Source organism: Electrona antarctica, assembly GCF_951216825.1.
Source record: "Electrona antarctica genome assembly, chromosome: 11".
Taxonomy (NCBI): Eukaryota; Metazoa; Chordata; class Actinopteri; order Myctophiformes; family Myctophidae; genus Electrona; species Electrona antarctica.
The window spans coordinates 42,658,779-42,730,867 of NC_136792.1; the positions used below are offsets into that span (position 1 = coordinate 42,658,779).

Sequence of the window (72,089 nt, forward strand, 5' to 3'; positions counted from 1 at the left end):
CTATACATGATAATAGCATGTACTGTGTATACGGTATATGCTATGCTGTATTGTTGTCCTGCCATGCCCTAATACCATAATGCCTTGCCCACCCATATTCATGAACGCTCGCTGGATCTCGAGTCTTGCAACATTCACTTGCACGCAAATGGCGCAATTGTACTATAGTTCCTGGTGTAACAGATAGAATTTACAAGAATGTTTTCACCAGCCGTGCACACATGGCCTTGCATTCGCACTTTGGCGTCCTGCGTGATTTTGTTTGGTCATACGATCGATATATTGGTATTTGTTACAGTATAGGCTGTATTCATAGTTCCATAGCAGCCGGGTGGCACTAGAAACATTCATGGATCATCGTTGGGTGGTGTGTGTATAGGCTGCTTACAGTGTAGTGCTACAGTATGTACCACTGCATGACCATCCACTAAGGTAGCCTGGCTAATAAGCCAGACTCAAATCAGTCGTGTGGTATTTGAGTCTGGAGATGCTGTGTATGGATCTTGTTTCCTGGGGGGCGGGTTCAAACATTTTCTCTTTGACGCAATTGGTCAGAGCTACTGTCAGTCAAAGGTCTCAAGCATTGAACGGCACTGTACCAAAGCCCGCCCATATTGCATACCGTGTCCCGATTGGCCACACCAGTTCTCTGGTGTAGGAAATGGGCGTACAATTGAGCCTCTACAGACCATAATCTGCCGGCAGGCAATTTCTTTTTTGCCAACGGCTGATTCGGTCTGGCTTATTAGCCAGGCTACCACTAAGGGCCTCTACTTTGTACTGAGGGACAAAATGCAGTCTTCTATTCAAACATTTAATAAAACTAGGGCGGTGTCCGTTGGGCACTGGCCTACTTGGAACGATGCAAGTTGGAAATGCATGCCCCACCCAGTTATTATGTCTGTGTCCCTTTTATGCCCATATATGGAGTTATTTGTCATGCATGACCAATTATGCAGATGTCAGAACAGCATTGTGATGTCAGAACAGGCCAGCTCCATACAGTATGGAGATCAGGTGTGATCAATTGGCTAATTTGGGCCCTGTCCCGATCGGGCCCGGGCAGAGGATTTCGTGCTGGTTCTGGATAATGGTGTATCCTACCGACTCAATGCACATCACTCCCTGTGGGGGTGTGGAACGCGTGTGTCAAATTTGAAGTCGGTGGGGCGAACGGTTCTCGAGTTACGTGGATTACAGACGTACGTATAGACGTACAGTACGCACAGATAGTAGAGGACCTGACTAAGATATGTATGCACTTCATTTAGGAGAGAATATCGCAACTGTTCTTGACTAATATGAACCCCGCAAACAACTTGGGAACTGTGAACAATTCTCTATCCGGGGCGAAATAGCCTAAAATGACCACGCCCTTTTAAACCAGGGGTGCCCACACATTTATGACGTGAAATCTACTTTCAAAATGACCAGCTCAACAAGATCTACCCACTGAAAAAAAATAAGTGTACCATTGCTGAAAATAGTTTAAATATATAATGTACCTGGGGGGGGGGGGGGGGGGGGGGGCTTTGGAATAGGGAGGGGGGAGAAATTATGACAGGCAGTTTCTGCTGTCAATTTTTTTTTTTACTTAAACGCCCAATGCATTCTCAATGGCAATAGCACAAACTTTGGCATGCTACTAGTCCTACATACTTACACCTAGAAACCCCATTCAAACCTATTTAGGTTCATCTTACGGTTTGCCTGAAAATAAATCTTTGAAATGTTTCATAGTTTTAGAAATATAGTGCTTTCAAATTTGAGAAATTTATAATGGGGCTCAATGGCAGCTCTATGGCACGTGCCGCACGTCAAAACATTACTTTCACCTAGAAACTCTATTCACACATTTTATAATTCAGCTTACTGTGGAGACACATGCTGGAACTTTTTACTTTGAAATTATTTGTAGTTTCTGAGTTATTTAACTTAAACGCCCAATGCATTCTCAATAGCACAAACTTTGGCATGCTATTAGTCCTACATACTTACACCCATAGAAACCCCATTCAAACCTATTTAGGTTCATCTTAAGGTGGACATGTTTGCCTGAAATGGAATCTTTGAAATGTTTCATAGTTTTAGAAATATATAGTGCTTTCAAATTTGAGAAATTTATAATGGGGCTCAATGGCAGATATTGGCACGTCAAAAAAGCACTTTCACCTAGAAACTCCATTCACACATTTTATAATTCAGCTTACTGTGGAGACACATGCTGGAACTTTTTACTTTGCAATGATTTGTATTGCAATGTTAGTTATTTAACTTAAACGCCCAATGCATTCTCAATTGCAATTACACAAACTTTGGCATGCTACTTGTCCTACATACTTACACCTAGAAACCCCATTCAAACCTATTTAGGTTCATCTTACGGTGGACAAGAAATCTTTGAAATGTTTCATAGTTTTAGAAATATATAGTGCAAGGACACTTCGACACCAACTCTGGGGGAGCCCGGGTTCGAACTGGCAACCTTGCAGTTACCATCCAGCCACTCTACCCCCTGAGCCACCGCCGCCCTGTTTTGGTTTGACTATAGTTTATGACAGAATGGAGAGAGAAAGCTAAATTCATTGACAAAGTACATTTGGAATTTGTCACCCATCCTACACACCCTAAACCGTTGGAGCTACAGATTTTCTGAGGTGCTCAAAATGTTCAGAATACTCATGTTTGTTGAATCCGTGCCCAAGCCAGCAACCCTCTGGGTCAGATTTGGTGCATTTACAGTTAGACAGATATATTGTGTAGAGTAAACTGTACTAATCCATGGCTTTAGTTTCTCTGAGACACATAAACAAGCCGTTGGCACCACTGCTGCAGCTTGTGACTATAGACACAGGTAGCCAATTAAATGGCACAATTCCTCTTGCTTGAAACAAACTCTTGCTTATTATTTATAACATTTTGCTCAAATAAAACAGTTTCACAGAGAAAATACACTCAAGTTGCCAACCTGAAACCACTTTAGTGCTTAATGCAGCAATGCACATGTCTAGGTACCACGCACGCACGCACGCACGCACGCACGCACGCACGCACGCACGCACGCACGCACGCACGCACGCACGCACACACACACACACACACACACACACACACACACACACACACACACACACACACACACACACACACACACACACACACACACACACACACACACACACACACACGTCTTATATTGCCAACTGTATCTTCTTCAGAATCATAACCAACTTGAAAATGTATTAATATTGGTCGACCTGCTGTCATAATAACATGTCCTTCGGTTTGGGCTCGTTCATTGTTTGAGGCACAGGCGTTGTCAGTGGGCATAGTCATTATTACGAATTTCAAGGCTCACACCCATACGTTTTTTTTTGAGTGGTGCAACCACTCCCTTACGGAGCTGTGTGTGTGGCTGTGGCTGGCTGGGTGCCTGGGTATGAGCACGAAAATAGCATGGTTGTTTTTCACCACCTGTGCGCAACCTAACACACACACAAACACACACGCACATATTAACTGTATATGATGATTTCGGGTGTGCCAGTACAGTACAGTGACAGTACAGTACAGTACCAGGGCTCGAGATTTACGGCGTCCCGATGTCCCGGGGACTATAAAATATCTATTTGGGCCAATAAAATATCTCATTCAGGACGGTTTCGGGACTAGAGGAGTTTCTGTACTGAGAATGCATGTCGTGCACACCGACGAACGGCGTGAGTCTAGCAGCGCTGCATAAGACACAGACGCAAGCGACACAGACTGACACGGGAGCGATCTGCCTCAAATCCCCACACAAATTATATTAAAGTAAAATAAGACAAAGTATTGTTAATATAGCCCGCTGCAAGTTACTGATCTGCTTGCCTGAGTGTCATACTCACACACCCCACGCCCGGACGGTACAGGCTGTGTGCCTGACTGTCACCGCCTCGCATCGAGCTTGTGGATCTGCTACTTTTGATACTGTAGTTCAGGGGTAGGCAACCTTAGGCACCAGTGCCAACATTGGCAGAAAGGAGGGTGATCACTGGCACACTGGCAAGTGTGTGAGAGAGTATCTTTGGTTTTAAATAAACTATTTAAAGTCCCTCACATTTGTGTGTAAATTACATCCTGCATTCTACATTCATTAAAACTTAACTCAGTTATTGCCCTGAGTCTAATGATCATTATAACAACGTGAAAGAAAATATTTAAAAAGAAGGAAAAAGCTTATATTTGTGGATATCAAAATATGTTGGAATTTTTCACGTGGTGTCATTCAAATTAATTAATGTTGATATGGCACACTGACAATCTAGAAAATAAAAACATGGCACTTCATTTAAAAAAGGTCGCAGACCCCTGCTGTAGTGCAAACAAAACGATTTAACCCGCCCTCCCGAGTTTTAAAATCACGACGTAATCGATGTAATAGTTATGTAGGTCAGTTGAGTAAATGTAAATGTACAATGTTTGACGAGTCGCTGACAATTTAAGACGTGACAAGTTGCGCGGACATCCTCGGTCCGCTCCTCCAACTTCTACCGTCTACAGTGCAATCATTCTTAAATAGTATTCAAATGATTCGCATACGGCGATATTTTCTCTTATTTCTAGCTGTAGGAAGCTACTCCGTGATACAACGGTGAATGAGTATTATTTTTGAGTGGTGCAACCACTCCAATGAACAGCAATGTCTGTGTTCAACCGTGTGTTCATGTTTGTGTGTGACTATGAGCACCAGTACCAATGAGTACCAAAAGTGGCGCTGTTGTGCCAGGAACAGAGAGAGAGAGATAGTGCTGCACTGTTGCCTGCTAATGAGAGAGAGAGAGAGGGGGGGGGGGGGGGGGGCATTTGCACCACTCAGTTCACACGGGTGTGATTTTTTACTTGTATTTTAAGCACATACTGGTTGAAGCCAACATGCAGGCTAAATGAGTATAGGCTAATGATTATAGGCTAGTATGACCAAAACATTCTTTCATCTCACACATGATGAAAACTTTTCATCTGGGAGCGTTTTTACTAAATCAGTGTATTTTCTCTATCTACAGAAGAGATATGAAGCCAAACAAATACTATACTGCATTTATTGTATAACGGGGTTACCCTATTTAAAAAAAATATATATAAAATAAATTAAAATAATACCCATGTGAAGTGGCGCTCTTATCATACATCATCATCATTTGCCCAGACACATGGGACGTAAATTCTCCATTCATTGTCAACAGGAATTTAATCTTGTGTAAGACAAAAATATCCGATTTGCTCGTCTATATGAATTCTACATTAATTTAGTTCAGTTTGGGTTAGAACACAAATCTACACTACAGCTGAATATAGGAGGAGCTAGCACCCCTCAAAATTAATTTTGTAATCTCAGTGGTGCTTTCCTTTTCCTTTTTTTTCTCCCCGGGACTGTATACATTCACTTTGGGACGGTTCAAATAGTATTTTGGGACGGTTCCGGGACGTTGGTGAAAAAACTTAGCCTGGAGCCCTGTACAGTAGAGGGTACAGTAGAGGGACCCCCACACAGTAACTCTGTCATTTCTCAACCGTTTCGGACGTGGGGCAGCTTGCCGGAATCGGCCCGGCCCCCTGGGCGCGTTTCTGGGGGTCTGGATGTTTCCCGGGGACCCCCCCGGGGACTACCCGGGGACCCCCACATGGTAACTCTCTCATTTCTCTACTGTTTCGGACGTGGGGCGGCTCTTTCAGACTTCCAGTTGTAGGAAACACAGAATGGGGGGACCTTTTTATTATTTCCACACAACAGCTCAAAGGTATATTAATGACATAGTCAAATGTTGAAAATGAGTGGAATGCCCCTTTAAGTAAAAGTTTTTCACCACCGACAAAAGTGGTGCACTGCTCTTCTTCTTACCATGCTGCAGCTCCAGGGACAGCCCATTGCTCATATGACCTTCACTGAATAAGAGAATACACCTGCAAGGACCTCAATAACTTCTAATACATTTGACAGGTAGTGACTAATTTATCAATATTCGTGCTGGTTCTACTACAGCCCTTAGCATGCGTAATACAGTAATATACACTCAAAATAAATATTTTTTGTAGCCATTTTTGTAGTTCTGTCGGAAACCCAAAAGAGTGGCGCATGGTTTTCTACAGGCTCCAGAAACAAGCCTGTCTTGGCTAGGCTTACAGAGGCTGCTGTGGGTTACTTTGAGCTGGTAGAAAAACAATAATGCCCCAGGTATGACAGGCTTGGTTCTGGGGCTTGTAGGAAAGCGAGGATTGTCAGAACAGGTGTCTCCAGCTACAAGTTTGAGGCGCGTGTGTGTGTGTGTGTGTGTGTGTGTGTGTGTGTGTGTGTGTGTGTGTGTGTGTGTGTGTGTGTGTGTGTGTGTGTGTGTGTGTGTGTGTGTGTGTGTGTGTGTGTGTGTGTGTGTGTGTGTGTGTGTGTGTGTGTGTGGCCCCATCACGAATAGAGCAAGTATACACACACACGTGCACGCACGCACGCACACACACTTTGCTCAAATAAAACAGTTTCACAGAGAAAATACACTCAAGTTGCCAACCTGAAACCACTTTAGTGCTTTGTCACTTTAGTACTTAGAAAGAATATAGCAATGCACATGTCTAGGTACCACACACACACACACACACACACACACACACACACACACACACACACACACACACACACACACACACCCCTTCTGTCTTTTTCCCGACCTCCCTCTTTCTCTCCATCCATTCCTGTTTATCTCTATCTCTCCATCTTTCCCTGCGACCCTCTGGAGAGATGAGGAGATTGTGGGAGGGAGGGAAAGAGGGAGAGAGAAGGGTGATGGAGAGGGACAAATGCCAGAGGGGAGTGTAGAATACAAGATAGAGAGGGAATGGTGGGGAGTAGGGCTTTGATTTTTTTTAGTCAAGCTGCCCATAAAATACATCTGCTAGAGGGCTAGAGTGGAAAATGTGTTTTTTATTTGTTTTGTGCTTTAGGAGGTTGTTTTTGCTTGATTGGTCTGTGATTTTGATTATTTTCACATTTTCATGGTTTGTTGTTTGTGTTTGGTTTCCTCATTTAGGAAGCTACATTTGTTAAATGTTAAAGTGGGAGCGTGGATAGTACTTAGTTCTCATCCTTTTGTACTTTCATATATTTTAATACTGTACTGTAAGTGGATATCTGAGAGGAGCAATTTGTAACCCCAACAAATTATATTATTATTTCCATGGCATCTCTGTACTTTTGTCAGCTTCCTACTTCAATTTCTTATTTTTCCATAGGGCCAGAGCGTAGGGAGGAGTTTCGCTCAGAACAGGTTATTCTGGTTGCCATTTTCCTGTAGGCTAGTACTAGTGTAGGCTATAGTAGCAGGCTGCTAGGCTACATTTTCCAGCCTCACTGTGGAGACATATACCATTGCCATTGAATGCCATTGAAAATAATTAAATAAGACCCACAGGAACGCACCCAGGGTGCCGGCCCGATTCCGGCGAGCCGCCCTGTGTCCGAAACAGTTGATAAATGACAGAGTTACCGTGTGGGGGTCCCTCTACTGTACCCTCTACTTACTGTACTGTACTGTCACTGTACTGACCCACAGGAACGCACCCAGGGTGCCGGCCCGATTCCGGGGAGCTGCCCCACGTCCAAAATGGTTGAGAAATGACAGAGTTAACGTGTGGGGGTCCCTCTACTGTACCCTCTACTGTACTGTACTGTACTGTACTGTACTGTACTGTCACTATACTGTACTGGCACACCCGAAATCACCATATATACAGTTAATAAGTGTGTGTGTGTTTGTGTGTGTGTTAGGTTGCGCACAGGTGGTGAAAAACAACCATGCTGTTTTCGTGCTCAGACGCACCCACCCACCCACATACATAGCTCCGTAAGGGAGTGGTTGCACCACTCAAAAAACAAACTTATACCCTAACTTGTCCATTCCACCGCGGGCCGTCAGAATTATGCTTCCATTGACCATTGTAGCCTCGCAGTGAAGTCGTGCACGAACACGCACGCACGCACGCACGCACGCACGCACGCACGCACGCACGCACGCACGCACGCACGCACGCACGCACGCACGCACGCAACCACAGCTGTATCATCAGTGGAAAAGGAACAGGTTAAAATCACATGCCGACTTCATGTCATATAGTTGCTGTCGGGTGGAAACCGTGTGTGTGTGTGTGTGTGTGTGTGTGTGTGTGTGTGTGTGTGTGTGTGTGTGTGTGTGTGTGTGCGTGTGCGTGTGCGTGTGCGTGTGCGTGTGCGTGTGCGTGCGTGCGCGCGCGCGCGCGCGTGCGTGCGTTACTCACGTTGTAATACAGCCATAGAACCCGATTCTATGCTGGACTAATCATTGGACTTTGACACACCTCACAAGTTCAAATCCCGTTGCTACCACTTTTTTTCCAACAACCGCGGACTACTTTTTTGGACAATAGTCGTTTTTGTGAGGTTAGGGTTAGGTTAACGTTAGGTGTAGGCAATTTTTTTGTGAGGTTAGGGTTAGGTTAAGGTTAGGTTTACGCATAGTTTTTGTGAGGTTAGGGTTAGGTTAAGGTTAGGTTTACGCATAGTTTTTGTGAGGTTAGGGTTAGGTTAAGGTTAGGTTTACGCAGTTTTTGTGAGGTTAGGGTTAGTTATATAACCACTTGTGTGCGGTCCAAATGAACACAGCACAGCACTCCCTATACTCCACTGACAACGGATCATGAGACGATTTTTGAAATAGTCTCCTACGGACACAATATCCGCCTACAGTAGGGAAGGGTGTGTGTACCAGCAAAATGCAATAAATGCAATGCAATAAATACCCCAAGACAGTGTGCAGTGGTTGTCAAACTCCTTAATTTCAAGGACCCCCATAACTCTCAGAGTTACACACCCGTACTGGGCCATTTGGAACCCACTCAAGGACACTTTGTGAGACCCATGGTGTAGCAGAGTGTTTCCAGTGAGCCAACATGCTCAACAGCAGCACCCTGACTCTGTTTGACCAGAATGGAACAGAGCCTAAATTAGTATCAGCAGTAACACAAGGAAGTAGAGAAGGGGCCCAAGTTCTTTCCAAAATGGCGTGTGTGCATGAGAGCCCATTTAAAAAAGGCATAGTTCCTTTGCTGTTTTGCTTTGTTTATTGAATCTTCCCCTACTAAAAGAGCACCTCCCATTCACTGTCACTAAATGGTTTACTGCGTATGCAGCAGCCACGTACAGTTGGGTGCCACCGATATTGTCCCTTATCATTTGACCCATTTAGGCCTGACCTCAACATTTTTAAAAATCCTTCTAAATCCTCCAGTTTTCTGAAATAAATATTTTCACGATTTTTCAAAAATAGCAGACCTACAAGCTTGTAGCGCGCCACTTGGTGGCGCGCTATGAGCTTGTAGATCTGCTATTTTTCAATAGCTAAATTATAACATAATGTTTAAAACACCAAAAGGGGTTCCCGCCCCAAAATGGGTTAACTGTCCTTTTGCGCAGATCACGCAAACCTCAGCAAAAAGAAAAGGACAATATCGATGGCCTCCAACTGTATGTGAAGGCACCCTTTTGAAAAACGCTTGAACCCCCAGCCCAGCAAAAGCTGCTTTAGATGACACTGAGCAGCTCCCTGGTGTGTGCATGCGTGGACGTTATGTAAGGTGTCTGGAGGTTATCTGTCTGGACTCTGGAGGTTAGGTTAGGTGATGTTGAGCAAAAACGGCCCTGCTTCTGAAACCAATGAACTTTCGTTTTTGTCAGGCCAGTCATTTGAACAAGGTGCCCCCGAGTGAGACATTTTTAATCCCTAATTCCTCCAGTGTTGCGGCTCAGGAGCCAACAGACCTGGGCCAGACAGGAGTGGGATGTGGGAATGGTGAGAATGTACAACTACATTTTGACAAAAATGTAGCTGTCGGCCTGGGCTGTGGCTCAGTGGTCCAGGCACCTTGGCTAGTAATCCAGTCTGGCAGTGTGCCGCGGGTTCGACTCCCGATCCCGACGGTGTCTTCCCACCCATCTCTCTCCCCATTTCCTGTCAGCCTACTGTCTGTCCCTCCATAAAAAATATAAAATAAAGGCGAAAGCCGCAAAAAAAAAAACATTTAAAAATGTAGCTGTCATCCCTTATAAAACTGTTAAAGATTGTGTACGTATAACTATTGCCTTAGAACTATTGTTTGACACGTGCACGCATACACTCTAAACATTTCTAATCTCCATCTCCATATTTCAACATGTTATGTACAGCACTTTGGTCAATCTTGATGGTTTTATGCGCTCTATAAATAAAGCTTGATTTGATTTACTGATGCAAAGAAATTGGTCCGTTCCTTTGTCATGTCCAGATTAGCAATGCATCACAAGTGTCAGGAGTGATTTGTGAAAGAAGGGTATACCTTGCAAGAAGAATTATAAGATGGTGGTTAGACCGGCAGCAGTATAAGACCAGCCGTTCGGTGGCACTCATTAAAAAACAGGAGGCGTGCAGGGCTGGAGGTTGCAGAATTGAAGATGTTCTGTTTCTCATTAGTAGGGACAAGATCAGAAATTCAGCCTGGGTTACTTAGAACAAGGTTTGGGAATAAAGAAAGTGTTTGAAAAATAAAGAAATCATGCCAGCTTTTCTGTCGGGGAGTGGCTGTGCCTTGTTTATGATGTCCGTTCATATTTGATAGTTACAGCCTGTTTCTGGAGAAAATGGAATTATTCTGCCGTAAAAGTCTTACAATTTACAATTTACAAATAATACTTAATCCAGAGCGATTTACATTAAGTAAGGATAAAAAAGCATGGGAATACATCACATATGTAAAATGCATTTATTAAGAAACATGCGTAAGCTAAGAACGTAACTAGAACATATGACACTATACATATAAACTATACATATATGCTATAGTATACTATGCTGTACATATATACTATGAAGTGCTATGACATACAATGCAATTATTGTGCTGTCTACATGACATGCTATAAGTCTGTTTCAAATGCTGTCTAAGTCTAAAAAGTGCTGTCTAAGGGGGTAGGGTAAGTGCTATGGGCCATGATGGAGTCTGAAAAGGTGGGTTTTCAGACTACGGCGGAAGATCGGGAGTGATGCTGCAGTTCTGATTGCAACGGGAAGTTAAACTACACTTTCCGAAATCAATGTCGCTGCTAAAATACGTCACGCCCCACTGTCAATACATTCCTGAGATTCTGAGATGATGTCAGCTATGCAGTGACTCCGTAATGTAACGAAACATTAAATATCGATAACAAACCGTGAAGAGCGTGAAGAGAGGGGAGAATCACTTCGTAATTGATCTCATGTGTCTGTCCAGCTGTAAATGTCGGGAACATTGACATGAACCATGACTAGATCAACTTGTGACCTGTGGTTTTCTAACAAATATAAGCGCTCCGTTCAACAGATTATTTAATAGCTGTTCTTTTCACCTGACAGGGGGGAGTTTCTCCGGCCGGCCGGACGTAGCACGTGGAAGGAACACATTATAAAGACCAGTTCCTTTCCCCTCCATCAGGCGCTCCGGCTGGCCAGGGGGAGTTAGTTTAGAGACCTGTAGTATTACTGCATGTTTTTTGTGAGGGTACCTACCCAAGGGGACACGGGAGAACAACTCCACACAAATCGCCTATTTTTACTCATTCTTAAACATTCGTTTTAGAATTTATGGAATTTCTTTGGAAATTATTTTTGGAAAAAAATCTGAATTTGTTTTAAATTCATGAAAATTTTAGATTTTAATAATACAAAAAACTAAAAACTAAAACAAAGGGGATATTTACATAGACCAGTAGTTTTTGCACAAAACACTGGTCTACATTATCTCCTCCAGGCCGGGTGGCCTGGCTTACACCTGGGGGCCGGTGTAACTCATCATCATGCAGCAGGGATCCTAGCATCCCTATGCTTAGAGATAAAAAAGTTGTGGGTTGCGTTGCAGACATCAGGGCCTGAGGAAACTGCCGGGGGGAAATAACGTTTCCACGATATACGGTTGACGGTTTTGCATTTGCCGCATCCCCTATAGTCGGCACACCTCTGAATAGAGGCCCATCAGTGTGTGGCTCTGCAGGAGTCTAGCCATCTACAGTACAAGTAAGACGCGTAAACGCGGGAAGCGAACTAAGCTGTTGTGGCAGTCTGACACACACACACACACACACACACACACACACACACACACACACACACACACACACACACACACACACACAGACACACACACACACACACACACAGAGACCTCTTTATTGTTTCAATTTCAGTTGCCCTCTGGTGGCGGGCGGGTGGTGTTACAGCGTGACACACACACAGACAGTTTTGGCCAGCTTCTATAGTTAGTGCTCACTTCATTCGCAATCACTTCGTTCGCAATAAGATTGTTGGGACTGTGTTTGTGTGTTCTGTCTGTGTGACCGTAGATAACCTCACAATTCTCACATACATCATAGATATGTAATAGACGACTAATGACTGAAATCACTGTCTGGCCACATGCAGTCTGACTGAGATCCACAATGGACCCATTTCATTACTATGTTGATTATTTGTAAGAAGTAGGCGCATCCCACAAATTCTGAAAGCCAATTGTAGTCAGCACGTTCAGTCCTGTGCCGAGTGTCATGTTTTGGGTTTGTGGCACCCCTCTGGTGGCTATTTTGGACATTGTTTTTGCCTTGATTTTGTGTTTTGTTTTCCCAACCTTCTTATTTCCTAACACACCACACCTGAGTTTTGTTTGAGTGATTGCCTTGATTTGTGTCTATGTAAACCTTGTTTGTCTTTCAGCTGGTTCTTGTGAATGTACATTACAGACGTCTTTACAGGTTCACTTGCTAGTGTTCGACGTTTGTTTCTTATGTTATGCTGTAGCTCAGGGGTTCTCAACCCGTGGGTTGCGACCCCTCGGGGGGTCGCCAAATTATTTTGGGGGGTCCCCAAATTAAAAAATATATTTATTTTTTGCAACTGAATGGCTGGAAAATGGAAATGAAGAGTTTACATAGTACATGCATACACCTTCCCTAATGATTATATCTGGTTTCAGTATTTTTTTACCCTATTATTAAGGTTATTATAGCAGTCAATTTATATTGGGGTCGGGAGGGGGTGGGACGGGGGTCCTGAGACATTGCAAAAGCATTTCCGGGGGTCCCCGGCCAAAAACGTTGAGAACCCCTGCTGTAGCTGACAAGAGCCCTTATTAGAATTTCAAACTCTGGTTTATTTTTGCCTTTGGTGATCTGGCTTTTTGGTTATTCTGTTCTAGTTTGTGCTTCAATAAATGTTGGGTTTCTTCTGCATCTGAGGGTTCCAAACCCTGACACTGGCTGGATTGGGGGGTAGGTCTAAATCCCTGCGATAAACTAGCATAATGCCCAGGCGTATACTTGCATCAAGCTGCCATCACATGCTGCGGAAACAGGAGATAGGCTGGCTCATTTCCAAGGCTCTAACATTCCAAAAAAATACTTCTGATGCTGTCAAACTTTTAATTTAGTTAAGGTACTAATTTGAATACCAATCTTCTAAAGATGCCAACGGAGATATAGTAGTTGTCCCTCAACAGCCATCTGGATGTCCTTTTGTCAATATTACACCCTATCCCTATTCTTTTGAGAATGAAGACAGAAGGTACTGACAGATGGCACCTCGTCGTTTTTTACATCATGGACAAAAAAGTGGTTGGCAATGGACACAAAGTTTGATTAAGTGAGCTTGATTGGCTCCCGGTTTGCCTTAGTTTTGTTTACACACGACACAATGACATAAAACATAAAACCAAACTGCCATAAACGATGATGAAATTAAATGAAATGAAATGGCCTACAGACAGATGAGAAGAAGTTGCTTTTCCTGCGTAGTGGCGATTGAACAAACAATAGACACATCATGTCATATCAGAACAAGCAATAGGAAAAGAAAGGAATTAATGAATATGATCCTGAAACCAAGGTAATGAGCACAACTGCATAAAAGTAAATTAAAAGTAACACTGCGTGAAAAGAAGAGTTAACGGGCAATTATGGGCAATAGATTTGCCCGTAAACCTCAAGTTTAGCAGGCATATACCGTACAGTAATATACAGTAATATACGGGTGTGATGGCACAATTCTGGAGTTTACCAGAGTTTGTTGGAAAGTTTAACGGGAGTTTCCTGTAATATACACATCCGTATTCCATGCCTTTTGCGCAGTGTAAATGGACCTGCATGTCTCCTAAGGTAGGTATACCCTCACAAAAAACACGCAGTAATTCTGGTATCTAAACTGCCTCCCCCTGGCCAGCCGGGGCGCCTGATGGAAGGGAAAAGGAACTGGTTGGAATAACGTGTTCCTTCCACGCACTACGTTCAACCGAGGAAACTCCCCCCTGTCAGGCGAAAAGAAGCGGCTTGGACTCCTCATGCATTGAAGGAAGCATGGGGTCAGTCTGTTGCTCTCCCCAGGTTGGCAGAGAGAGCCCAGAATTACAATGGACAATTGACACTGGGTGAAAAAAATGGGTTACAAAAAAAGTGGGATAAAAAAATGTAGGGGACAGAATGGACCACTTCACCCATTTGTCAAATTGTCAACGTATCTTTACATAATTGATCCTTACTAATGCTCATTATAATATGGTAACATGATTGTACCGTATGTCTACTCTACCGTTTTCTATTCCTGGAATGTTAGCATCACAGCCATCAACATGTACATGTTTTTCCCTTTTTTACTTTATTTATGTGATGATTTCCTGTGTTTTATAGAAGTGTATTTGTACGTCTCTTAATGTTCTGATTAATTAAAAATGTGGACCCTGTTGTAAACAAGCGTAAATGCTTTATCGTCCACAAGTAACAGTTTTTGTATTGGCTTGTGCAATCGTTTGAAATTTATTTCACTACTGTGAGTGTGAAATAAACATTTCAATCAATCAATCAATCAATCAATCAAAGCCCTCCTCTGAGACACAGAGCGAATAGACAAAGTGGCACAATATGAGCATGTGTGAAGATAGGTTGGAAATGGGTGAAGTGGTCCTTTAAGTCAGTGGTTCCCAAACCTTTTAACCAAAAGAGAAGTTTGCCCCGGGACCCAAACCAGTGAAAATAGCCGATCTACAAGCTTACAACGCGTCGCTTCGCGCCGCGTTGTGAGCTTGTAGATCGGCTATTTTCACTACTCCAATTATGTCTAATGTATGGCATTTTTTCTTTGATTTAATCATGAAATCACTGGAAAAAAATCATTGAATTTATTTTTAATTCATGAAAAAAAGAATTGCTTTTTTGTGAATATTTTTTTGAAAATGTTTTGAAATTATAACTAGAAACAAATCGCTGCAAGCAGCGATAAGGCAGGACCAAGCAGGAAGGCAATAAGAATAATATGCACAAGAAACATGGAAGACTAAACTTGAGAAAAAGACCATGGAATTGTGACAGGGTCGTTTTTTTTGGCAGGTACGGGTTCTTGAAGACTCATACACAGAGTTGGCGGTAAGGGCAAGAGCTCTACCTACCGAGCTAACAAGCAAAATCATTCAGTGTTTTTGTAGCAAGTTGCGCAAGGATGATAAGGTGGGTATAGATTTATGAATTGACTGCGTATAAACCAGAAAATATACCAGATTCGGATGAGGAGCTCAATGACTGATGAAGGTTAACTGAAAAATTATTATTAAACTTCAGAGAAAACAAACAGCTTTGAACATTCATGAAAAACAAACAAATGGGGCCCACTTTAAGTTGTTGACTTGAAAAGTCCCAGTTCAGTTCCTATTCAGTTCAGGGAAAGCAGTCTCTTTCTCCAATTTGGAGAACCAGATTACCACATTTGTGGGTGAAGGGGGGTTCAGAGTTCCGGGTCGGCTCGCCAGGTCTGGGTACCATCCGGTACCAGAACCATCCATGCAAGGGAATCCTTTCAGGACACAAAAAACCTGAACTGAAAGGCCAGGTGTCCAAATCAGTCTTTGTTTCAAAATCACTGTTGTACAACATCAAATAATCTATCAATTAATGAGTAAAGAACCTGATTTGATCAGGATCAAGTTCTTTATACATGTTTCCCACTAAACAGTTTCTAGCATTGTTACGGCCCTTTAAACTTGGCTCAACCAAGGGCTAACATAAAAGGACACAGTCAGATCAAAAGTTTACAAAGATATTACACATTTATTTAAAATCCTGCATTGCAAAACAGGGACTGATGGACAAGAATACTTACGACCAGCCCATCTGAAACTTAACTAATAACAGCAACAAAAAGGGAACACAACTGTTCAGTTTGGGTGTTTGGGTGTTTGGGAGACAATGAGCTGCTGGTCACAAGTCCTCTTATATAGCATGCAACTAATCAAGAACAGCTGACACAGGGTGTGGCAGCCACAACTCTCAGGTGATTGACAGGTGAGGCACTTTAGACCAACAGAGGTCAGCAAAGCCACAGGCACTACAACAGAACAAAGTAAAGACAACATTTCACAAAATGGCAATTTTCATTGGCTCATAAAACCTTAATTCTTTCACTTAAAAAAACGTACTATACTTTCCCATGTCCGTATAGGTCCAAAGTTCATGTGTAGAAGTTTCCGTGCATTTTGATCAAATATCCTGGGAGGAGATGCATTTTAATTGATTTTCATATAATTCAAAATGGCGACTGATCTAGAGGTCATAGGTCAAAAGTAAGAGCACCGTTCTTGTTCGGCATGAGGAGACACATATGTGTGTCGAGGTTTCATTGCTGACGGTCAAACGGTTCATGAGCTATGCGTGGTCAAAGTTTGCATTTTCAATATAGCGCCACCATTTGGCCAATGGTTGTGGGCTTCGCATCCTCACCGTTTGGCATGGCCCTCAACCATATCTCCAAATTTCGCGAAAACCGACTGCACGGTTCAGCCAGAACTGCTATTTTTGGCGGAAGAAAAATAACTACAAATCCAATAAAGGACCAAGTCCTTTCAGGACTGCTTGGTCCTTTAATAATGACAAACAAAGTGTAGGACACAAAACCTAAGGGGACCCATAACAATGTGTCCGTGTCCCACAAATGGGTCTCGGCCCACTGTTTGGGAAACAGTGTTTAACTGCTTGGTTCTCCCTCAGATATAGGCTCCCAGCACCAGCAGAACTAATATCGCTGCTGCATTGCTGTTTCCCTGCTGCATGATGATGAGTCAGGCATACGCGACTTGTACTGTATTTGGATTAGAAACTTCCTCTGTTGCCTTACAGTCCCCCAAGCTTTGAAATTCAACCCATGTTTCAATGCAGTATTACTGGGGAGGTAATTATGGGATGGGACGCAAAAGGTCACGGCTAATTAATCGGAATTGTGTGTGGTGGTCTGTTGGCTTGCTGTCCTAAAATAAAACATTAGTGTGGTGACAGAGTGGGCTCAGCGGTTAAACTTGACTGCTAGAATCCCTACGCTTGTCGATTATAGTGACTAGATTTGGTGTAGAGGGGAAAGCGAGCATGCAGAGCAAGCACAGAGCGGACCCCACTAACGGATTGAGGCTTTAAGTGGTTGTTATTGCCCCCAAAGTTACTATAGGGATGTGTGTGTCTGTGCCTGAACAAAGACGAGCCAAGACACTAGCACATTATGCTCACAATATGTTTACATTAGATGCCTGTAGAATAGATACAGTAGCCCGGGGAATAAGAGGCACAAGTCATTTTACTTATTCTCCTGCAATGTCTGAAGAAGGCATCACAAGATGAAACGATAAAGATCACCTTGAACCTGAACCAAACAAATAGCAATTTTCATGTGAGACACACATTTTCTTCTTTTTTCTGCTGATACATTTAGCGTTGCCTGATGGCTATAATAATAAACGGTCCTGTTCTCAGCATCACATCCCTGTGACGAACAGCAGATTGCAGGTCCAGTGCACCTGCTCTGTTGGAGATGCTGCTCTCAGGCTATCCAACTCCCCATCAAGGTGTCAATCACACATTCCTTAAGGCATTCCTTAGAGACAGAGAGAGAGAGAGAGAGAGAGAGAGAGAGTGTGTGTGTGTGTGTGTGTGTGTGTGTGTGTGTGTGTGTGTGTGTCTGCGTGTGTGCGTGCGTGCGTGCGTGCGTGCGTGCGTGCGTGCGTGCGTGCGTGCGTGCGTGCTGATCCACACAATGTACGTACGTCTTTCCCAGCTATTCGTCTTCAATACTTGTTTATGTAAATCTAATGTAAAACAGACAATCTCAAGCTCTTGAGATTGTAAATGTAGACTATAGCTGTAAATTAAGCATTAGTCTGTGCCCCTTGCTTGTTTGTAAAGGGTCTTTTCCAGCTGCCAGCAACTTTGCCTGTTCCTCATGTGTGTAAAGAAGAGTTCATCCTCTTTCTTCTGTCCTCTTCCATTGTCTGAGACTGCTTTTGGGTCTGATTTTCTGTCCTTGTCACAGACAAATAAAAGGGCAGACCTGTCTGTCTGTCTGTCTGTCTGTCTGTCTGTCTGTCTGTCTGTCTGTCTGTCTGTCTGTCTGTCTGTCTGCCTGCCTGCCTGCCTGCCTGCCTGCCTGCCTGCCTGCCTGCTTGTCTGTCTGTCTGTCTGTCTGTCTGTCTGCTCACGCCATAGTTCTCAAGGTGAATCTGGAAGCATGTACTTGCTGCATCAAGACACCCAAAGCAGGATACTGGGGAGAGAAGTAATGATGTACGCTCATACTCTCTTACGTCAGCAGCTGCTATAGGAGAGAGTGGAGACAGATGCATCCTTGGGTCTTGTGGGAAAATGTATTGTTGTATTGTTTCCAAATGAATAATTGGAGGTCTGTTGATGCATATTTTATTAGGCTACCACTGTTTTTTTCAATATAGGCTACTGTCTGTTTTTATTGGAAATGTAGCTTCAGTATATGCATATCGATCGACTGTGGATGCTGGACTAAAGTTAAGTGCTGGACTAAGGCTTAAGTTCAGAAAGGTAGAGACTGCACTCCAGAGACGTTTCGATTCGCTGTGGATCTTCTTGGATGTGTATATGACCTAACCTGACTCCGCCAGATGGTGGCAGCATTGAGTTCACAGGTTCCCCAGCTGCCACCATCTGGTGGAGTCAGGTTATGACCTGTAGACATGACTCCTGATGAAGATCCACGGTGGATCGAAACAGTTTTGTATCTTTTACCGTCTTTGCACTAACTGCCTTTCTGAACTCTATTTTGTTGATAAAGTTGCAAAGATAATTACTTCCTTAATCACTTCAGTAACTCAATCAGTAACCATGGCATGCATGGACGAGGAGCAGGTAGTACAGTATGGTCATTAATCTTATGGAATAAACAAAAAGGTTGCCGCTGTTAATATGCGTGCTAGATGAACGGTTATGGAATACGAAACGGAGCGACACATTAACAGTAGTTGCGTTCCTTGCGCACTGAAAATTACTGATCTACAAGCTCACGTGTCACACTGCGCTGTGTCCGATCCGATTCCGATAATTAGATTTTGAGCATCTGAGATACCGATTTTTCCCGATCCGATATTTATATTTTATGGAACACGTTTATGCCATATCACAATAGTACAATATCCCAAATAACAGACATTTACCAGTTTAATATCATGATATGGATATAATATTGATACTAGGGATGTCCCGTTCTTTGGCCCCGATTTCTGATCACCCGATGTGATCGGGACAACCCTAATGAAGATGAGGTTGGTTGAAGTGCTTCTTTAACAAACATGGGAACCGTGAATTGAGACTCACTGATATAATCCAACTTCTCTAAAATCAGCCAGCCAAGCACAATCCCACACAAGTATTTCTCTGTCCCAGCTCTCGCGGGATCTAGCACCAGTAGATTTTTAGTAAATCTGTTTACATTGAGGCGGATGCATGGAGGCAGACTTTTCACTCCCTGTTCATTTCTGGTTGTGTTGGTCGCCTGGTAACCTAGAGCCATTCATACGGTGGTGAAGAGCACAATCAAACGTAATCAATAATTCATTGACGAGTATAGTCGGCAATGACAGTCAATGTGTTAAAAGTGTAATAAAATGTGTAATGTTGTTACATAAGCATCTAGCTATGTGTACTCAAATGTCAAATACGGTGTGACAAATCTACAGAGAATTCCGGAAATTTGGGTCTGGAAAAGTACGTGATTTTAAAATAGAATATGTGTAGGAACCCGGCCTGTATTCAGTTGCAAACGTTTTAGCTTTGGTTGATGCTGATTGATCCCCTTGAATTAGCTTGTACTTAAATCAAAACCAGGGAGAATTGCCAGCTTCTTTTCAGTCTGAACGACGCACAAAGTTGCCATGGTGGTGATGAGTTACAGGAACAAGAATGCTTGTATGCAAATGCAATCCAATGCAACCTTAATAACAGTACTCACACTGTTTCTCTCTGTACCTTGCTTCTGTTTTTGTGCATGCATATGTGTGCACATCTGAGTGTGTGAGTCTATGTGGGAGTTGTTTTTGTAGTCAGCCTGTCAGTGAGAATGAGAGAGAAGGGGAAAACAGAGTAACGAGAGAGAGGTTCACCAAATGCGCTTGTAGCAAACACTCACTGAGATTCCTCCTACTTGCTTAAACTAAGACTGCAATCCATTTATTTCTAGAAGGTTACATCCTGGCTACACGGTTGTTAATGGCCTTACGTGCTTCCCTCTTTGTCACAAACATGCATTATTAAATGGGGATGGAGAGAGTATTAGCCAGCCATGGATAAGAACAATAGCTTTACTTGGTTGTTGAGCAGTTCATCAGCTCTTCTCTCTTCACCTTTGTTTCATGTCCTCACAGAAAGGTGTGTGTTTCAGAGATTAAAATGTGCATTTTGCATCCCAAAGCGCAGTTTATAGTTAAGGGACGCAATAAAACAATGACGTCTGCATCCACGGGATGCACTACTGTACTACTGTACTGTTTTTTTATTCTAGTTTATTTTGCTAGCTTTAGTTATAATAATCATTTCTTCTTCTGTTTTCTACATGAATATAACCACATTATAACCATATAAATTGAAATGGGAGTTAAATGCTGCAATTTGAAAAAATTGCAAAATATGACTCCTAACGTCGTTGAAGTGGGACTCATAAAATGTCCCTGGGACTCATCTAAAAGACCATCCCTGCTTCCCGGGACTCATTACATTGAAAACCTATTGTGTGTGTGTGTGTGTGTGTGTGTGTGTGTGTGTGTGTGTGTGTGTGTGTGTGTGTGCGTGTGTGCGTGTGTGCGTGCGTGCGTGCGTGCGTGCGTGCGTGCGTGCGTGCGTGCGCGCGCGCGTTTCGTGGGCAGATCAGTTAGGTGTGTGTGTTTGATGAAGGATTAACCTTGGATCTCTCTTTTCTTCTCACTCATGTTCATTTGCACACACCCCCGCACACGCACCCACGCACACCTGCCTGTGCGCACCTATTTCAATGCATCCATTATAGTCATCATCTTACATTATTCAAAGCTGAATCAGGGCACCGTCAGCCCACTGACAGTCTGCAGACACCAAATATAATAGTCTGTGACGAGAATAGCCTTGACGGCAAATTGCCATGATTCTGTGGATATCTACAGCATGCTGCTGGCCACCAAATGAAACACCATGTTCCAGTTGGTGTGACCGGTGTGCTTTGTGGGCGCTGAATAAATAAGATTACGTTGGTGACTTCTGGGACCGCATCTCTGTAGCTGCATAGCTGTGACAGCTAGCTTTCCTAATCTGTGTGCGTGCGTGCGTGCGTACGTGTGTGTGTGCGTGTGCGCGAGCATGCGCGTGTGCGTGCGCGCACATGTGTTGATGCATGTTGAGTGTGTGGGAGAGGTGTTACTGACTTGAGTGCTGCGCATTTATGTGGATGTTCATGTACAGAATAATGTTACTATTCCTGCTCAGAACCTGCACTAATCCCCTCAAAATCATAGAAATGTTGTTGGAACAACCAATGGCAGCCACTGTTGCCGTAAAGGATTTGCTGGAAAATGAGCTGATGGCAGTTATTTTGGTTATGTTGAAACCAAGCAAGGTTTTCCATTTTGCTCTCCATCCAACTATTTGCAAATTAGTATTCTTAATCTTAATTTGTTTAGTGTTTACTTTGAAAGTGGTTTCACTTGTTTCCAAAAAAACATGAATCGTGAATGTTAGCTAAATTGTCTTGAAGACAGAATGACAATCACCATGTTCAAGGACTATAACCACCACCTTAGGCACTTTGTTTTTACTATAGGCCAGCCGCCTGTTTGTAGCTTAGAGTATACTAGAGTGGTGCCCGTGGGAGCCTGGGCAGGGGCCTGCGTGCGTGCCCAGCCACCTAGTGCGCCCTCCTACCTACGGGATTGCACCAGTGGGCCAAAAAGAAAATGGGGCCCCGGGTGGCCGACCCGCCGCTGTGTTGAGTCCTCCAGGCAGACTGCGCGGACCTCACCAGTTTACCACTTAACACATTTTGTGCCCAAAACGTCCACAGACGTCCTAGGAATTACCGCATGTAGTGCCCAGGACGTCTGTGGACGTCTTGGTAATCTTTAAAAATGTCAAAAAGTGGGTCTAAAAGTGGGCACCCTGGGTCGCCATTTTGAAAGAATGAAAGGGCACATAATGTGTCTCGACCCCGAGCTCTCCCTGTGGAACACGTGTGTCGAATTCGAAGTAGGTGGGGCGAACGGTTCTCGAGTTACAGATGTACACACACACACACACACACACACACACACACACACACACACACACACACACACACATACACACACACACAGAGACTTGGTGCATTTATAGTTAGATATTAATAGAGACGTCACCGAGAGGAAACACTGAAGCGAAAAAGACATGGTGGCCGAAAGTAGGTACTGCAGCTCGAGCGGCATTTGGGCCAATCACATGAACGCGCCGAGCAATACACAAGTTACACAACATACCGGCGGCGCTCGTTCATGACTCGCTCGCAGTGCACGCACACACGGTACTCGTTCATGTGTTTGGCCCAAATGCATCCCAGAATGCACTCTGTTCCATTCCCGGAAGAAGGGGTGAAATCGCCTCCATGCGCTGAGGTGAGCAACTCAATGCAAGTGGATGGGAGGAGAAATCCGGTGACGTCCCTATTATCTATAACTCTGTGGTTTGTAGATCTGCTGTTTTTGCCAAATGTTTGCCCCCAGGTTAAGGATGCAACGGTTCATGTAGGCCTAAAAGAAATCTATATTTAATAATGCATACAAAAGGAGTCATCATGGCCCGGACAGTTAGCTCAACCGCCTGGGCACCATATACTGTAGGCTGCTGAGCCAGCCTGACGGCGTGCCGCGGGTTCGACTCCCGATCCCTGGGGCCTTTGCCGCGTGTCTTCCTCGCCCCCCATCTCTCGCCCCATTTCCTGTCAGACTACTTTCAACCTATCAATAAAGGCAGACAAAGTATAAAATATAAAATAGGAGTAATCGTAAACCAATGCAAATCTACTCATTAACCCTTCCTGTGCAGTATAAAATCAAACAAAGATGTGATTGGGACAGACAGTTTCTTGAAAAACAACAAATAAAAACTATAACTCCTGTGTTATTTTTCTACCAGTGTGGACTCTGGAGCAGGTTTTTCGCCCAGAGCTTCAGCGGAAGACAAGATTGTTCCGCACTAATTACATATGGTTGTTTGAGTCTTGCTTTCTAATTATAAGCACAGATAATCCATTTACCAGCTACACGGCATAATCTTGGATGTTAATTTAACTTTGAGAGCAAAGCGTTTTAATGCATAGCTTCTGCATGCTCTTTCTTCAGACTTGGTAGAGCATGTCTCTTTGCTCTCAGTGAGGTGTCCTTACACAATAATTTGATATGAGCTAAAAGTCTAAGCTAAAAGACTACTGCATTCTTCAGATTGCAAATGTGAGCACATGCATTATTTGTCATTTCTTTTCATTGTCTCCACCAGCCTGGTGGAGACAATGAAAATAAATTACAAATAATGCATTTGAAGGCATGGGGAGAGAGTATGTTTTGCACTCCGTCCGTGAGTCCGTCCATGTGTGAGTGAGTGTGTGTGTGTCCGTCCATCTGTTACCAGCTAATCTCCGGCACCGTTAACCCGGTCGATGCCAAATTTTGCACACACACTCCCTATAGATGCCAACGATGAACCTCTGCCCCAAATCTTCCAAAACGGCCTGTTATAGCGCCACGAGGAGGCCAACTTTTGAAAAACACATGTTTTGATATTACTCCTCCAGATTCTGTCCAAAAATCCCACAAAGCGTTACACACTATCTCTATAGTCATGTGTTCAAGACGGATCTGTCCGATATTTCAGATTCCATCCTAATTGGCTAACATTGGCTTTCAAAGTTTGCAGGATTGGCCCATTGCCCCGTTTTGAACAAAAAGCCTCAAATCATGAAGTGTGAAATTTACGTGAAATCTTTCACAGACTTTCCTACTAGGCTGAGGAATATATCCCACCCTTTTCACATTGGCCCGTTATAGCGCCACCAACAGGTGGATTTTTGCAAAACACATTTTTGGAACGAAATGCCTCAAATCATCCAATTGCCATCCAAGGCGTAAGAAGAAATGTCACCCTTTTCACATTGGCCTATTATAGTGCCACCAGGAGGCCACAACCTGACCTGCCCTGGTGGAGACCTGTGCCTCGAGGGGCACTTTATCTAGTTATTTTTTATTACGTTTTGACTTTTTGTTTGCAATTTCACCAGTTTAGTTTTCATTCGTGTTTTAATGCAGTTTGCTAATCTATTATTTTGAAAGTCTTAGTCATACAGTTTTACAGTAGTTTAATTTGTGTTTTGGTGTTAGTTTCAGATTTTCTCTATGATTTTAGTTAGTTTAGTTAATACTCAAAAGTCAAAACCATTTCAGTTATCAATATTTTGTAAAGTCTAGTTATTTTTCCTCAGGAATAAAAATAAATAAATCTAGTTTTTGTTATTTTGATAATTATTATTATTATCAGTTGTATTCAGTTAACTATAATAACCCTGAAGCTATCATCTGCACGCAGCTGCTGCCTTTTCTGGAAAGCAGAACAGATGCACACGACACACACACACACACACACACACACACACACACACACACACACACACACACACACACACACACACACACACACACACAAAATTGCACATGGGCAGATATAACAAATTACTTAAATATAAAGAAATTACTGACATAATTAATAATGTATACTTTCAAACGTTTAAAAAATAATGGAAATAAATAGCAGATCTACAAGCTCACAACATATTGCATGGTGGTGCGTTGTGAGCTTGTAGATCCGCTGTACTTCTTAGAAAATGTTTGAAAATGTATTTCACCATGGAAGCGATTATGACCATTATGCAAAATAATTGCGATTAGGCGATTATGTAATAAGTGTGACAGGCCTACGCATGCGCGCGTGACAGAGAGACAGACAGAGAGACAGACAGACAGACAGACAGACAGACAGACAGACAGACACACACACACACACACACACACACACACACACACACACACACACACACACACACACATACACACACACACACACACACACACACACACACACACACACACACACACACACATACACATACACATACACATACACATACACACACACACACACGTATGATCTAACCAGAGCATACTGATGTTGTTCTTTTGGCCATAGTATGTTTATTCCCTTGAGAACACAGAAAACATGACATTCCAGCAATGGGAGATGATCTCATTCTCTCTCTAAAAGACAATGGTACATTTATGCCATTTAGCATAAATATGACACTACAATGTCACAGTGTAATAAATACATTAATTGGACAACGTTTGTAGAAATGTAACATTAAATTGGGGGGGCGGGGGCAGGGTTGAACTTAGTCTCAAGAATTGATTTTATTTCAGCGAATGGCTATTAACATATTTGTGTGGTGATACATCCATAGAAACCTCCACTTACAATTTGCATGCCTAGAAAATACCCTGTATTGTATTAAACAAGCTATATAGGCTAAGGGCCGATTCATACTCCTATTTTACCGCTGTTTCGGCGCTGTAGTGCCGAAATGATTTCGGCTCGTCAGACATTTTCAGTAGCAACAAAGAGCCGACTTTAGGACGGTCCCCGCCCCCCCGAACCTAAAATGACGTCACATTGTAGGCTCTACAGAGCCGAACCGACTTTTATTCGGCTCTAAAATAGGAGTATGAATCGGCCCTAAGGGAGATGAGGAGGGTTGGGGTTCGCAGTCCGCAGGGGGTATACATGCACGCTGCGTCCCTCAAAAGAAGAGTATAAAATACGGTAGGTTTTCTGGGATCCCCCATGACAGGGTTCCCCAATTAATTTTCCTCAAGGGCCATATTTTGACTAGGGAACCAGGCTGGGGGCCGAGTCCGCACGAGCGAAAAATTGTTTTTTTATTTTTTCATTAATTCATTAAAAATTGTTCTCAACCAGTGGTCCGGGGACCACCAGTGGTCCTTGAGGGGGTGCCCAGTTTGACATGCATAGGCTACTGACCCCCATTTAATGCCATTTATATCTGGGACACCCCCGCAAAACAAAACAAAAAACCTTTTTTTTTTGCTTTTTTTCTTCCAGGGGCCACAAGGGGGCGCTCCGCGGGCCGCAAATGCCAGAGATAAGGGACGTGTTTTTGATTGAGCCCCAGTGTGTTTGAAAGCAGGAACAAGAGAAACATGAAGGTGTAGCCGTCAGAAATAATCCAAAAGAATTCGACAAACTTCACAGTGGATCGAGGATGGACTCATGACATATCATTATCATCGGTTTCTTCTTCCATGCACATATCAGGGCCAAAACAAAGGAACAAATGAATCACAGTTGAATGCCTCAAGTATTTGAAACACAAATGAAATATGAAGCAAAAAACATAAATATAGTGTGTCTGATTTAGCCTATAGGAGCGTTTGACATATTCATGTGCCTGGTGAATAAAAAAAACGAAGCACATCTCAAATAGTAGTTGAGAGTAAATATTTAATATAAATATTTGAAACTACTTTTGAATAGCATTTTTCGTCCGGGACCAGCATGCATCAACCGGTGGGTGGTGGGGGGGTCATTGCGCAGTCAGTCACGTATTACAGAAATTGTGCTTTCATGGATGTGCATTGCATGGAAGTATATCCTTTCTACTCAGCTGTGCCACAGTGACAAATAGTGTTGAAAGCAGTCAGTTTCATTTCTTATAGCAAATGGAGGTTGAGAATACAGTAGAATGAAAAGAAAAAACACAGTTTCATTACCTGCCAAAGTAAGTAGTTCATTAAAATGACTCACTTAGTGCATATGTTGCAGCCTTTTATACACCTTTGGCTAGTGGCTAATGTTACATAATTGTAATATGAGGTACTGCGGCTACTGCCTGGTTCCTCTTCATCAAGGCGTCTGGTTTGTTGGTGACTGCTAGATGCATACAACAGTGACAGTATAAAGCACACGGTTGATTTTGACAGAGGAAATAAAACTGCATTGTGCTATTACCCAGTACAAAGAATGTGATGTAAGAAGAACAATATCCCTATCCTATCTTTATGAACTATACTGCAAAGCGAGCCTGCACATCTTTGCCTCCAGCTGGAGAGATTTCCACCGCAGTGTAATATTAGCGTAATCCAGTGTTAATAATCCACTGACATGGAAGGGGCAATTCCAATCTCACGTATCTTTAAACCTGTGATTAATAAGATTAGAGAGATCCAGGTAGAGCTGCTGCTGCAGGACACTTTTAGCCGAGAGATGAGAATAACATTTACGACTCAAATGAAGCTGAGTCAACACGCTATAAGAAGACGATGGTGGAGTATCCATAATACGCCTGTGGTACAACTCACCCATGTATACCGTTTGTTGCCGTCGGGCAGAAACCGCACGTATCTCCATATTTTACCTTTTGTACAGTATGTTGTTTTATTTATTTTTTGTAAATTAATGCCCTGCTTCATCATACCACAGTGTCACACAAAGGTACAGCAAACACAGCCGATCCACAAGCTTGAAACGTTCACGGTAGATCTGCTGTTTTTGCTACTTTTGAATCCTGAAAAGTAACAACTTTGGACATGTGAGGTTTCCGCCCGACAACAGCCAATAATACTGTAATATGAGCCATTACAGCAATATGTGGTCGTTGAGATTATATATTAAAAAAAGACAATCTGATCCACCTTTAAGTGTACTTAATAGATATACCGTAATGCCTGCGTCTCTGTGTGTACTTGTGTGTCTACAAAACCAATCTATACTATAGATTGACACTCTAGAAGAGGTGTATTGCATGGGTTTGAGTAGAGGGTGTGGGGGTTGGAAGGGGCGTTGGAGGGGACAAGCTGGCCATCGACTGACTAATTTAGGCATCATGTTGAGGCCTGTCATGGAGAGTGGTTAGCTGTGGTTACCAGTGCATGTCTCAATGCAGAGAGTAGTGACACCACCCACCCACCATTACAAAAAAACATGGGAGAGATTGTAACGTTTTCTGTCTCAATCCCAAATCAAAGAACATACACAGCAAAATCCTGTTTGTTAAATGAAGCAACAAGACCCAAAAGACCGTGGTTTACAGTGATTTTGTAACAACTATGGCCAATTGAACGGAGTGCTAAAACCCACTAAAATAACTGTAAAACATGGCCTTGTGTTTCTTGTTGTTTTGATAACAGTTACCATATCATATGGCAACGTGGAAATCATATGTATATCCCAATCAAAACGGCTTTTAATAACAATTTCAAGACATTTGAAGAATGATTAATATGAAGAAAGTAGTCCCCGACTGTACAAACTAGACGGACGTTATCCCCTATAACAGCACTGCGTTTAAACTAGTGGCTGTAAACTATATTGAGCAACTGCAGGGTCCATTTCTTGTCTAACATGTCATCAAAAACCTTTCTCGTAAGCAATCAATATAAACAACATAATCTGACGTTTTCAAACAATTCGTTTGGTGCAGTAATACTGATACATGCGGTCACACTTATGTGTTTATAAAGCAACTTGAACGCAACTCAGCCAATCATAATCAAGGAACTATCCATCCATTGTATAATGTGGATTCTCACTCAGTTCAAGTTAACATTCAGAATTCTGCTGTGTACTGTACCAGTACACAATTCCTGTCACTTTGATATGGCAAAACAATTCAGGGCAATTCTTTTGTTATATAGCAAAACAAAAGAAAACCCAATCTCTCGTTCTCGTTCTTCCGTGCGCTACATTGCCATTGCGGTGGCGTTGTCCCCCAATCTAACCAGCGGTAACCACGCGCCGAGCGTTTCATGACAGGCCTCTGTTGTCCACTTGCAGTCAGTCCCTCCTGCGATTTGGGGTGAAAATCCGGAGCTTGCGACCTCTTAATTGTCAATCGGTCAGTCTGTCCGTCAGGGGCTGCTGCTCCAGCGTGGCGGCCGAGCCGTTGGTCTCCCCTCTGTCGCAGCCTGGCGGCTCCCCGTCGTCGTTCTCCTTCCCGGTGGTCAGAGGGTCCCCGGTGGTGTGGATGGGGGTGTCCAGGGCACGGGGGGATTTGACCACCTCGGGGGAGAGCAGGGACAGCTGGGGCAGCAGCGGGCCCTCTCGCAGCTTGATGGCCAGCTCCTTGGCACTGCAGGAGGGCGTGTTGGTCTCGTAGATGTCGTGGAAGTTGTTGTAGTCCACCTCGTAGAAGCCCTTCTCCAGCGAGAGGACCGGCGTGAAGCGGTAGCCCCACAGCACCTCCTTGTCCAGGTAGGAGCTCCGCGCCTGGCACGTCATCCCTGTTGGCGGACGGACATGGATGCACCGCACGCACGCATAGGCACACACACGCACGCGCACACACACACACACACACACACACACACGCACACGCACACACAGAATGGAAACAGACATGCATAGCATACATACATACATACATACATACATAACCCACAGTCCACACATACCCACAGGCATAATACCAAACATACAGAACATATACCCACAGGTGTATAAATGGACATACCCACATGCATACAGAACACATCCACAGGCAAGCAAACACAATCAGAAGGGTGGTACCGGTGCACACATATCCACCACAATGAGACAAATGGAAAGGGTTGTTGGGGGGGAGGACAGAGAGAGAGAACAACATTAAATAATTTACAATCATGGTTTAACTCTTGCCTCAATAACAACAAACAGAGAAATCCTCAAATCCATCAGTCAGAATAAGCAATGAGCAAGTGGAACATTATTTTCAACTTGTCTCCACAATAGGGTCTCTCTCTCACAAATTGTCAGTCCAAGCATGATTTTCTCACTACCACTACCATAGATTTTACTTGAAAAGCCAGCCTGTCAACAATCACCCAGAGCAGTAGTCGCAATAGTTGAGACAGAAACAGTCATGATTGGCTAAGCCAATAGAAAAAGCTAGGGCTGGCATCTAAAGCCCAAACCACCCCGGTTGAGACTCCTTGTAACAAAACTGTTTTAAGGTCAACCACACCGATGCAACCCATTGCAACTCCATGAGTTGCATTGGCGTGGTTGACTTAAAGGCCCACTTCACCCCTTTTCCAACCAGATCTTATTTTAATGATGTTTGGGAGACAAGAAACACTTTCCTGGGGATTGTATGTGGGTAATATGTGTTTTTAGATATTTCAGTATTTCAAAGTGTCCATGGACTCCATGATGTCATGGACACTGGGCTCACTTCCTTCCTGGACTACAATTCCCATAATGCTTTGGTCCACTACTCCTGCTTGTGGATAGGGGGAGGGCTGTCTTACTGAGACAACATGTAGTCCAGGAAGTAAGTGAGCCCAGTGTCCATGACATCATGGAGCCCATGGACACTTTGAAATACTGAAATATCTAAAAACACATATTACCCACATACAAACCCCAGGAAAGTGTTTCTTGTCCCTACCAGTGTGGTTTGGGCTTAAGCCAAGGGCAGCCATCTGAAAATTACATTTCATTTATTGTTTTGTATTCATACCATTGACGACTTGATCTGTAACTGAATGAGGAAATCAAAGTCTCTAATAACTACTGAGAATAGATAACTCATTAGCCAAATAATCGAAGGGACAGTAAAACAGTCCCCGTCAACATCTCAGCACTAGTAGCAACACTCGTCAGAATGCGAGACGGAACACTGTTGTGTTGACACTGCTGTTGAGGTGGTTGTGGTTCTGGAAGGGGATCATTACTGACGTGCGGTATAGTCTGCATCATTTGGAGATATCTACTAAAACACAGACGTTGACTGGCAGTCAACGACTAGCTGATATTAGTATATTATTATATTCATTACATAATGTTATTTGACCTGAATGGATAGGGCAATTACAAAAATGTATGCCAACTTGTGTTCTGACTTCTGAGACGGTACTGTCGCCATGCTTTCAAAAGTTTGTTGTGGTGAATAGATGTGTGTGTGGGTGTGGGGGCGGATTGTATCTTAGCAACACTGAAAGTGCTATTCAACTCTCATTGGTCACATCATGAGTAAATGAGCCAATGGGCTGCTGGGCGTATTCTCAGACACCAGGTTCGCACCATAGACATATAAAGCTAGGCTCTGGGGCGTGTGTTCTCGAGAGGGGGCAAAGCTTTCCCGAGATTCCTTGTGAACTGTGAAACATAACGGAAGCATGAGCGGAACCTTGCCGAGCAGAAGCTTGCCAAGCTTCCGCGTGCGTCACAGAGTGGATTTTCGGGTCTGACAAGTCCCGGAAAATATGCACTGTGATTGGCCAGTAATCACTTGAGTGGCAGCATGGCGTAGCGTGCCTTCCACACTTCCGGTGCACTTTCGCCCCAGAGTGTAAATTCTTCCGCCCTCCTGTCAACACACATGGCTCCAACGAACTGCAGCGGCTAATGAGGCATCTATCTTTATGAAATATCTATGGTTCACACAGCAGCTACGCAGTAAGTAACACAGCAACGAGAGGGGAGCAGAGTGGGAGGAGGACGACAGCACAGCAGAATTGTGAAATAAAATAACCAACCGGCACCGGTCCGCATAACTGCTCTAGAGTCTAGCACACTTCGCCCAGATGAAGACCTTCCGAGGTCGAAACATGTTGGCAGTTAAATAAAGGCTTTTCCTCCTTTTTACTCCTGATAAATGAATACAAAAACGGCATTACTCTTTTTTTTCTTTAAAACCTTAAAAATGTAGTTTTCATTGTGATGCTAATGTATAGGTCCTAGGAACTAGTATCAAGTATACAATGTTGGTTCCACTGATTAAAACCGGAACACAATCAATTGATTGATCATTAACATGCTCTGAATGCACATGTGGGCCACCCATCTGACCGCCTAATACGGCTTGTGGGCAGATGAGTATAGGCCAAAAAGTGCTATATCAGGATAGTGTAGTTGAATGTGAATAGAATAGTGTCTGTCTTGTAGACGGGGGTGAATCCAGGATGGCGGAGATGTCTGTTGAGCCATCTGGAGGTGCCGGGGGTCTATACATACACAACATCTGTGATGGAAGGTCCCTCAGTTAATAACCCTAATTAAGCACACACACACACACACACACACACACACACACACACACACTGACCCTCTGTCTCTCCCACTCTCACACTTCACTCTCCTCTCCATGGCACTCCTCCTAAAAAGCGCAAGGGATGGCTAGATTACATCCTGTGCATTCATTGGTAAATACCTATGCAGCCATTACCCTTGAGGCCATAATATTGATTAGAAATAATTATTCTACTGACTAGGATGATGCTCACAGTAATCAACACCGCACCTGTATAGTATACTAAATCAATGGATCTTTAGAAGAAAGAAAGAAAGAAAGAGAATTATTTCTCTTTCTTTTAAAAGAAAGAAAGAAAGAGAATTATTTCTCTTTCTTTTAAAAGAAAGAAAGAAAGAAAGAGAAAGAAAGAAAGAAAGAAAGATAATTCTTTCTCTTTCTTTTAAAAGAAAGAAAGAAAGAAAGAAAGAAAGAAAGAAAGAAAGAAAGAAAGAAAGAAAGAGAGAAAGAAGACCATCAATTGCAAGCAGAATGTTTAACGTATTCTTTTCCTCTTCAGTGGTTGAATCAAAAGTGCTTTGCATGCATCTGCTGTGATCTACTGATAAATGGAGTTAGTCCCTGGAGACCTAGTGCTGTTATATTACATCTAGCTTTCGGAAAGCCATTAGTCTGGATGAGAAATCGCACATTCTATTCTACTGGGATATATATGTACTGTAGGCCTAAACTTTGTATCATTTTAATAAAGGGGAACAGAAATCAAAAGCAGCAGAGGATAAAATGTCCTTGGTCTGTCACATCATCCTTCTGAGCCTGTAAGTGTTGCTCAGGTTCTTTTCCACGAAGCTTCCACATATTCAGTTGGAAATTTGGTGCCGTTGAACATAATTAAATGCGAAATGTGAATTTCATGAATGTGTGTTCTTCGTGACCTGGGAGTTGTGGAGGATGAGTTCAATTTAGTTTTTCACTGTCCACTGTACAATGATGTAAGAAATTCCTAAATGAAAGAAATCCGTTCACTAAGGACATTTTTGTTTTAGGAAAATTCATAGAGAAGGGATGCGTACTAAGATGCGTACTAACAGACCGACATGCGGAAACGATGGTCGGACTACCGCTCAAACTGCGCTGCTCCCGTGCTTGCGGTTATGTTTAGGTTAGGGTAGAGATAGGTTCGCACCCAGAGAAGGCATGTAGGCAATAACTCACAGCCTCTAGTCTACAATCAATATGTTTATGTATTCCATTTGTATATTGGTGTATGTAAATGTTGTGAGTGTCTTGTAAGCCTGTGTGGGTTGGGCATCTCGTGGTGCAGGACAATCATCATCATGTCAATGTATAAAATCAATTTTCTCAAAAATACAAATTACGTGTCAGAACCACATACAGCTAAGGGTATTGGCCATATGTGATACCTGAGTGTAACATAATTCATAAAGACATGAAGATTAATAATTATGACCACAAATTGAAGGCACACAGAGGAGAGTTCACTTGCCATGGTTGTACAGTAACGCGTTATCACAAGTTAGGCAATAGGCTCACGGCTAGCTTATCAGTTAACTACTTGAAGCCTATAGCGTCCATATTCTGGCAACATTTGCCGTAAATATTGTGGCGGGGAACATTTGCTGTAAATAAACAATCTACAAGCTCACAACATGTTGCGATGTGTTGTGAGCTTGTGGATTGGCTGTTTTCAGCCAAGTGATCTGGTGTAGAGGGTGAAAGAGCAGACTTAGTACGTAGAGCCGACCCCGGTCAATTAAGTATAGTACATCGTTGTAATTTTACATTTGTTCAATCCAATCAACTAAGCAATCCAGTTTTTCAAATTTCAACTTAAATGTCCATTAACTTCATGACTCCGATATGACATTGTAATGAAATATATACTATAAAGTTATGTTATGTACTGTATGTGTATGGCAGGGTTTGCTTTCTTGCACTATCTTTCTTGCACAACAAATTATTCAACAAATGAAAGCATTTATGATAAGCATAATACGTGGGCCACAAAATCTCATACAGACATTGTTATCATGTACTGTATATGTCTGCTAAAGTATTACTTGGTAGGCTATACCATTAATCCTGCTTTTGTGCAAGCAATACAGTTTATGGGAGATGGGTACAGGCCAGGGAAATGTCATTAAACAATCTCTATCTTATCTATAAACACTTCTTAGAAATGTAAGCCATTGAAACCAGACCAAGAGAATACTACCTCACACCTGCTATCTTCATACTCTATGTTGGCAACAACAACAGCCTGCGATGCACTGTAAACAGACTGCACTGTAGTTACGTTGGTGTTGGTACACTGTAGCATGGGTCTTCAATAGGGCGCTCGGGGACACCTAGGCTGTCCTCAGGCTTAGTACAGGGGGGCTGCCACACACATGATAGGAACGAGTGTGTTCATTTCTTTTTTTCTTCCCAAAACAAGAGTTTATCTGAACCCATTTTGATCTGAGATCAGATTCTAAAAATGTCTTCTACATCCTGACAGTTTTCTGAAAAAGCTATGTTTCTATGTCAGTGGTTCTTCGATTTAAAAAAAATAGCAGACCTACAAGCTCGTAGCGCGCCACGTGGCACGCTATGAGCTTGTAGATCTGCTATTTTTCAATAGCTAAAGCATAACATAATGCTAACACCAAAAGGGGTTCCCGCCCAAAATGGGTTGAAATACACGTTAACATGTATCCAACATATTATTAGCAAAGACAATGTGTAAACAAACACAACACATCTAATTGACACACACAACACAACTGTCAAACTAATCTATATGAAGCCATCAAAGCTGTAGCCACACTGGTAGGCAAGGCAACCACATAGGCACTTAAATGAAAACGCTGTGGAATAGTTAATAGTTAAATTAATCTCAACGCTTAAATCTCTCAACATTCAACGGACATTGTTGAGACGATCAGTTAAATACTGTATACTAGCTCTGAATGAGCTTTGAAAGCTTCATCAAGTTGCATTGTAGGCTAAAAGTATATTAATGTGCAACAGAATTTATAGTATATAGCACAATGTACAGTGAGGCTCACTGCTTCGTCTCTCTGCGACCTGCGGGGTCCTTAATTTGCCTGAACAATTTTAAAGTCCTCTTGGTTCAGACTGAGGAAATCATTATATACTGTATGTTTTCGCAGTAGCCAGGACATTTCTAAGTGCTAGCTAGGTGTTTGTAATTCAGAACAGCGATGACAACAATGACCCAAGATTACCACACGAGAGGCAACCTCTCCCCCTTCTACCCACCCCTTCCCTCCCCTCTTCTCCCCCCTGTTTCTAGTCACTTTTTCAGAGCCATCACGGTTGAAGAGCCAACGTGTGGGAGAGCTCATCACTTCTTTGCATTAATTAGCCATGCAGAGCAGCTGAATAACATAACCAACCACACACCCACGTATAACAGAATGTGTGGCCCTCTTAACCCTGAAAGTCGACATGGCTATAAGGCAAATTCCATCGGGATTATTTGTTTTAAAATAAAATAAAAAAGACAAGTGATGACCTGCAAGCCAGCCTAGCACATCAAGGCTAGGGTTCCCCTGGCTATTTCTTGACAGCTGTGCTGGCGATGAATCCAGCTGACACCATAAAACACTGAGGGTCAATGCTGCACCGCACTCGCAGTCTGAATACACACAGGAAATTATGGTACATAATGGCCACATTTCTGTCAAGAAGCACTTCACTAAACTAGCTGAAACATTGAATTAAAAAGGATAAGGGAAAAAAAAACATACACATGCACAAATTACTATCCCTTGGGCTGTAGAAGGTTGATATACTCAGTATGCAACATGTATTAATGATCCACAGTATTTGTGATGAACAACAGTCTTTTATACTAACCTCTATTAACCTCTATTGACCTCTAATTATTTAGATGGGATTTTAGTCATGATCTGCTGACATTGAAATGTTGGTGTTCTATATTCATCAACCGTAACAGAATCTGAAAAAGTATTTAATCTTCTTAACCCATTTTTGGCGGGAACCCCATTTGGTGTTTTAAGCATTATGTTATACTTTAGCTATTGAAAAATAGCAGATCTACAAGCTCATAGCGCGGCACCGAGTGCCGCGCTATGAACTTGTAGGTTTGCTATTTTTGAAAAATCGTGAAAATGTGCCGCAAATCTTTGGATATATATTATTTCAGAGCGAATGATTTTGTTGTCACTGGAACAACATATTTTCAGATGGGGGTCGGCGGCCAATTACATAAAATTTTTGGAGTCCTTGACATGAAAATGTATAAGAACCACTGACAGAAACATATTTTTTTCGGAAAACTACATGTTGTTAGAATCTCATACTACTCCAGAACTTCCTTTCTTTCTTTTGTTTTAAAAGCCATTTCACTTCAATAGGGGGGGGGGGGGGGGGGGGGGGGGGGCTATAGCCGGAGGCTATGCCTATGTGTGGGCGAAGGGAATTGGGAATCCCTGTACTGTGTGTACAGCACTGCACTGCCTACAATGTTATTCATTTCCTCTCTATTAGTGTGAAGGAAACGTGAACGTTCCTTGGCGTGATAAATCATCATCTTATTTTTTACTCAGAAGTGCTACGGGTGTGTGAGAAACCATGCAGCGTCACTACTGGTGAATGTTCCTCAACTGACTCACTGGATTATGCTGAGAACTGCACTGCCTGCCTGTCAGTACAAGAAAAGAAAAAAACTGATGTAGGCCCATTAGGCATACATTAAGCCATTCTGTCACCAAGTTATCTATCAATTTCTCTCTTTGATTCATGTGGTGACTCTGAAGGAAATCATTTTTTTTATTTAATTTTAGTTCTTCCATGGGTGCATCATGCTTGCATGCCCTGATTAGTTGATTTGATCAGCACAGTTTGTATTTTCCTCAATTGACCTTATGCACACCGCAGCCATGTTGCCAGCAAGGTGGTAACTACAGTATGTGCAATTTCCCATTGACAGCCCATTCATCCAAACAGAAAAGTCCTGCATTGCAGCTGCATGAAAAGCTTGACATTCTGTGCAGGTGATTGGAGTGTTGGGAGTTAAATTGGAAGTGCTCGTTGAATATCACTCAACGGCACATGCGTACCATCTGTTTTGAATTTGTACATAATGCAGGAGGCAGCAGGAGGTTGCTTTATTGATAACGAGCACTTCCAAACTCTGACACTTAAAGAAAAATAATCATCTGCAAGGAATTTCTTGACAGGAAGTAGCTCATAACATGTCTACGGTGGATTTTTATTAAAAAAAAAAACACACTTTGCAGATAGATTCAAGCTTTTCGTACGGCTGGTAAGTTTGACGTTGTGTAATACAATCAGATAGGACTTTTATTTTCTGTTTGGATGAATGGGCTGTCAATGGGAAATTGCACCTAGTTACCACCTTGCTGGCTGTGGTGTGCATAAGATCAATTGGACTGATTCTAAACAATAAGCTACCTGATTTTTTTACTGAAACAGAAATAGAACACGCTCACACAGTTGCTTTTTGGATGTTGTCTGTGACCTGTGATCAGGGCGAGCGGTCATTAGCTTTGACTAATGCCACTCAGATATGCCACCATTTTACCGCAGACATTACTAGGTGAGGCTTCGGGCCAGGCCAAACCCCCCTGTGAGCCGTTCCCCTGGGCCTCCTCTTCTCCGAGGGGTCGATAGCAGCACTGACTTGACGTACTGTATATTTCAACCCGGTGTGTCAAATGTGGTACTTGCTTGTAATTTACACAAAGTCCTATAAAATCAATGTCATTAGCAAAAAGAGTGGGGGCCATATTTCCTCTCAAAGTTATTGACTTGCTTTCTCAATGATTAAAATCATCTCATGTGAAATAGGTGAAAGCTTACAATTCCCCAGGCCTGAGGGCTGCTCTGGAACCCCCCCCATCCTACCCCCCCCCCTCCCCCCTCCCCCAATCTCCTTTTAATTCCTTGGAGACAAACCCTCTGTGATTGGATCCATACGTCTCTTTAAAGATAATGACAACAGGCCAACAGGAAGTGTGGAAGAGACAGAAGAAGAACGCATTTTGTTCACCACTCAGCGGTCAGCGATCGTGACGTGCCAGCAGCCTCGTTTAACCCATTTTGGACGGAGGTTAATAAAAAAAGGCTTTTAAATCATTTTTCTGAAAAAAAAAATGTTTCTATGTCAGTGGTGCTCAACCCTTTTCATGTCAAGGACCCCCAGAATTATCTCTATTGGGCCACGGACCCCCATCTCAAAATATGTAGTTCCAGGGACCCCCCAGAAGCAAATATTTTAGTTAAAAATGTTCGCTCTGAAATATATATTCAATGATTTGCGCCACCTTTGAACAACTTTTCAAAAATAGCAGACCTACAAGCTATGAGCTTGTAGATCTGCTATTTTTCAATAGCTAAAGCATAACATAATGCTAACACCAAAAGGGGTTCTCGCCCAAAATGGGTTAATCCCCCAGGCACCCCCACAAGCCCCCCCAGCAGCCCCCCATGACGAGCCCCGTACGTACACACCACAGAGCAGCCCCCCACAACAACAAGCCCCGGCCGCAGCACACCGCAGGGCCCCACCGGCGAGGCGGAAGGCAATGCGATTTAATGCCTGAGTCAAGTGTCCAACGGTGTGAGCAAAGCAGCCACGATGACTACTTGGTGCTGCATGGGGAGGGAGCCTCAAATATATAAATAAATGAATAAAACACTAAGAGAAATAGAGCAGAAAGGTTCAGACGCATGAAAGGCTGTGCCACATTGCATTAGGTCGGGGGAGACTGGGTGAGTGGTTTACTTTATGCTTTTTGTATATATATATATAAGAATAGGGCAATTGGAGTTTGAATGGGCGCTAAAAGCCAGTAATCATGTTAACGCATTTAGGCCGCCTGACGTCGAAATAAAAAAAAAACGTTCGCTCTGAAAGAATATATACCTATTCAAAGATTTGTGCCGCATTTTTTACGATTTTTCAAAAATAGCAGACCTAAGTTCATAGCGCGCCACTCGGTGGCGCGCTATGAGCTTGTAGATCTGCTATTTTTCAATAGCTAAAGTATAACAGAATGGTCGAAACACCAAAAGGGGTTCCCACCCAAAATGGGTTAATGAATATATGGTAATGGAATGATGGTGGTCTACATGAAGTAAACGAGGTACATGTATAATGCATTGTATTTAAAAAAGGAGGCCCCGGGGCCAGTAAATGACACGTATTGCGTACTGTATATTTATATATACCTGACTTGGAGCCAATGCTCCTCAGGAAAAACATGTCAGGGCAGCAAATATGTAATTAGCCAGGCTGCACCGTGCAGTAAACGTGTATTTATCCCCTATACATTAAAGTGATAAATACGAGGATCAATAATATTCCACAGGATTTCCCCAAGCTTCTCAAGGCTAATGGAACACTATCTGGGGATCTCATGAATACGATCAATTTAAGAATCCCTTGGATGCCGTAGGGTATTGGGAGCGTGTCAGGTTGTTTTTTTTGGTACAGAATAAAAACGCCACTGCATATTTCACTTCCAAGGTTTAATTACAGTCTTGGAAGGGTTTAAAAAAAATGACATTCTGAAAAACGGAAGAACATAATCTTCCAGGGAAGGATAGCAGCACTTGCCTGACGTTGAAACCGCCTTGAAGCAGTCTTCATCAGTGCTTGTACTAAACACACCAGTAGTGTGGGTAGATGAAGTTTGTTCATTTGGGAATAAACACTTTCAAAGACACAGCCCTGATGTAGCAACAGAGGAAACGTGGGCCGCAGCATCATAGAAACAGTTGCAAGTTGCAACACAGACCTGCCCTCTCAGTCAAACCATCTGACGTGTCATAATTACGTGACAGGATCACATGAAATATTTGTCATACTTGTACCGCTCAATAGAGCGTCGCAGTCCCGCCCCCTTTCATGACGACGCCAGGCCCAGGAAATGATTCCCAATGCATTTTTCCCATAGACATTTAAAAAAGAATTTATTTAAAGACGGTTACGCCGCGGACAAAGCCAACTCGAGTCGTGACAACTCATGACAACAAACACAATATTTTGGACCAAACAAATAATTACAAAGAAGAAAAACAACAAAAACATTGTTGTAACCTGCCGTTTTTTTCTACTTTCTAATTCTTTGTTTGGCCCAAAACATTGTGTTTATTGTCATGATTTGTCACGACAAGAGTTGGCTTTGTCCGCGGCGTAAACGTCTTTAAATAAATACTTTCTGAAAAGTCTATGAGGAAAATGAACGGGGATTTCTTTTCCGGGTCTCTCGAGGGGGGCGGGACTGCGACGCTCTATAGCCAGCACACAAGAAATGTCCTATTTACCTCTGAGGGACAACGGACGCTTTTCGTCCCAAACACGTCCGTTGTTCGTCAGAGGTATAAATAAACCTTGTGAAAAGGACATTTCTTGTGTGATGGCTATTCTTTGAGCCTTGCACCTATAAGACCTGTCATCTCATTTGGAGTGGTGCGGGCTGTCTGCTTTTGCAGTTTCTCTTTCTCCCCAATATACCGTATAGTTGCCTATGATGTTGGTGATCTAGAAATAAAAGATTATGGTTGCTTTTTATAAGTCGCTATATAGTTAACCACTTAAACCCTGTATGTTGTTGGCTGGGGTCCCACGGGGGTATATCAATGGCCCCTATAAATCGTGTGCAATGGTCTGGAGGATAGAGGAAGGATTAAGGACTGGGGTCTAGTGGTCATGTGATTGGTCTAGTAGTGGGTGACACCAGTTTCAGGACGGGCGTGAGAAGTCCAGGTTAGCATTTGGTGAGTTAGACAAATATCATCAACGTTCTTATCGTCACTTGTCGGCAGAAACGTCTTATCTCCATATTCAAACTTTTTGTGTGTGTGTTTTTTCTCCGTAAATGAATGCCGTACTGGATCATACTACAGCGCCACACAACATATCTGCTGTACTGTGGCTATTTTATTACATTTTATTATTATTTTTGATTTTTAGAGGGAGAGGTCTGCATCTATTCTATAGTGTTGTTTTGTATGAATAGTAGTTGGGAGTTATATATGCGAGAGTTAAGTCTTTACTTGGACATTTCCTTCTAAATTTACGTTAATCCTGGAAGTATTGACTTTGATAAAACTCTAAACAAAAGGACCATCTTTGGTGATTGGCTTATAATGACACAAAGATTGTGCTTGGCCCACGTTTGCACTTGGGAAAGCCATCCCTAGAAGACATGGTTTGGCACAGACGTAGCAGAGAGGGAGAAGGCAGAGAGGAGTGAGTGAAAGTGGGAGAGGTCATTCTTGCTCCACTTCCTTTCAGCTGCCCCGAGACACGTTCGCTCAGCCTCTGAGGGTTTCAGATAGCCGCTCACAGACAATGGACAACGGCCGTTGCCAGCTTGGAGTGAGAGAGAGGGCCGTGACGGTCAAACCAAACCCACATTAGTATTATTATTCATCTGACTATCGCCCAGATTTATGTTTTAACGTAGTTAAAGAGAGTCCTTCTCTCTCTCTCTCTCTCTCTCTCTCTCTCTCTCTCTTTGTCTCTCTCTCTCTCTCTCTCTCTCTCTCTTTGTCTCTCTCTCTCTCTCTCTCTCTCTCTCTCTCTCTCTCTCTTTGTCTCTCTCTCTCTCTCTCTCTCTCTCTCTTTGTCTCTCTCTCTCTCTCTCTCTCTCTCTCTCTCTCTCTCTTTGTCTCTCTCTCTCTCTCTCTCTCTCTCTCTCCTTTGTCTCTCTCTCTCTCTCCCTCTCTCTCTCTCTCTCTCTCTCTCTCTCTCTCTCTTTGTCTCTCTCTCTCTCTCTCTCTCTCTCTCTAAATGACATTCTGAAAAACGGAAGAACATAATCTTCCAGGGAAGGATAGCAGCACTTGCCTGACGTTGAAACCGCCTTGAAGCAGTCTTCATCAGTGCTTGTACTAAACACACCAGTAGTGTGGGTAGATGAAGTTTGTTCATTTGGGAATAAACACTTTCAAAGACACAGCCCTGATGTAGCAACAGAGGAAACGTGGGCCGCAGCATCATAGAAACAGTTGCAAGTTGCAACACAGACCTGCCTCTCAGTCAAACCATCTGACGTGTCATAATTACGTGACAGGATCACATGAAATATTTGTCATACTTGTACCGCTCAATAGAGCGTCGCAGTCCCGCCCCCCTTTCATGACGACGCCAGGCCCAGGAAATGATTCCCAATGCATTTTTCCCATAGACATTTAAAAAAGAATTTATTTAAAGACGGTTACGCCCGGCGGACAAAGCCAACTCGAGTCGTGACAACTCATGACAACAAACACAATATTTTGGACCAAACAAATAATTACAAAGAAGAAAAACAACAAAAACATTGTTGTAACCTGCCGTTTTTTTCTACTTTCTAATTCTTTGTTTGGCCCAAAACATTGTGTTTATTGTCATGATTTGTCACGACAAGAGTTGGCTTTGTCCGCGGCGTAAACGTCTTTAAATAAATACTTTCTGAAAAGTCTATGAGGAAAATGAACGGGGATTTCTTTTCCGGGTCTCTCGAGGGGGGCGGGACTGCGACGCTCTATAGCCGAAATGTCCTATTTACCTCTGAGGGACAACGGACGCTTTTCGTCCCAAACACGTCCGTTGTTCGTCAGAGGTATAAATAAACCTTGTGAAAAGGACATTTCTTGTGTGATGGCTATTCTTTGAGCCTTGCACCTATAAGACCTGTCATCTCATTTGGAGTGGTGCGGGCTGTCTGCTTTTGCAGTTTCTCTTTCTCCCCAATATACCGTATAGTTGCCTATGATGTTGGTGATCTAGAAATAAAAGATTATGGTTGCTTTTTATAAGTCGCTATATAGTTAACCACTTAAACCCTGTATGTTGTTGGCTGGGGTCCCACGGGGGTATATCAATGGCCCCTATACTTTTTTCCCTCTACACAAAATTGCTTGGCTCACAGCGAGCTTGTAGATCTACTTCTTTCTTTCCAAATCTCTCACAGAATGTCTGCCTATTATGAAATGTGCAGAAGCTATACATTATGTGTAAATGGGAAATGGGAAAAGATTTAAGCTTTAAGGTTTTACTATTGTTCCCCCCCCCCCCTTTCTTTTTTTTATCAATCAAATGATGTGTAGCTTGCGTAGGCAGTAAGTATACACTCGAGAGGTTTGTAAATATGCATGTGCAGCACTATGCGAGACGTCTATGTGTGACGTCACGTGTCAAGCAGCGGATCAATAAGGCAGTCTACTTAAGCTCACCTGATTCATTGCACTTCCTCCTGTTGTCATGTTTTATATGTGCTTTCTTTGCTCCCACCACCACTGCCACCCCAGCACCACCACTAGGCTCTTTCCCTAAGTGCTCCCAACACCACCCCAGCACCACCACTAGGCTCTTTCCCTAAGTGCTCCCAACACCACCCCAGCCCCAGCACCACCACTAGGCTCTTTCCCTAAGTGCTCCCAACACCACCCCAGCACCACCACTAGGCTCTTTCCCTAAGTGCTCCCAACACCACCCCAGCACCACCACTAGGCTCTTTCCCTAAGTGCTCCCAACACCACCCCAGCCCCAGCACCACCACTAGGCTCTTTCCCTAAGTGCTCCCAACACCACCCCAGCACCACCACTAGGCTCTTTCCCTAAGTGCTCCCAACACCACCCCAGCACCACCACTATAGGCTCTTTCCCTAAGTGCTCCCAACACCACCCCAGCACCACCACTAGGCTCTTTCCCTAAGTGCTCCCAACACCACCCCAGCCCCAGCACCACCACTAGGCTCTTTCCCTAAGTGCTCCCAACACCACCCCAGCACCACCACTAGGCTCTTTCCCTAAGTGCTCCCAACACCACCCCAGCACCACCACTAGGCTCTTTCCCTAAGTGCTCCCAACACCACCCCAGCACCACCATTAGGCTCTTTCCCTAAGTGCTCCCAACACCACCCCAGCACCACCATTAGGCTCTTTCCCTAAGTGCTCCCAACACCACCCCAGCACCACCATTAGGCTCTTTCCCTAAGTGCTCCCAACACCACCCCAGCACCACCACTAGGCTCTTTCCCTAAGTGCTCCCAACACCACCCCAGCACCACCATTAGGCTCTTTCCCTAAGTGCTCCCAACACCACCCCAGCACCACCACTAAGGCTCTTTCCCTAAGTGCTCCCAACACCACCACTATAGGCTCTTTCCCTAAGTGCTCCCAACACCACCACTATAGGCTCTTTCCCTAAGTGCTCCCAACACCACCACTATAGGCTCTTTCCCTAAGTGCTCCCAACACCACCACTATAGGCTCTTTCCCTAAGTGCTCCCAACACCACCACTATAGGCTCTTTCCCTAAGTGCTCCCAACACCACCCCAGCACCACCATTAGGCTAAGGGTTCAGTGTCCCTTGGGGGGTTTGTTATAGATCAGTGGTTTTCAACCAGTGGTCCTTGAGGGGGTTCCAGGTGGTCCCCTGCAGCTAAATGATGAAGAGTTGGTAACCAAATTGACTCTTATTAGATGTGTAACTCTTGAGAGCGTAAAATGAAACCAAATGGACCCATAAGCAGAGATGGGAAGTAACGAAGTACTTCGTTACTGTACTTAAGTACTTTTTTCAGGTATCTGTAGGCTACTTTACTGAGTATTTATTTTCATGAGTACTTTTTTACTTTTACCCGTTACATTTTAACACAAGTATCTGTACTTAATTTCCAAAACAGCCGCGTTACTTTTGGAAATGCGGGACTGCAGGAGTTCTCTCTCTCTCTCTCTTTCTCTTTCTCTCTCTCCCACAAACACAAACAGCGGTGCTGTTGGTGTTGTCTGGCCTTGTTATGGCGTCCCTGTTAAGTTACTTCTATTTGATATTAACCCATTTAGGCCTGACGTCGAAATAAAAAAAACGTTCGCTCTGAAAGAATATATATTCAAAGATCTGTGCCGCATTTTTACGATTTTTCAAAAATAGCAGACCTACAAGCTCGTAGCGCTTGTAGATCTGCTATTTTTCAATAGCTAAAGTATAACATAATGCTTAGTTAAAACAACAAAAGGGGTTCCCGCCCAAAATGGGTTTAACAGTGTAAAATATGTTACATAGGGAGGGAAAGGAGAGACACTTTATTGTGAAAGGACGACCACCGGAAAGGGAGTTATATTACTGTGATGTTGCCGCTGCCTGCAGCTATGGCTATGCCTATCAGGGGGATGCCTATGCGATGCGCTGCAGCAGAAATGTCAGGATCTGGTCGCCGCCTCGCCGGGTATTAAAGTAAAATTATGAGCTATAATACGCCGTTCAAGAGACGTTCAAACGAGAGGGCGATACCGAAACGGACTAGAGTAAAGCTGCACACGCCGTAGCCCTAGAATGGCTCTGTTGTTACATACAGTATATACAGTATTTCACATACAGAGCCATAGAACGGTCGCGGTTACTTTCATGTCGGACGTTAACTGGGCGGCCTTAATGTGATAAATGCTCTGTTTGTACTCACCCATTAAATAATTCCAAAGACGTGGAATGAAATATGGTCCTCTAGTTTTATATCCATGTGAAAGTTCTGGCACAAAACGTGTATTTAGTAAATTATCTCCACTTTTTCAAGAGATGCACACGGACGTCTTTCTCTCCGGCGAGGGGGGACTGGAATGATCGATGAACTGATTTTAGACGTCATCACCAATTGACAAGGGAAACACAAAAGTTTAGGTCACACAATTGGCAGGTGCCTTGCGATAGGTGCTGGGTAATTAATCACACCACCTGCCAATTGTGTGACCCAAACTTTTGTGTTTCCCTTGTCAATTTGTGATGACGTCTTTGGTAAACAACAGGAAGTATCTAAAATCAGTTCATCGATCCTTCCGGTCCGGTCTCGCCGGAGAGAAAGACGTCCGTGTGCATCTCTCGAAAAAGTGGAGATAATTTACTAAATACACGTTTTGTGCCAGAACTTTCACATGGATATAAAACTAGAGGACCATATTTCCCTCCACGTTTTTGGAATTATTTAATGGGTGAGTACAAACGGAGCATTTATCACATTCAGGCCGCACACAATTGAATTCAACCAGGGACAGTAGCGACCGTTCTATGCCTATGATACATGAAAATTTACGAAGTTAATTAAATGATCACAGGTATTCTAGGTCTACACACGCCGCAGTTACTTGAAGATGACAAGCAACTGCTCACCGTCACGTCATATACAGGTGAAACACAAGATGGATAAATCATGTATGTTAACTTAAACGTTACGACTTGAACTGAAAAACTCAACGAGGAGACAAAAAAAAAGGTCTCCACAAATGATCAACTTTTTCAAAGCTGTCCCTGGCAGACAGACAGCGTCCCAACACAGATGCAGCGCCCACCACCTGCGCACACAAACAGTATCTGTGAGTGTGACTGTGATAGCCTATTTTGATTTAATTTACTGCCTCAACAGATCAGCCAAACCCCGGAACCACGGATTAGTCTGAAGTTCTGAACTTTGAAGTGGTCGTATTTGCGCAACCAATATCCTAATGAATCCTAATTAACTGATAATGAATTGAGCCAGCAAGCCATTGTGTGTAATATAATGTTTACACACGTTTATGTCCGATTAAAAATCATGTTACGTGTGTGTGTGTGTGTGTGTGTGTGTGTGCAAAGCCAAACAACTTGCCAAATACTGTTCTGTTTCGGCTGTTATAGGCAGTTTGTCTGTGTGGAGGAGGAGGTGTCATGTGTATCCTTGTGAACATGAACTGTCAACCCCCGTTATATTTGTTTCCTTGTAAAATTAATTGTAATTTGTGGATTGAAATAAAGAAATCGAAATGTGTGTGCGTGCGTGCGTGCGTGCGTGCGTGCGTGCGTGCGTGCGTGCGTGCGTGCGTGCGTGCATACTGTGGGTGTGAGATTTGCAGTTGTGCCAGCTATTTTGCTAAAAGTAAACAACTGTGAAAATGACATATTAGTAGGAATACATTTGTCAACTGTGCATACTGTATACAGTATATCTGAATAGGATGGGGTACAGTAGGTCTATGTTAACCTCACGTCACCAGGCTTTCCACCTCAGGTCTGTGTGTATACTGTATATTAACATCAGTCATAATGCTGGTACTTAAGTTCACGTCACAGTTTTGAAACCAATCCTGGCGGCCAGTTATAAGATGAGGGTTGGGTGGGGATCTATTACATTTAATAGCCTTCAAATTATTTTAGTTGAAGTTACAGTTGGCTTTGCACAGAAACATCCGGTAAAAATACGTTTTACTTTTACTCTAAAAGTACATTTCAGAGCCTGTACTTTTTTACTTTTACTTGAGTAATTAGTTAATTGAACTAGTATTTTTACTTTTACCAAAGTGTTTTTTTACACAAGTAATTAAGTACAGAATGTGAGTACTTTTCCCATCTCTGCCCACAAGGGTCTATTTGGATTCATTTTACACTCTCAAGACTTAAACATCTGCATTAGGCCTACTTAATAATTTACAAGAAGTCTACACTATTAGACAATGTAGAATAATTGTTATTTTGATCAACATTTTCCTGTTATCTCTCCTATGGTATCACATCAATACAGCATGGAATTGTGGAAAAAAAATCGATATCCAACAATAACAACATATTCTTTAGTTTTGGGATGTGCAAGGCTAAATCTCACTAAATGGTGGTCCGTGGCTCAAATGCCAAATACAATAACATAACAGGCCTTGATATGAAAAGGGTTGTCTGCTAAAGCAGAGCCTAGAAGCCAAGATCAAATATAATATTCACACTTGTGTATTTACATTTTATAAATGAACCCATTTTGGACGGGAACCCCTTTTGGTAAACATGCTATAATTTAGCTATTGAAAAATAGCAGATCTACAAGCTCGTAGGTCTGCTATTTTTCAATAGCTAAAGTACAACATAATGCTTAGTTAAAACACCAAAAGGGGTTCCCGTCCAGAATGGATTAAGCCATTCTGTCACCAAGTTATCTATCAATTTCTCTCTTTGATTCATGTGGTGACTCTGAAGTTAATAAATTAAATGTTCTCAAGCTATCATTGGTCTCAATCTATTGGTGAGTTGTCTGACTGCAGTAAGAAGTGTGCAGACTACAGCCAGTGGTGTGTTCTCCAACCCCCATGAGATCCATAAAGACCTGGATTAATCTATAACTTCCCATTCCCTTTTCTATTTCTCCCTAATTCCTCATTCCTTTAACATCCTTACATGCCTATTTCTCTTTTCCTCTCTCCATTGATTCATCCGGTGACCCACCCATCCATCTATTGATATTTCTTCCCTTGTCTAAGCCCCCCCTCCAAGAAGGTTCTTTCCCATCCGTCCATCTGTCCATCCATCTTTATTGTCGCCCTGCCTTTCTTCCTCAACCCAGGAGAAACCGTTCATTAATCCATCAATCTACTCGCTCCCTTCATCTGGTCATCAATCTAACCCTCCCGTGTGTACTGCATTTCAACACTACCAACACCCAACCATCCCTTCTCGTACCTGTGGCCTCCACCATGCCCTCGAGGATGACGACGATCTCAAACTCCTCTTTCTCCACCTGGGCCTGCGACATCTCCCAGAACGGGCTCTTCTCGTTGATCTCGTGGGAGATGATGAGCGGCGACACCAGGAACAGGCGGTCGTCGCCCGTGTCGAAGCCGATGTTGAGGTCCGTCTGGTTGAGGGGAATGAACTCCCCCTCCTTGGTTTGCTGCGAGCGGATCAGCTTGGCGCGGATCGACGCCTCCACAATGTGCGAGTTCCTGAGGTCCCCGACGCGGAACATCAGGCACATCTTGTTGTCCCGCACGGAGATGACGGCCTTGTGCGAGAACATGAGCGTCTCGGCGCGGTTCTTGGGCTGCGAGATCTTGACGAACATGCAGCCCACCATCATGGCGTTGACGATGGAGCCCAGTATGGCCTGGATCAGCAGCAGGATGATGCCCTCGGGGCACTTCTCGGTGATGACGCGGTAGCCGTAGCCGATGGTGGTCTCCGTCTCGATGGAGAACAGGAAGGCCGACACGAAGCTGTTGAGGTTCTCCACGCAGGGCGTCCAGTCCTTCTCGTCGCCGTGCCACAGGTCGCCGCGGATGAGCGCGATCAGCCACCAGAGCAGGCCGAAGAACAGCCAGTTGACCACGTAGACCAGAGTGAAGATGAAGAGGCTGAAGCGCCAGCGCAGGTCCACCAGCGTGGTGAAGAGGTCGCTGAAGTAGCGGTATCGCTCCTGCACGTTGCCGTGGTGCACGTTGCACTTGCCGTCCTTCTGCACGTATCGCTGCCGCGGCTTCTTGACCGGGTCGGAAATCAGGTGGGTGCGCTCCGTCGAGATCTGAGCCTCCCGTAAGTGCTTGGGAAGCTTTTTCACCTGCAGAGAGAAAGACAGAGAGAGAGAGAGAGAGAGAGACGGATGAGGTGCAGATTAAATAAGAGGGAGAGAGACATAGAGATAGATGAGGAGAGACAAAACGAGAGGAAGCGAGCTATACAGATAGATGAGGAGAGAGAAAATGAGACAGAGGCTTGCAGAGAGAAAGCCAAGCATAATACATGGTAATAGAGAAGACACATGCACAAGAAAGAAAGATAAATGGTAGAGGAATACAAATCCTTGTACTACTCATTGTCAGCGGCGCATTTTACAGCAGCCAGGACTTCATCATCATCATTCCATTCCTTGAAATTACCATGAACACATGCTCCTGTCTTACCCTATATGCTTTGAGTCTGTAAAAGAACCAAGCAGTCAAAGTGAATGAGTAATGCCCTCCTCTCCTTGAGCAGCTAAGCTCAAAGTGCCTCTGTGAGAAAGGCTCTTAACCTCCAATTGATCAGTGCAGCAGCGGAAAAGTGTGGTTGTACTGGGCAGCTCCCATGTGTACACACATGTATAAACATGAAGGGACAGGCGTTCAACAAAACCTCCTCTAGGTAAAACCAAGGTTACAATGGAGACTGGAATGATTCCAGTGAGGAAGGTTTGAATAGTTATTATGTGCACCAGACCTGCAATACATTTTCAAACTAATTAACTACTTTAAACCTTGAAAATAATGTGTCACGGAGAAGCAAAACTACAGTGCTGTTCACTTTTGCTTTGCCTGAAATGAACTGTACATGGGTCCATGAACTTGATTTATTCCTATGGAGGACCATTACAAAACCCATCGTCTGATACCAATCAGTGATTAAAGAATCCCTCCGTGCCTGAAACAAAATGGTCTGGGCACAGCTGTTTTTTATACCATTATAGTGCAATGGCCATAAATACAGAGCGAGATGCATCAGATCTTTCTCCCTCTGCTGTAGTGGAAGTGAGAGAGAGTGGACCGCACTGCTAGGATCTAATAAAACGAGGGGCTCTGATAAAGTCAGTGTGCTCTGCACTACACCACAATGACATTATGAGAGGGAGAGAGGAAGGCAGCAGGAGCGAGCAGCACTTCGCTCGCTCTCGAGGACGGGGGGGGGGGGGGGGGGGGGGGGGGGGGCGGGGGCGACAGCCAAGGAGAAAGAAAGAGATTGAAGCAAAGAGAGAGACAGGGAGGCAGAGAGTGAGTGAGTGAGTGAGTGAGTGAGTGAGTGAGTGAGTGAGTGAGTGAGTGAGTGAGTGAGTGAGAGAGAGAGAGAGGAGAGAGAGAGAGAGAGAGAGAGAGCGCAAGAGACACAGGAAGAACACAAGGACACACAGGTCTTCATCTGTGTTTGGCCGGACTCCAGCCCAGCGATCTATCTCCACAGCTGTGCCCTGCCTCTCTCACTCACTGTCCCCCATGTGTTCCCCTCCCCCTCGTCCCCTGCGGGAGGCTGGCAGGCCTGGATCAGAACAGGAACTCGGATGAGACCCCCACCCCCCCCCCCCCAAAAAAACTAAAAAAACAGACATATGCCAACACTCGCATATGCTGCCCTCATGTGTGCAGGCACAGCGTGCAGCCACTCACTCTAATGTTAAACGAGGGTTGGGGTCATTTTAGGGGCATAGACTGACGCATGAAGCGACAATATTACTGCTACAGAAGAGAATGCACAGCATTCCTCCTGACATACACGCATTTGGACAGTGCAGTGTATATACCCTTCAGGCATCCGAAGGACACTCGCAGGACGATGACACTCCATCATCCCAGTCACTGCTGTTAATTGAAATGTGGTGTTGCACCGAGACAAGAGGACATGTTCTGTGCCCTCTGTGGCCCTGGGTGCTAATCATACACCTGTGATCCATCTCTCTCCTGAGTCATGCCGGCTACATTTAGACAGAGAGAGCCGTATCCCGTTGGCTTTGTATTGAGTAACTCCCAAGCACTTACACAAGGACACCCACACACATTGGCTCTCAGTTCAGTGGGGAAAGGACAAAACCAAGGTGGTGTAATATCGGTGTGTATCGAAACCAAATAATAAAATACGTCACCGCAAGTATTGACTTGAGGTGGATGAGTTACTTTGAGATGCCTACTACTGTGTACCTTTCCCACAGTTACCCTGTGTACAAGTACATCGGCAGGCTGCTGCATGTATCAAATGTGCGGATATTGACGTGAATGGATCAATGTATAGACAGTGCGGTAGTGAGAGGTTTGATAATGAGGACTGGGAAGACAATACTTATTGACCTGTACGGCAATTACTGACCCAATGACAATTGTGTTGACTAAACGCCAGTGGGCTCCAGCTGCTGTCAACAGTACTCGTGGAAAGCAGAGACATTTTGAAGTAGTTCCACTTTTCAAACATTTTGTATTTGAATAATATATGAATGACAAGATCAGTCAGTATTTTCCGAATCGCCGTTAATGAGCAATGAGCCCTTACTGTGGTCAATGTGGTTCCTGGGGAGTATGCTTTCATTAGCACATTCATTAGTTGTCCCAGTAGAGCGTTGTTTCCACTCAAATATGCTTTTCCTAACAAATCGTCTTGGGAATCGAGACAAATAATCGCTTATATTACAATATAATTGGGAGTCGTGAGAGTGGTTGTGGCTGCGCAATCCTCCAGTCCTTCCTCCTGTCTATCTTCAGTGATATTGCCTCTCTTGAAGTTCTGCTCTGCAATTAATCTACAAAGGCTAGATCTCTTTGATTCAGTGTTGTTTTTTTTGTTTTCTTCCTCACAGCATGGTCTCACGCACGCACGCACGCACGCACGCACGCACGCACGCACACACTCACTCACTCACTCACTCACTCACTCACTCACTCTCTCTCTCTACATGGAGTACATGCTTTCATTTCCTCCTTGTAAACAAATTGATTAACATAATATGCACTTTTATCTACTTCATTATCTCTCTGTTTTCTTGAAAGCTCTCCCTCGTCATTAGAGAAGAGGAATTAGCAAACAAAAGGTCTCTCAGGTATGACGCCAATGTTTGTTCTGTCGAAGCACCTTCATCCGCTATAGTGCTTCCCAAAAGGAAGACTGCTTAATGCAAAAAAACAAACTGTCTTTCTCGTCTCCATACCCCCATCTGTCCAAAGCAATTGTGAACTGTGTAGTTTACCTGTCCAGGTGTGACGCCTATCTCCATGTCGTGGTCCATTAGGATTTGAGAATCTCCTGCCATCCTCAGCTGAAGCTCAACACCTGTAAAAAAAAAAAAAGTAATTAACATTCATTTGACATTTCTAAAAAGCAATTTCAAAGACATCCAAACAAAAAAAAAAGCCAACATTACAAGTTAATTAACAGTAGGAAATACAATTAAGCCACATTGCCCTGCATGGAAATCTATTTAACAATATGTCAGTGTTGGACCCAATTGTTCAATGCTGAAAAGTTGAGCGCGTTGTCTTCAAACCACCAGATCCATAATATTATTGATTGGCTCATTATACACGTGTGTGACCAATTTCGATCTGGTCTAATCAGTTCCTGCTGGGAGGTAATTGCACTTTCAACCCACAACACAAGGCTTTAAAAATGCGAGCAAATTGTGACGCGTCCCGCTGGAATTGGTCATCTCCAGTCGTACCTCATTTGTAATCTTTTGAAGGGAAGTGACCTAAAGGTGCACCCGAGCTATGTGTTGCACACAGCCATATTTTATTAGAAGGTTATGATGGAAAATTACTATGCATAGCTACTCATCTTTTGCTGTGCTCAAGATGCTTTTGCTGGAGACAGAAGCCGTTGTTTAGTTATACTGTGGTCCTCTTATCTTGTGCGCGCATAGAGCCAGAGCATTACATTCATTCTCCTGTGGCCACTGTGCAGCCGAGGTCAAGATTAAACATTAACCCATTTAGGCCTGACCTCGAAATTTAAAAAAAGATCTTCTAAATCCTCCAGTTTTCTGAAATAAATATTTTCACGATTTTTCAAAAATAGCAGACCTACAACCTCGTAGCGCGCCACTCGGTGGCGCGCTATGAGCTTGTAGATCTGCTATTTTTCAATAGCTAAATTATAACAATGTTTAAAACACCAAAAGGGGTTCCCGCCCAAAATGGGTTAAGTCTCTTACTGTAAAAGGATATTTCTTACTGTAAAAGGATATTTATTGTGCGAAGAAAAGATAACGGCAGACTGTCTATAAATAAAATTACTTTTTAATGTACAGTGTGGAGAGATACCAAGACTGAGATGTATAGACTGCACCCACACCACCCGTAACATTTTTTCCTTTATTACAGCATGGCTCTGACCCTATAAGAGGGTCAGAGAGTGTGTGTGTGTGTGTGTGTGTGTGTGTGTGTGTGTGTGTGTGTGTGTGTGTGTGTGTGTGTGTGTGTGTGTGTGTGTGTGTGTGTGTGTGCGTGTGCGTGTGCGTGTGCATGCGTGCGTTGAGTGCTCGTAGATAACCTTGCAAACCGCTGAACCGAACAGCACTACATTTTGTTTGCGCACTGCCACAGACATACCTCCACTATTGTTTTTTCCAGCATGTGCTTTTGGAAATATTTAACCCTAGAACACAAACTTGAGTGGTGCAGCCACTCCAAGGACCAGCGATGTCTGTCCCTCCCTACAGTATGTCCACATGTCCATATGTCTGTCCCTATGGCTGTCCCTCCCTATGTCTGTCCACATGTCCATATGTCTATCCCTATGGCTGTCCCTACAGTATGTCCACATGTCCATATGTCTATCCCTATGGCTGTCCCTACAGTATGTCCACATGTCCATATGTCTATCCCTATGTCTGTCCCTATGTTTAGGGTACCAGCAGGTGCTAAAGTGGCGCTGTTGCCTACAAAACACAAACAGAGAGAGAGAGAGAGTGTTGCACTAAAACATATTTTACCGCCTTGGATAAAGGCGCTATATAAATGCACCATTTACCATTTACCAATGTAAAATATTCCATAAAAGAATATTTCTCACCAAAATATATTGAAGTACAGAAATACATGGCAACTATTTCATCATGACTTTTCATAAAAAAAACGAAAATTAGATTTAATCAATTTCACCCGATCACCTGCCTGTAGAAAATACCAGGGATGTGGGCAGGGAAACAAACCTACCTTCTATGATGTCACTGAGCATCATGAAGGTACTGAAAGACCCACCCACCTCAGACATCAGCAACATTATGAAAATTGCAAAAATAAATAATCATCCGGGTGAAAATCACCTGTGTTTAGTGTTCTAGGGTTAACATTAATTTCATAAGAGTTACACCATCATAATTACATCATAGCTGACTCGCATCATAGAACACATATACATACTGTATGTCCAACAGGCTGACCACATGAAGTCTGAGATCCACAACGGAGCCACGACATTCCCATGTGGATATTGAGATCCACATGATTCAATGTTTTTTATCAGGATGGCAATGGCCTTTTTGGTCCATTTGGGTGTAAGGAGCATCTGAGCCTCTAGGGGCCACTTGCGGGACCTTTAATCTGTTCATTAGCCTACCGTTGTGGAAATATTGTGACGTTTAAAATTACATCATGGATGAAGTGTTTGTACATCAAATCCTTCCTATGTCATTTGCAAGTCATTGATTGATTGATTGATTCTTTATTTAAGTGTCATGCTTAAGCCCAGCCCATATGGACTTACAGGACACTTTTTACAGTTTACATAAACAATTACAATAAACCGTCATGACGGTTTGCAAACAATGATCAAGTGAATACCAAACTGACTCATATGTTTCAAGAATACACATTGCGCAAAAATGGACATGACTGTACGCTTTATTTGCTCCTCTTATGTGGACAAAATATGAGAGAGGAGCTACACAAAACACTAACACTGCTGTAAAGTGGTAAGTTGTCATATGCCCTCATGGGAGACGATGACCCAATAATACACACTGTGTTCTGTTAATCTGTCGGATCCGCCTCAGCTGTTGCTTTTTGGACATTGGTCATTTCCCCAAAGAGGACGCACACGCACATCATTGCCAGTTGCTTGGGTTGCACGCACGCACACCCGCACGCACACACACCCGCACGCACGCACACCCGCACGCACGCACAGACAAATGTAATTGTCTGTGCATGTGCACATGAGTATCCCCATGCCATGCATGCAGAGATGAGAGCATCCGTGCACACTTGTGTGCATGCACACACACACACACACACACACACACACACACACACACACACACACACACACACACACGTCACTCATCACAATGTATTCTTCATAGGAGCCATGTGATGCTGTCGTGTGTAAATGTTCAGCAGTAGAAACGCATATACTCAATGAACCCAGTGACCGCGTCATCTTTCAGTCTAAAGTATGTGTATTTCCTTTGCTCAAACATCACAGAAAATCTTACATTGCGTTGTTAATTGGCAGTGGTGTGTGTGTGCGTGCGTGCGTGCGTGCGTGCGTGCGTGCGTGCGTGCGTGCGTGCGTCTGCGCGCGACTGCTACTGTGCGTGCCGTGCGTGCAGTGTGACCTGCCTGGTATATATTATATTTTAATTACACAAGGTTTAAAACCAACAGAGGTGAAGAAACACTCAGGGGGTTCTGACTAATAGAGGATTTAATCATCACTGCCACTGCAGTGGCTAGAGAGGAACAGGAGTGCATGGAGGTAGAAGAAGGGCCCCCTCACCTCCTCTCTCCTCCATGCTGAGGAACAGGAGTGCATGGAGGTAGAAGAAGGGCCCCCTCACCTCCTCTCTCCTCCATGCTGATAAGGTACTAATTTTAGCAGCAACTTAAAAAAAAGGAATACACCATTTATGCTCCATCAGAGGCTATTACAGGAATACTCAAGCTCAAGCTTATCTCCATGTATTCATGGTATAGGAGGAGTAATGATGATCAATATGGTGCCATGTCTGTCAACGCTCTTTGCATTAATATCGCTGAGGCAGCGAATCAAACGCATCACAGAGATGCTCTGTAGTCACACACACGCGCGCACATCTAAAAGCTGCAGCCGTTCTCCCCTCTGCCTCTAGGGACACTGGCTTCACATTTAATTAGGACTAGATGGCAACGTGACATTTTGTTGAGAATAAAATACTATGACCCGCGTCATGCACACCCACACCTGGTCCAGTGCGTTAGCGAGTCTCTCACTAATGCCCTGTGGGGACCGCCTCCGCTGCTCTCTAGCAAAATCCCTCGCACTGTCGTGCGAGGGTTTAGAATTTTCTGAAAATAAACAAAACCGGGTAGCTACTCACCAAAACAAAGCCTGCTTTGACTATATAGAAGTGTCTATTTGTACGTCTCTAAATGTTTTGATGAATTGAACATGGTGGACCCTCTTGTAAACAAGTGTAATGCTTAATTGGGTCGTTCACTCACAGTTAACAGTCTTTGTATTTAGTTTGTGCTTGAAATGTACTGTAATTCTGCAAACTGTTAATAAATATTTCAATCAATCAATCAAAAGCTAGACCTACTGCAGGAAAAGGTCTCAGGTCTCCAGTTTCTCTCTAAAATGCACTTTGTGCCATTTTAATAAAGCAATGTACCGGACAGAGTAGCTTCTTCTAATACGGCATTTTATTTCATGACAAAAATAGTGCATTTTAGAGAGAAGCTGGGGACCTGAGACGCTCCCCAGCCTGGAGAATAGACTTTCACCAACACAAAACAGGCTTTGTTTCGGTGATTAGCGGAGTAGTATTGTTTATTTTCAGTAAAGTTGGAGGCATTCCCGTCAGGGCGTTAGTGAGAGACTCGCTATAAGCACTGGACCAGGGCTAACCCACACCGTGTGGACCTGCACAATAGGAACACTCTTATTTAAGCGACGTTTCGGTCAAATAGACCTTCTTCAGGCAGGAAGAATGCCAGAAGAAGGTGTTTGTTGCTTAAATAAAAGTTTGAGGGGATTACCACTCATTTTCAACATTGAACTATGTCATTAATATACCTTACGAGTTGTTCACTCACACCCGTGTGAAGTGAGGGGTGATCGTCCACCATCATACATCATCTCATTCCGGCCAATCAGAATTTGCGTCCTCACCTTTGTCTTCAATGTTTGTGTTTACGCAGTGTTTGTGTTTACGCAGTGTTTGTGTTTACACAAACGACTCAAAATTGTCCATTCATTGTCAATGGGAGTTTGCGTTCAGACTAAATTTGGGTTACATACAGTCATACATCAAAAGCTGGACATAGGAGGGGCTATCGCCCATCAAAAATACATAAATAATCACACCAAGGGGCACTCTTATCATCGTACATCATGACGTAAAATAGACACTATATGTCTATTTGCTCAGACACTATATACCGTAACATTTTCCATTCATTGTCAATGGGAATTTGTGTAGGACAAAGTTTGTGAACATACACTAGAAGCTGGATATAGGCTGTTTAGCTGTATATTTAAAAGTTTAAAATATACAGCTAAACAGCCTATATGTTTTCATAGTAAACGCGACCTATCGCAAAATTTGTGATAGGTTGCGTTTACTATGAAAACCTAATTTCACGTCATGAAAGGGACCGGTTCTGACATTCTATATGTTGATCTGACCTCATCAAACCCTGTACACTGTCAAGACACGTTGGCCAGCAGGCCTACAGAATTCATTCCATATGTTGATCCGACCCCCTAATCACTAATGTGATCCACACTGCTCATATTCACAACAGGCACTCTCATCAAGACAAGATGCTGGGCTGTCCATCGTTGTATGCTGATGAATAAATTAGGGTCTGATTTTGATGTGATAAGCAATGTTGCTGCAGGGATCCCCAGGAACCCCCTCAAGGACCTCTGAAGGTCCCCAGACCCCACTTGACTAGGGTGTCAGTACACTGCTGAGAACCTTAAAAACACATTTCTTCCATGCCATTGAATGACCTGATTTTAACATACAATGATGAGAGCTGGGTTTCTCAAATGCCAATTGACATTAACACTTTAATAAAGACACGGTCTGACAGGTATCCAAACCTTGTGAAAACAGGTACCAAACGGTGGCGGATACAGAACATGCCTATTATGACTGCGCCTAAAAATGGCCTGACCACTTATCCATGATTTATACATTATGGATCATTAGTATAGACTTATGGATGTGGATGTGGGGGGAAAAATATATGTGAATAATTGCTTTGAAATTACTATATTGTAAAGAAAAATCAATAAACATTATGTTTAAAAAATAAAATAAAAAGTATAGACTTCGTCTCAACTGCTTGCCACTTGCCACTGTCTCTGATTGTCTTTAATGCTTTGAAAAATTCAAAGCAATCACTTCAATATAGAATGTGAAGAAGTTGAAGTAGAAAGTATAGACAAAAGTACAGAGATGGACATGGAAATGCCTTTTAGGTAACTGTGACCTCAGTGCTGCTGCATCCACTATTATATTTGCATGATGATAAATAATGCTATATTGACCCACATGACGTCACAGGAGCGGAATAGGGAGTGTTAGCATTTTCCCAATATTTTGTCATTTTGTCAATGACAAAATAAATTCATAATAGACACCCAGACACCTACACACGTCAAGTGTTGGAGCGCTTAGCACCGCTCAAAGAAAGACAAAGATGCAAATTGCATTATAAATAAGTTAAATAACCAACCTATGGATGATATTAAAGAGGAGCTGAGACTGCGCTCAGTCATCTTCACTTTGACATTATCCTGTTTGATCGGTGGCAAGCAAGGAGAGAAATGCAAAAGAGCTGCAGCGATCGCAAAAGCGAGGTTAGTCGAGCACATCACATATACATAGGAGCCACACAGGAATGCACTGTTGACACTGATGGTGCAAAGCAAAGGGCAGAGTGACGTGATGTGCAATCTGAGCAGGGAAAAGAACGGACAGGACAGGCAGGTAGACAGGTAGACAGGCAGGTAGACAGGCAGGTAGACAGGCAGGCAGGCAGGTGATGGGGAAGACAGGTAGGCAGGGGAGGGGGCAGGGGGGGATTCTATTCTTAAAGCTTCTCAAAACCTCAGCGAATACATTCAAGGTTTTCTTGGGTCTTGTTTTCTGAGTCAGTTTAGGCTAGGGTCTCATGCGTTAAACATACATAGTGCCCCCGGGTGGATCTGTGATCTCCAGACGTGTGTGTGTGTGCGTGTGTGTGCGTGTGCGTGTGCGTGTGCGTGTGTGTGTGTGCGTGCGCGTGTGCGTGCGCGTGTGCGTGCGTGCGTGATTACAGCGCCTTGTTCTGTTGTAAACACCATGCAGCCGCAAACGAGAGGTGTTGGAACATGGATACTGCCTGGGCTGTTTTTTATCTGGGCGCTTTAAGAGGGTATCTTGTTACTGTGGAGAGTGACACAGCTGAATAGTGTTTGCGCACTGATAACACCGGCACTCATCTGTTGTGTTTAAAGGTGCTACTGGTAACCAGGCATCCCCCAAAAAGTATATCTACAACGCACATGTTAGACTTTCTCCTTTATCTGCGGAGTGTGCCTGCTGTAAACATACAGTCCATATGGACTGGAGCACAGAATGGTGTGGGAGGAAGAGGGGTTGGGTTTGGTGTTACGCCGTGACATGCTCCCAGGCATATACTAGGTATATACGGCGATGTCGTTTTCCACCGGGGCCTGCCTGCGTTTGTTGAATAGCGAGGGCAGCTATTTTGAGATTTTAATTGTCTCCATGCATTTAGGGAACTTGCGAAGCTACATTATAACGCAATAAGCCATGTGGAGCAGTTCTGAAAGGTGAGGGTTTGGCTCAGAGCCAAGATACATACTTGGCCGGGAGAGTTAAACCTACAAATTGTCTCTTTTATGACTCATACAAAAGTGGAGAGCATTTCTGACTTTTTCTTTTAGCCCATTAGAGATAATAAATTAATTATTTGTTTTCTAGTCAGCATATAGACATACATTTGGCCAAACATGACGGTTTTGCAAATGGAGTCGAGCAGACTTTTGGAGCTGCCTAATGATGATGTATAGTTGGAAACATTTTAAAACAAATAGTCCTGTGAAACTGACTATCAGGGGTGGCGGTGGCTCAGGGTTAGAGTGGCTGGACGGTAACCGCAAGGTTGCCAGTTCGAACCTGGGCTCCCCCAGAGTTAGTGTCAAAGTGTCCTTGAGCAAGACACTGAACCCCTAATTGCTGCTGATGGTGCCTTGCATGGTTTCGGTGTGTGAATGTGTGTGTGAATGGGTGAATGTAATGCACAATCTATGTAAAGTGCCTTGCATAAAGGCGCTATATAAATGCACCATTTAACATCAAAGGTGTAATAAACTCAATCAGAAATGTAATATTATTTTACAGTTGGGTGTGCCAGTTTGTCGAGGGCACGCCCTTTCTATGTACAGATGTGCCATTTGAAAACATCACATGTCCTGCCATTGGCAATTCAGTAGAAACGGGGGCATTCGCCAAGGTGTTATAATATGTTAATTCTATTCAGATACCATGAATAGAGAGAGTTCCTCTGCTGGACACTTCTTGTCAGTAGCAAAGCAATAGAATTAGCAAAGTGAATAAAACCTTCAGGGAAAACCTGCATTTTCAGAAAGCCACCAGGAAAAGATCAGAAAAGCGCGAAGAGTTGAAATGGCACATATACTGTAGTGTAGGTAGAAATCATCACACATAAACTCACAGGGTGATTACAGACTAGCCTCGCATGGCCAGACACGAATCTAAATTCTAAAAATAAAAAATAAATACCCTCAACACAGTGATATAGTATGGCCACGCGAGGCTAATTACAGACAGCAACAGCTACGAGGCATTTTCAGAAAATATTCAACAACTTAATGAATCTAACGTTTGTTTAGTGAAGCTTAACTTAGAATTATACTGCCTGTCTGCGAAACGTTTACACAACAGAAAGATATGATGCCTTACTTCATGCTGTTTCTATGGATACACAAAATATTAAAAATAAAAACCGTCAGCACTGCACAATACCAGTTAACACCACCCACCATTGAGCCTCGACTACGTTTTGGAAATGTTCCTGGCACCTTGTTGAAGATTCACGGCTGACTCGAAACACTGAGCCCTATCATGCTCCACTCAACATAAATGTCCAAGATGTAAGAGAGATACTCTCTCACTGTCAGGCCCTCAGTCTTTCCCCACGCAGAGACAAGACATCATCCGTAAAAACATGAAAATGCAGAGTTCGCTCCTGATAGCACCGTGGGTATGTTTTGGTTGGTTGACCACAAAGGCGCAAAAAGTGAAGTGGTGGCACACGAGGCAGTAAAAAAAAAGGGGCAAACTCTGCAGTATAAGGCTTGGTTTGTAAATGTAATACACATTCAACTGTTAGTGGGCACTCATCCATACAGTGGATGTGGAGGTCACAGCTTGCAGTTTTCTGGTGAAAAATACAATTCTGAGGTGTCATCAAAAGACACTGAATGGGTCTGACATAAGAGAGAGTAAGAGCGATAGATGGATATGGACACTGACTCACGAACGCACGCATGCGCACACACACGTGCCCTACGCTCCAACTGATGACACTGGCCCGTGTACAAACCCTCCTATATACAGTATGCCTACAGTATATCCCGTTAACTAATCTAAGATTAAAGATAAAATCATACATTTTGTAGACTATGCCATTTTTAATATTGATCTTCTAATCTATGTGATAGATATACCCATCCCCCTATACCTCTATCCCAACCCCCCTCTTTAAGATCTTCTAGTATAGCATTGATTCCATCTCTCTCTCTCTCTCTCTCTCTCTCTCTCTCTCTCTCTCTCTCTATACACCTCTCTCCTCCCTTGAAAGCGAGGAGTCATGGTCACCGGAGCCTGTCATGATTACATCCCGGGCTGAGATTGGCCCACCAAACAGCGTGGCTATCTACGCTCACTTATGACACTTTGAGGTCGAGGCCAGCCAGATGACTAAAAACTTCCCCAGTCAGTTTGGCTCCAGGCCCAGCATCCCCCCCCCCACACACACGCACGCATGCACGCACACACACACGCACGCACGCACGCACACACACATACGTGATAGTGAGCTGTGAATGTATCCAGTTGTACCCTCTTCTATTATCAGTGCTCCAGTGTGTCACCTTCCATAGAGTGACATTGCTGCACTGAGATGTCCCACACTGCAGAAACCAATCGCCTATAATGAAATGAAAATGTCCACTGTCCCCTCGTTCACTCTCTCTCTCTTGTCCTCAATGCCCCTCAATCTTCCAAAGTATAGGGATGTGCACAGAATGGGAAATTCTTGGCAGAAACCGTATACCGAATATAGGAAACAGTTGGCCGAAAACCGAATACAGAATAGCCGAATATGATTACTATTATATAATTTATTTATTTTGACCAGTTTTTGTACTGGCTGTTATTGCCGTACCTTTTTTTGCTACGTACTGTACAGGCATGTGTGTGCGACGTGCTTGAAGCCGCCGTTTTGACCACGCCACCACAACAACACGGTAGGTTATATAAGGTAACCCTGGTTGTTTGACTATTCGGTTTCGGCTCTAAAATCAACCGAACCGAATACCGAATATGCTCCCCCCCCCCCCCCCCCACACTATTTGGCCTTTTTTGTATTGACCTGTACTTTCCTTGAACTGTACACATTCTGCAAAACTCTTAATAAAATGTCCAATCAATCAATCAAGCACTCATCTCTCTCCCCCTCCTTTGCCCTCTTTGTCCATCTCTCTCGCACCTTTCTCCTGCTCTTTCTCTCTCCCTCTCTTTCTCTCTCCCTCTCTTTCTCTCTCCCTCTCTTTCTCCACCCCTCTCTTTCTCCATCCCTCTCTTTCTCTCTCCCTCTCTTTCTCTCTCCCTCTCTTTCTCCATCCCTCTCTTTCTCTCTCCCTCTCTTTCTCCATCCCTCTCTTTCTCTCTCCCTCTCTTTCTCTCTCCCTCTCTTTCTCCATCCCTCTCTTTCTCTCTCCCTCTCTTTCTCTCTCCCTGTCTTTCTCTCTCCCTCTCTTTCTCCATCCCTCTCTTTCTCCATCCCTCTCTTTCTCCATCCCTCTCTTTCTCTCTCCCTCTCTTTCTCTCTCCCTCTCTCTCTCCATCCCCCTCTTTCTCCCCCGTTACACTTGTCTCACCTCATTGACTTTCTTCCTCTCTCCTCTTACCGTATATCAGACACACACACACGCACATCCTTGACAAAGAAAAAATGACAGTCGCGCACGAGCCAAGAATAGCCGTCCGAGTGACGGTCCCCTCCTCATCCCCAATCAAGTCCTGTCACACACTGTGGAGCACTAAGCTAAGGGGTGTATTTTAAAACATGCTCATAGCTCTACAGTGCTGTTGAGTGGGACAAGATGGGATTAGAATCCAACACCTCGCGTAGGCCAACGACACTCCCTCCCACATATGCCGGGCAGGCTGGAGGACAGTGGAGGTCCAACACGTGTCATGGTTGGGTCGAGAATCTGGTGATGACTTGAGCCAGCGGGTATACCTCGCATTATGGATTCTGTATTTATTAAGGCCGATAAATGAGGTGGAGGAGCACGTAAATGACCGTTGTAAATCACTGAATTGAATTGCCCGGTCGCTGGTTTTAATCTTCGGCGCAATGGAAGTCTGCCAGCTTTTATGTTCTTTCACTTCTTTTAATCAGAATCACAATCAGAAGAAGTAGCCTAAAGATCGTATCGTTATTTCGTAGAAGTAAGAAAGGGAAGAAGAAGAGTGGGGGCCTGGGGGGGGGCAAGGGGGGAAAGACACACACACACACACACACACACACACACACACACAGAAAACATTTCTCTCTCTCGCACGCACACACGCACGCACACACGCACGCACGCACGCACGCACGCAATGTAAAAGCTATCCACATCTAACGTGTCCTACATATGTCTGTCTGCACTAGTAAACCCCAGGTGGTCAAATTATCCCGCTGTGAAACAACGGTTTAATTCGGGTATTTATTTAGACAAGCCTGTGTAATTCCTCACCAGGCGTTTTTCATGTAGCACATTTACACTAATTAGACACGTTCTAAAGTCTCTGTGATTGGTTGAGACTGCCGTATAAGCGAATCCCAAACGAGATTGTCTATAACATCCAACCCCCCCGATTTCTGTGAAGAAGAAAAAGGCGATTAAAAAAAAAACGGACGATTAATGCGTTGAAAAGATTAACATTGTTAATTCGGCCATGCGTTAAAGCGTCAATAACGTGTTAATTTGGACAGCACTAATATATAGTATATATATACACACACGTGCACACTCATGGTCGTTGGTCGCGCACGTACACACACACACACACACACACACACACACACACACACACACACACAGCATAGCTTATGCTCACTCTTTCACACCCATACAACTGCTACACTGTATGTTATTTGATCCAGGCCACTGATCATATTTTTACTATACGAGTCTGGCTTATTCGTCTTTGAGTCTCTCTGCAGTCATTGCATTTGAATATCACATGGGACTCCTGCCAGTTTGTTTCTATGTTTTATTTTATTTAACTTGGCAAGTAAGATTAAGAACATATTCTTACTCACAGTACAACCGATGCCTGGTTTATGTGACATTGTCGCATACGCTGGAATCTGTCACCAGTAAATCGATGAAGTTGCTGTGTTTAATTTGTTTGACTGAAACTGGCATCGCAACTGGAACAGACCTCACCTCAATGATGAATTGCTAGTGTGGCGCCTTTGATGAGTTTATTGCATTGAGCTGTAGATGAACTAGGCCTGTGGGATCAATGTTGAATCCCTGCCCATTGTTCTCCCTGTGTCTCCTAGGGTAGATACTAGATAGGTTACGGTACCCTCACAAATATCAGGCAGTAATCCTGCTCTCTATACTGCCTCCCCCTGGCCAGCCGGGGCGCCTGATGGAGGGTAAAAGGAACTGGTTGGAATTACGTGTTCCTTCCACGAATCCACGCGCTACGTCGGTCCAACCGGGGAAACTACCCCCACCTGTCAGGTGAAAAGAACTCCTCATGCAAGGAAGCATGAGGTCAGTCCGTTGCTCTCCCCAGGTTGGCAGAGGGAGTGTAGCGCCCAGGATTACATTAGACAATTGACACTGGGTGAAAAAAATGTGTTACAAATATCATGGGATAAAAATGTAAAGGAAAAAAAAATCCCTGTCCATTAATTTCAATAGGCTTTTCATAAGAGACACTTGTGTCGCGATGTGCGTGAGCGTGTGTGTACTGTGTCTTTCTGTGTAAATGTGTGCGTGCGTTCGTGGTGTGTGCGTGTTGGGTATGCGAAGTGGCTCGTATTGCTAAAAACAAATCCTCATATCAGTGAAAACTAAAGCCCTATACTCTCGCTTCTGCTCTGACATTGACTGCACTGTCCATGGTGCTGAATGGTGAACGTCAGAGTGCCAATGACCTTTTCTATAGAACTATAGAAAAATCCACAAGCTCAGAGCGCCTCGCAGCTTGTGGAACGGCAATTTTCACAATGTTATCTGTGGAACCGAGTCAAACTAAATGTAATGCCTCAACTCCTATATACATTCCAAGTGCTTGTTGTGCAGGGTGGGGGGGTCCCCAGTTCAAATATGATTATTTCTTTGGGGGCGGGGGGGTCCCCAGTTCAAATATGATCATTTATTTGGGGGTGGGGTCTCCAGTTCAAATTATGCTCATTATTATTATTATTATTATTATTATTATTATTATTTTTTTTTTTTAAGGACCCCAAAAGTGGAATTGGCTGCCGACTCCAATCTGAAAATATGTTGTTCCAGGGAACAACCCCCCCAGAAACCAAGATTTGAGTTCAAAACATTGCTCCGAAAGAATATATATTCAAAGATTTGCGCCACGTTGTCATGATTTTTCAAAAATAGCAGCAAAAATCGCAGATCTACAAGCTCGCTATGAGCTTGGAGATCTGCCATTTTTCAAAAGCTATAGGCTAAAGCTATATAACATAATGCTTAAAACACCAAAAGGGCTTCCCGTGCTGAATGGGTTAAAAGGTTGAGAACCACCGAGCTATAAGATATAGCGAAACGTGAGTCTTGTGACTGGAAGGTTTTACTGGGTAGAATCGTCCAACCATTAGGAATGGAAGAACTCTAATGCTTATTGGTTAGATGTGAGTCTTGTGACTGGAAGGTTTTACTGGGTAGAATGAATCGTCCAACCATTAGGAATGGAAGAACTCTAATGCTTATTGGTTAGATGTGAGTCTTGTGACTGGAAGGTTCTACTGGGTAGAATCGTCCAACCATTAGGAATGGAAGAACTCTAATGCTTATGGTTAGCTGTGCTCCCTCCCCCTCAGCAGCTCAATATGCCCCCAAGCAAAGACACCCCAACCTAACTGCACAGCTGCTCTGCAGCGGCTAATTACTGAACACTGCGGTTATAGTCAGTGGTGAAAAATAAAATCACACCCGTGTGAACTGAGTGGTGCAGTGACGTCACACACTAACCATAGCAACCATGCTCACATGTACGTGGGGCCACGTACAGGTACACAGGTACACAGGTACAGACACAGGTACAGACAAAGCTGGTTGTTGGAGTGGTTTGCACCACTCAAAAAAAGTACTCCAATGTTTTGAGGGGTGCCAGCCCCTCCTATGTCCAGCTTTGAGTTTTTGTGTGAACACAAACATTGTGTAAACACAAACAATTGAAGACAAAAGTGTGTATTGTAAACACAAACAATGAAGACAAACGTGAGTACGCAAATTGTGATTGGCCAGAATGAGATGATGTATGATGATGTACTGTATATGGTGATAAGAGTGCTCCTCACTTCACACAGGTGTGATTTTGTTTTACCAATATTGCAATGTAGAAATGCTCTGTTAAAGTCCATAATTCAAAATGTACTTGACTAAAAGTACTCATTATGCAGAATGCCCCATTTCGTGTTTTCTAATGTATACAAATGAAAACAGCAGATGTACAAGCTCACAATGCGTCGCAATGCGATGCATTGTGAGCTTGTAGATCGGCTGTTTTCAAATGGCCAAAATGTGGCTTAAGTGGTTAATGTATGTTTTTGTAATAATATTCAGAATCTACAAAGTAGTAACCAAAGTTGTCAAATAATTGTAGTGGAGTAAATGTACAATATTTGCCTCTGAGATGTAGTGGAGTAGAAGTAAAAGTACTGAAAAATGTACATACTCAAGTGAAGTACAAATACCTCAAACTTTTACTTAAGTACAGTACTGTACCATGCGTTAATCGTTTTCCAGGATTATAACGATGAACACGACTAAAAGAGTTAAAAATTCTCACAAGCTCAACGGGAACAAGTGCTTTTTTACACCGACTGACATGACCATCCTTACAGCCTTGCACTCTAAAAAGATTATTAGTGCCAGAATTTGATGGGGTGCAGGAGCATCCTAAATATTTCTGAGACCGCAATTCCGAAGTTCTGAATGACATGACATTTTGTAGGATAGTACCCTAGGATAGTACAGTTTGGATGTCGGGTGGAAGCATGCAACTCCCTTAAGGGTCATCGTTTGAGGAGCACGTCATACTCAGTAAAGGCCTATTCATAGTCTGGATTTTCGGTGGTGAGGTGACCACCGCTCCGGTGGTGAGCTGACCACCGGAGCTGAAATAACGTTGAGCGGTGGTGAGTAAAAAAAGAGAGAAGGGCTGGAGAAGGGCTCGTGACGTCATGTTGTAGTTCGGTGGTCACCTAACCACCGAAAATCCAGACTATGTATGAGCCTTAAGTCATACTCAAGATAAATTGTTTAGGAGAAAATTTGTCCATCTAGCATTTAATGCTAGATGGACTGACCGAGCAACTGACTGACATTAACAATCCTTAGAGACCTGATGCTGGCAGGGATAAAAATGAAACAATTTATTACTGTGGCCTATTTTCAAAGCAATATAGCATCAGCTGCAATGCGGAAAGTGTAAAGACGGAAACATGATAAAACTTGGGAGGCCACAGCTGGAATTATAAAACGAGATAAATAAGTCTAATTATAGACTCTATTATCTCAAATCCACCGAGGTCCCATGTGATGCGTTGCAGGAAGAGGGGGGGAATAAGCGGAATCAAATTGAATCCCTGGCCTGAGCTTTACTGAGCTTTATTCCTCCAGGGATTGTAACAGGGTGCTCTGTCAGATGCAATGCTCTCAGTCAACACCTGCCCAGGTCTCCTTTTCAATTAAACCAACATTCCAAGCCGGCTTCTCTATAACTCCTATCCTACTATACTGCCTCACTCCAGACAAATGTCCGTTGTGTATTTCCATGACTCCGTATAATCCACAAATGGATACATGAACACTGATGGTTTTTCTGTGTACTCTTTGCAATAAAAGTAACTCGGATTCATAATCTGCCTCCTGGATACTGAATGGTTATTGATGTGATGCTGAGCAGTGAGATGTCCAGGAGATACCAGACCCATGTTGCCCTGTGCCTACAGTAGCTACACCTTTGTTTACCAGCTCCCATTTCATTATGATGAAACACTGAATAGCCATCCTTTTTTCTCCAGTCTAAAAGATAAATGTTGTTATTCCCGGCCTCCAAAGTATACTTAAAGCTTTATGTCTGTTGTAGTTTAGTGTTAACCAATAGGCTATTATGCAGTATGTGCTCGATAACCTTACTGTGTGTATGGTTATCGGTTGCGGGCTGTATAGTTATCGGTTGCGGGCTATGTGTGTATAGTTATCGGTTGCGGGCTATGTGTGTACAGTTATCGGTTGCGGGCTATGTGTGTATAGTTATCAGTTGCGGGCTATGTGTGTATAGTTATCGGTTGCGGGCTATGTGTGTACAGTTATCGGTTGCGGGCTATGTATGCATTAGCATATCTCCACAAAAAAAGAAGCATTGAAGCAACATGCGTATATCCTCCCTCATTTAGACCTGGTTAGTCAGTAGCCAACCGGTCTACTTTTCTTTTTCTTGGTGGTGGAAATGTGCTAATAATGCCAGGAGCTGATGTTGTTAAAAACCCAATGCCATTCTGCGTAACCCAGCTGTGACTCTTAAAGCAGATAAGAGGACTGGTTGTTATTACGAAGGCTCTCCCTCGGAGCCAGTGACGGCCAATTAACCTGAACATGGAATGCACACTGGAATGTGTGTTATCACAGTTGGGAAGGTTACTTTTACCGGGCATGTAATCCGTGACTTCACCGTTTGAAAACAAAGCCTTGCCTTGTTTGATCAAACCTTGCCCTCGGTTTTCATCTAAAAAAAAGTAATATTCCATTCAGACATGTTTCAGACGAGTAATGCAGTTTGTATTTTGTTTTGATAGCATCTTCAAAGGAGGAGCCCTGGCAAATGATAGTCATTTATTTATTTATTTATTTATTTTTGGCAATAATCAGACAGATGTGATTCTGTTTCATGTAATCATGTTTTCCCCAAGCTATAACTGTTTTTGCCACATGAATGACTATACAGAGCGAGGCCCAGATGCATGGAGAGATGCATCTTTACTTCATTCTGTCCTTGTTTCTCTAGTGAGGACAGCTTCTCTAGTGAGGACAGTGTTTCTCTAGTGAGGACAGTGTTTCTCTAGTGAGGACAGTGTTTCTCTAGTGAGGACAGCTTCTCTAGTGAGGACAGCTTCTCTAGTGAGGACAGCTTCTCTTGTGAGGACAGTGTTTCTCTAGTGAGGACAGTGTTTCTCTAGTGAGGACAGTGTTTCTCTAGTGAGGACAGCTTCTCTAGTGAGGACAGCTTCTCTAGTGAGGACAGCTTCTCTAGTGAGGACAGTGTTTCTCTAGTGAGGACAGCGCACAATTACATCAACCAGAATATTAGATCACTTATCGTCGCTGCGTCTAAAGCCGCTATACCTTTCAAGAGATGAAACGGAACAATCTGTGTTCCAAATGGATCCACTCACTGCAGTTATTATCTATAGTAACAGGCTCTGGATAATATTGGTTAAATTGGTTAATCAATGTTTAATATTCCCGCACAGACATGATTAACCACTTTCAACATGGTGTGTCCAGTTTGGCCATGTCATTATCCTTGAGGCAGGGCGTGTGTGTGTGTGTGTGTGTGTGCGTGTGTGTGTGCGTGCGTGCGTGCGTGCGTGCGTGCGTGCGTGCGTGCGTGCGTGCGACCGACCAACGGCCATGAGTGAGTGCGTGTGTGTGTGTGTGCCTGTGTGCACTCACTCATGCGTGCATACGTGATGGTGTGTCAATGTGTTTGCATACGGCGGGTGATGTGGAGGTGGATTTGGAGGACAAAGAGGTGATGCTTGCTGCAGTCCCCTCTGTTTGCACAGTCTATTTAACAAGGGGTTATACTGTAAACGGTGTGTTAGCGCTGCCTACAGACCAGCACTGCGCACCCATGTATCAACTTTATGTACCAGAGAGCGTGTGTGTGTGGGGTGAGCTGTGTGGGGTGAGCTGCATGCGTGTGTGCGTGCATGTGTGCGTGCGTGCGTGCGTGCGTGCGTGCGTGCGTGCGTGCGTGCGTGCGTGCGTGCGTGCGTGCGTGCGTGCGTGCGTGCGTGCGTGCGTATGTGTGGTGAGATGCGTGCGTGGTGAGGGGATATTGGTGTGGCAGTGCTGGGGCTGATTGCTGCTGCGGCCACTGCGCTAAATCATGTACATAAACATTGGCGATGGCACTTTTAAATACAGTAAAACACAAGGCCTTGGGCTGTACAATGGTTGCAGATTTATGATGGCGTGAATGGAGGGATCTTCTTTGGGGGGAAGGGGCCTGACAAGATTGTGCTTGAAAATTTTGATTTATTCGGCTTATCCGTTTAAAGCAATTATCTACCGGAGCCAGGGTTTGGTGATTGCGTCCCTTAAGGATGCAGTCACTCATGTCTGCAGAAAAACAAACACTAATAGCTGAGCAGCAAAACCTACGTTATAAACACACACAGTATATGAATATACTGTATGTACTGTATGTACATGTGCCTATTATGTGTGGGGCACTGCCTATACGGTATACAAAGAAAACTCCATGCTTGACTAAGCTCTTGACACAAATACGCTGCCGCAATTGTGTGTGTGTGTGTGTGTGTGTGTGTGTGTGTGTGTGTGTGTGTGTGTGTGTGTGTGTGTGTGTGTGTGTGTGTGTGTGTGTGTGTGTGTGTGTGCGTGTGTGCGTGTGTGTAGCTCTGCCCACCTACCCTGGAGATGCGCTGCCTGTCTTGCCTAAACAAACGGCTTCAATTAATAATTCACGCTGTGATGTCCTTTTGCCTTACATTCTACTACAATGTGTTACACAGCGCCCCCCGCCCCCCTCATCTCCATTGGTCCATGTGTGTAGTAAACGAGGAGGAGAGGAATCTG

The 72,089-nt window shown here is 43.6% G+C and overlaps 1 protein-coding gene across 1 annotated transcript; it reads right to left on the reverse strand.

The window, feature by feature from the left end:
- Positions 1 to 29,332: 29,332 nt before the first annotated feature.
- kcnj5 (potassium inwardly rectifying channel subfamily J member 5) lies at positions 29,333 to 53,013 on the reverse strand (the record flags this gene model as incomplete). The annotated part of the gene is made up of 3 exons (XM_079514278.1): positions 29,333 to 29,724; positions 48,936 to 49,809; positions 52,951 to 53,013. The coding sequence occupies 3 exons, from the start codon at positions 53,011 to 53,013 to the stop codon at positions 29,333 to 29,335; spliced, it is 1,329 nt and encodes a 442-aa protein (XP_079370404.1).
- Between the last annotated feature and the right edge of the window lie 19,076 nt (positions 53,014 to 72,089).